This window comes from Enoplosus armatus, chromosome 7 (genome assembly GCF_043641665.1).
Source record: "Enoplosus armatus isolate fEnoArm2 chromosome 7, fEnoArm2.hap1, whole genome shotgun sequence".
Classification (NCBI taxonomy): Eukaryota; Metazoa; Chordata; class Actinopteri; order Centrarchiformes; family Enoplosidae; genus Enoplosus; species Enoplosus armatus.
The window spans coordinates 22,619,587-22,691,675 of record NC_092186.1 but is presented as its reverse complement, the minus strand read 5'-3'; the positions used below and the strand labels follow the sequence as shown (position 1 = coordinate 22,691,675).

The window sequence follows — 72,089 nt, the reverse complement described above, 5'->3', positions numbered from 1 at the left end:
CGCTCCTGACTGTCTTGGAACAAATTCTGACGTCTCTTCACCCTCAGTCCCTTCTCCTTCCCTCAAAGTCTCCCAGGAAACAAACACACAAACATCATTATTGTCACCACAACGTCATTTGCTGCTGGCCTGATTGTAGCAGTCACAGTAAAAACCACCACCAATCAACTGTCTGCCTACTTGTAAAGAGTATTTTTCGGTCTCGCCACACACTCTAGCCATTCTCACCTTGCCCCTGTCAATTAGAGGGGATGTTGTGGGCCGGCGGCGGTGAGCAGGGCCAAGCCAGGCCCGTACAAAGCAACTGGACACACTGTCAACACGGCTTAGCTCGGTTGTGACAAAAAGGAATGCTCTGCGTAAGAGACAGCAAATCGTGTTCATGTCAAAAATAACATCCCTGCCACGAAGAAACCGGAAGGATTTAGTGTGAAAAATGCCATTCAGTGTCAGGTAACAACCCTGGGCCAGTATCAGGACATGTGTGTAGATCTGTGTGTTGTTTGTGATCCATAAATCCCATTGTGAGCCTCCTTCCCTCCGCAGGGGGACCCAGGGCCTGAGGGACTGCGAGGACTTCCTGGTCTGGTGGGACCTCAGGTAGGTTAGACATTGGCTACTGCGAGTGTTCTAAATTTTAGGAAAAATACCACAAATTAAACCACTGGAGTCTGTAAAATATTGTACTGTCCACCACCATATATATACACATATACATATACACACTGATAGAGCGTGAGAAGTAAGTTTCCAAACGTTTTGCCACTATGTCTGCTCGTATCATCGTCGCCACCTCCCCCTGCTTGGCTCCACGTGATTTCCCTGCTTATGTTATTGAAGTCACCGATTCCTGACAAAATGTCCCACCCTCCCTCTCTGTCTCTCCGACTGACTGATTCTCCTACCTTCCCTCCCTTCTCTCCTCTCCCTGTGGCAGGGCCCAGCGGGACGAGCCGGCCTGCCCGGATTGAAAGGTGATAAGGTGATCTAAATATTTATATTATTGCAGTGCATCTGTGTGTAGTGTGTCTGTGGTCCCGCTCACATAATTCGATCGTGTCACAGTTAACATTTTGACAACGCAGCCGGCAGTACAAGCTCAGATTTAACATCATGACGATAGACAGAGCGAGTTAGCAGTTCTTTATGTTATGATATACAATGTGTGTTGGCCATTTGTTTTCATGATATTCAAATTCACTGCTGCATAATGTACATGTGTTCTACGGTATATACTTTATGCACAGCTTCCGTGTCTGCAGTGTCTATCTCTTACCTCTGGTTATGTTGTGAACGCTGTGGCAGGGGGTAGTGTTGTGTTATATCTCTGTGTGATACTGTGAAATTCAGGGTGAAGTGGGACAAAGGGGCCAACCAGGAGAGATGGGGTACCAAGGTGATAAGGTACGCCTGCTGTCACACGAGCAAGAGTTTAAGGAAAACACAGAGGCACACAATGTGAACATTATGCACATGGGACTGTTATTACCAGCAATTTATCCGAAGATCATTAGAGAGTTTATTCCCACACCAATCAGTCATGGCTTTGCCCTGTCAAGTAAAAATCCCAGCACAGTACTCACGTTTTGTTGAGAACATATGTGACTTTAACAGTTAATTCATTTTTTTTTTTGTTTCTCTTCAAACATCACAGTGTTTCAAGTGCAATCTGTTCACGTCCTGCTATGACAAGTAATTGGGCCATAGCAGAATCTACGGAGGGACATTTGTCTCCGCTTAATCAGGAAACGATTCATCAAAACATTTCCACAAATCAGAAATGTTTGTGTGTTTGAATAAATGCAGATGTTGACACATTAATCACATGAAGTCACCACATAACGCTTGTCCCATGTGAGTGCGGGTTTGCCCGCATACGCACATCTAGGCATGCACTCAGTTTTATGGAAATGGATGAAAACAAACCCACACAAAGGGTGTGTAAGCCCGGTTTTGAGAGTGTCATGTCTGTATCTCCCAGGGTGCTGTTGGTGCGCCGGGTCCCACTGGGCCCAGAGGGAAGCCAGGACCACCGGTATGTCCGTGTGAGTGTGTATGTGTCTGTGCATGTGTAGACAAAACTGAAAGGGTATTTATTTGTGTGTTTATGTGTGTTTCTATATTTATGAGTCCGTGTGTGTGGGTGTGTGCATGCATGCCATTTCGTACCGCTTTTATAGTCAAAGCCAAGTAAACTCAGTGTACCACAATGAGATCTGGACTCTATTTTAGTTAGCTTGCAAACTGAAGCCACTTTGGTCACATCGCAACACACAAGAGTGATGCTCCGACGAGGGACGAAAGAAGTGGAATAAATGTGTTCAAACAACAATTTGTTTGCTTATCAGCAGAAACAAGCCCAGATTACGAGAAGAAAAAAAAAAGATGAAACGCTGAAAACTCCCCCTCTCTTCCCTATTCAGGTTGCATTATAAACAAGTCCAGATGCTGTCCCGTTGCAGAGCACCTACATCAGCAGTTGCTGTAGTTCAAGTTACCACATTCCTCGAGTAATCAGAATAACCACATTGTTCACCCAGTGTAGTTTTAGAGAAGGAGGAAAAAGAAGATCTGCTGTACTAGTACATAGTGTTCAGCGTTGCGTCTGCAAAGCTGCTTCCGCTTGCTTGTGACTAAAATGTTCACCAGCAAAAAAAAACCCAAAACAACTTTCTTGTCCGTAGTTTGCAAATGCAGCTGCACAACATGCTCGCACTGTACACAATGTAGGAAATGACAAGGCAAACTTAAGGTGGAAAAGGCGCTGTTTCTTCTTTTTGTCTTAATGCGGTTTCTGTACTTCAAACAGGGTAGAATTGGTGAGATGGGGGCACAAGGACCACCTGGGCCTCCAGGACCAGAGGTAGGACATAAATATGATGAGTGCTCATATTCGTACATGTCATTTTATGTTGTTTCCGCATCATTTGTTTGTTTGTTAAGTTTTCTCAGAATGGAGGAGCAGGACCACGTAACATGATCACACTACGTAAACAGCGGCCAGTGCTACGTGTTTGAAAGCCTAACGCAGATTAGCTGTGGGTTGCAACAGTGGTAGTTCACTGTGTTGTTTACCTGAAGCAAGCAATTTAAGGGTAACAAGTTCAATTCCAGTTGTATCTACAGTACAGACTGTGCTTAACAGCTAATACCGATGGTAATAACTTCACCGACTGTCAGTAAACCTGAACATGTCATAGGGAAATGCACAGAAATGACGCATGGATGCTCCCGCTCACTATTACGGTAACATCTAGTTATTAGAGGGGATATGGAAGTCATTGTGAGGGCTGAAGTAGCTAAAACATGCAGATTTGTACTATATTGCACGTGTCCCAGGCTGTGGTGACCTTTTATAACTGAAGATATAAACATATAAAAAACGTGATGTAAAATAAATACTTTCACCTACAATGCACTGCCTATAGACAATCAAAGGACAATAGCATTCCTGGTCTTGCACTGCAGTCAGTTTATCCCCTTTGGATTTTGGACTGTCGGTCGGACAAAACAAGACAGTCGATGACATCACCTTGGACTCTAAGATGTTGTGATGGCATATTTCATCGCTGCAGCCCTAACTCAGACACAGATATCTTGATGAAGTTTTTAGCCAGATTGTTGAGTATTCATGATCCCCATAATGATTCCAAATGATTTTGGTGAGCCCCCCCCGTCTATTTCCACTTTGATCCATGACACGATGTCTCGAAAACTAATGGAGGGATTACCGTGGAATTCGCTGTAGATATTTATGATCCACGGAGAAGTCATTGTTCCTATACTCAAGAAATAAATTTATTTTTTAAATCATGCAGATTACGATGAATTGCAGTGCATTTGCGCCCCCCCCCCCCCCCCCCAGACGATGAACTTTTCGCTTTACTGATAGCTGTGACTCCATGACCTTTCCTCTTTTGCCGGCTCTCGGTCTAACAGGATGATGTCTTCCTAGGCAGCGTCTTTTCACTTTGGCCATTAGACGACCTTATGACCTTTCCTTCACTTGCCACCCTTAAATATAAAATTCCACTCGTGATAATGTAATGGGCCAATTAGCAGTTAATTCACAGGATATTTGCTGAATAAGCTTTTACTTAGCATGGCCTGCAGTGTGAGCCTGAGGTTTAGTACGCATACACATACTACAGTATGTGCAGTATGTGCAGTACGTCGTACGGCGTTCTGCAGTGTTTCATAATAAGAAGACATTTAAGAAAGGAAAGCAAATTTTAATTGGACACACTGGCACTGCAGTTAAATTCTTCATACTTCACTGACAGGTTTGGAGTAATGGAGCAACGGAGACACCAATCAACACTTTATAACGTCCGTGTATTGCGTCACGACGACATTAATCTTTTGTTCTTACGTCCCTGTTCTGGCATTTCCCTCCAGCATGTCTGTGCTTAGGATATATAAATATATATATATATATATTTTTTTTTTAAATAAGTGATTTTGTCATGGGAGGCGGGATGCCTGAAGGTATGCAGCTTCCATCAGCTCAGTAGCAATCCATCACTATCTCCACATCGGTTTTCTATGAAGAAAGGCCCCACCCCTGTGTCTGTCTGATCGGATTCATGCAGGACGCCTTCTGAGATTTGCAAAGAGGACCTGCCGTAGTACAGCAATACATAATAGACCTTCTTTATACCTGCCATTTTAAATGCGGCATAATCCTACCCCTCCTGCAATGTACACAGAAAAGCAATGATTTAATGGGTGGGATCAAATTCAACCAATTAGTCATGTGACTCATAATAACATATAATAACATACTAATAATGTCTCTCTTCTCCCCTTTTTGCAAGGGGTTTCCTGGAGACATTGGAGTGCCTGGGCCCAACGGTCCACCTGGACCAAAGGTACAACAGCATCTCTCTCTCTTTTTCTGTCCCTCCATCCATGAAATTCACCCAAATGAATTCATGCCTCCGGCTGTGTTTCAGGGTTTGCAGGGTGCCAGAGGGCCCCAAGGCCCACAGGGGCCACAAGGAACACAGGTGAGACGATTCAGCACCCAACTTATTTCTGTACATCTGCTCGTTTTCTTGACTCACTGATACAGAAAAGTGGAAAATGTGGCTCATCAAGGGATTTCCATTGGCTCACGAGTCTAAGCCAAGATTAAGTTAACACGGTGCCTCTCATTAAGCATCTCGTCTCGTCGTATCTCAAACAGTTGCAGCTTAGATCCTAATGGGAGTTTTTTTTCCTCTGCGATATCTCTCGGGGCATGTTCCACTGGGTGAAGTCATGATTCACCATTGGGTGCTTATAAAAACAGGGCTGCAAGTTTTCCAGCCCTGGAAAAAAAAAAAAAAGGAACAGAAGCCTTTGGAAGGTGTACAACACACACACACACACACACACACACACACACACACACACACACACTATTGTGCTGAATGTTACAGCATCGACCTGGCAACCACTCACAGAGGTGTAGTTGGCCAATGTAGTCTCCTCTCACACACACTTTCCTGGTATGGAGTCACAGCACCCCAGTCAGGTGGAGTGCAGAGACAAAGCTGTTGAAAGTTTGATCCCTGGAAAGCAACAAAGTACGTTGACTCAAGTGCTGTACTTAAGTACCATTTTTAAATGGATTATTACAAATTTGTGAGACAAGATAATACTTGTCACCAAAATGTACTCCCAACACACTAACTGATTCATACTACGTCTGTGATATAGCACCTTTATAGAACGGAGTCTGAATCAGTAATCATATCAGTGGTGGGTGTATGTACATTCTAAAATCAGTAGTTTTATTCGATGTAAATAGATTTTTGTTTAGTAATCTGTAAGAATTAGAAAGTTGCCCACAGTTATGACATTATGAAACAATCTTCCACTCCAATCTATATTGCTTTTCTTATCAAGAAAATGCCACTTTGGAGAGCGTCGCTGAACTGGAGAGGAATTGGTCTGGCTGTGTATGTTCATGTTGAAATGGTTAAAAGCAAGACTCTTCCCCATGTGTAACTAAGCTACATTTGGACCCTTTCACATATGCAACTGTCAGTGAAAGTAGCATGCAGAACATCTGCCTCAGCCGCTGCAGTACAGTGCAAGTCCTCTTGAGCCAAGCGGTATACTTTCCAGCCCTGTTGTGTTATCATGTAATCATGGAGTATGGATGTGATGATGAAACACTGTCCCTGTGGGGCTCTTCGAGATGAGTTATCATCAGCCAAAAGGAATTTCTATCGGAGAGAGATGAAGTAGCGGGCAGGTGAGCAGTCGAGAGGTCGAAGTCATGCAAATGGAATGGCACTGCGTGTGCATTTGTTCATGTTGTCTGCTGTTGTATTTACTTGTTTGTTGGACTCTGTTGCTTTGTATATGTGAGAGTGTGTGTGGGTGTGTGTGTTTATATGGTGTGTGCGAATATTTGTGTGCGATGAACTGCACTGTGTTTCTGCAGGGTGATGAAGGACCACTCGGCCCCCCTGGCAGCGCTGGCCCTACTGTAAGAACTCCCAGATTTACATACTGTATATACACAAAAACACACACACACACACACACACACACAGACGCGTGCACACAAACTGAGCCGTTTGCAGGTGGTTTGAATGAAACAATTTGCCTCGATGTTCAGGATGAGGAAGCAGCTGTGATGAGATGTGATAAACACATTATGAGCTCTGGTATCTTTTGATCTTTACTTGTGCATGTGTGTGTGTGTGCGTGTGTGTGTGTGTGTGTGTATGTCTGCCTGTCTTTGTAGGGGAGACCCGGAAGGAAAGGCTACATAGGCGAACCCGGCCCCGAGGGTTTAGCGGTGAGTCTAATTTCACAATGTAGTTACTGTGCTGTCACTGCCACACTGTGACTGCAGTATCACTATATTCATAGATGCACACATCACGCTAACTGTCACATATCACACAAAAATGTGTTAAACATGCATTGTGGACTTGAGAAATGGATCACAGTGTCAACGTAATCTGAGGGCACACTGGTAATACAGTACATGCCAGAGAGTGCAAGTGAACTGCATACTTGAACATAAGCTGTCATAATTGCTAAAAAATTCCTACAAAAACATGTCCGTGTCCTAAGGAAAAAAAATGTAGTCTTTTCGATGTTTTTTCCCCCTCATCTTTAGCACACTGACAGTCTCATGGCTTGTACTCTGAGTTTAGGTTATTGAACTGTCAGTTTGTTCTCAGTTTTTTGTTTTGTTTAATTTTTTTTTACTTCAGCAAACCGCAGCGTTCCAGACATGATCCTCACCTTATTTTTCCTGGCTGTAATTGGCTTTTGTAGCCACCACAAATGCAGTGCTGTGATCATGGCATCGTGTGCCTCAAGATTTTATTATTCTAAATTATGGTCGAGTGCGCACCTCTGAGTGCCAGTGTCTCCGTGTTGTGGATGTATGAGTGACCCACTTATGTTGTAAGCCTAGACTTAACTGTGTCGTAAACGTGCTCTTAATTAGGAAGAAGCAGCACAAAATGATGCACAGTCCCATGCAGTCTGTGTGTGTGTGTGTGTGTGTGTGTGTGTGTTCCTTTTTACACTTGTAATATCCTGTGAGTCCTGTGCCAGCAGTGGGGCAGGATGGTGACAGAGATCTCTTTAATTACAGGAAGCTAACACAGCACACTGTTTGATGTTTTTTTTTTTTTGCTTGCAGGGGGAGAAAGGAGACATGGGAAATGTGGGAAAAATTGGACCACAAGTAAGTTGCTTTCACACGTGTAATGCACAAGACTGACATTAATTAACAGCCATCCTGCTGTGGATTAGTACCTTTTCATTAAACCCCTCTTTAAAGCCGAGTCTAAAGCCTCTGCTTTAGTTCCTGTCCTAACATTTAATGTAATGCATACATCAATCTTTAAGCAAACGATTAAAAACAATTCTTCAAGACTAATGTGCATATTACATGAAGATAATGATGCAAAGCCTCCACAGTTACATGAATGAAATCCCCCCAAGTGTGATAACTGTGGAGGAAGTTACAGGAGCATTTTCTGCTTGCTTTGCTTTTTTTTTTCTTCTCCCTGACCTACTTTTAATGTTAAGAGAAAATTGGATCCTCTCCCACCACCAAATGGTGTTTTCATCATGCCGTTGGCAGAACACCAAAGTAGAGCAGAAGAAACACCAATCAGAGGCCCTCGGTGGAAGTCACTACATTTGGGTCGCACATTTGTTTATGGCTCAAAGCCTGCCAAAGTGTTGTTTCCCTGAGAATCATACTTACGGGGCGAGTTGTCAGTGTGTAATAACTTGAGTAGAAAATGTCCATCCGAAAAGACGTTGGTCCTTGTCCATCAAGTGGCTTTGCACGCGCCCCAAAACATCTGCATAAGGACTGTTACTGAATGAGCCAAATAACAAAAATACACAGTTTCATATGTCTGTCTTTGTGTTTAAATGCTTCAGTTGATGCTTTATGCCCGACACAAATACCCTAGAGAAATGTTGGGACATGTTTTCCCCTTTGTAAAATCGTCATTCAGAGCACAACTGCTCTGAACATCCAAAGTATGTCCGCGCTTCCCGGAGGCCCCTTAATGTTAATATTTGCATTCTGTGCATAGTGGAGGCAACCGAGCGGGCCATGGTGGACTGTGTTGCTGCGCTGCACATATGAGAGGGATTAAGCACTTACAGAGTAGAGGAGCCTTTGAAGCCACGGAGGAGCCATGGGGCTATGCGGAGAAAAAAAAACAAAAAAAAAACAACAGCTCTAAAACATATGGTGGCTCTAATGAACGCCATTACATCACTTTCCAAATAAATTAGATGTGTAAGAAACTGAGAAAGACCACTGTTGACTGGTGCGGGTTAACCCAGGGTCGAACGCGAGGAGGTCGCCCGTCTTTACCAAGTGCCCCCGCATCACCACGAGGCCTCCCATAAACTGTATCAAGTGAAATTTTACTGGAAGTTTTTACAATCTAGTGTATTTTAGCCAGTGATCCATTTTAAGTCACCCTCCAGTCCACAACTAATAAAACATGTATCAGTCCTCAATTACCAAAAGCAAGCACAGGTGTGCTTTGAAACGTAGTTCACATGTCAAACCTCTGGGCTTTGATTTTCATGCCAGTGACTCCGTGTGTACTTAAAGAGAAAGCAGGCACGTGTGAGGGAGAACCGTAATACTCCTAACAATATGTGACCGGGGCCGTGTTTCTTCCCTAACTTCTGGTTAATGGTTATACAAGTACTTTTGTAACCCAGGCTGCGTCTGAGAAACCAGATCACCCTCAAAACAGCACTGTATAAGCTCCCATGTCAAGGCCCTGTCACATGGAAACCCCTTTGAAACCATTACCTTCTGTTAAATGATACAGGGTACCACATTGTCCCGCTCCGTGTCCCAATTAAGGGATTTGAGGTGAATGTTAGAGCTCCCGTTCCCATGCCTGCGGGCTGCATCCCCTCACAGACACTCTGCTACTAATCCGTCGCTCTCCTGCTTTACTTGCACCCAACAGGATAATACTCTCTAAGTGACGATACATGAGTCACAGTTTGAGGCTCTCAGCCTTTTTCAAGCTGAGTAAGGGAATAGCAGATAGTACAAAGTGTAGCTGTGTTTGTCTTCGTAGCCAGTTTCTCTTTGTCTGACTCTCGCGCTTTCCTCTCTCGTTCTCCAGACACATACAGGGATACACAGCGAGATGAAATACTGTGTGATTATGTAAGAGAGTCTCGTAACCTGTTAACTGTGTGGATATAGCGTTCTGCGAGGGGGAAACGCAGTGTTTGAAGTTGGCCCTCGCAGCCAGAGTCAGCCAGAGTCAGCCGCAGTCTGACCGCGCTGGCTTTTGTGGTCGGCCAGAAGTGAGACTGCAATTGGGCAGTCATATGAGTTATTACAATAACACTGTAATTCAGTTAGGTTCAGATGTTCTGGTAGCTTCCCGGCGGCTTAGTGTGCGCGGGCTGTGGTGCCCCGCGCTTGGCAGTATGGTGGCGTTTGGTCTGGTGTGCGACAAGCGCATGTTGCTGCATCGCCTCTGTCACCTCACTCTACTGTTTCCACTTTCCACGTTTTGCTTTACTTCTTTTACAAAAATGCGGAAAAGGGTTTCAACAAGCACAGTCGCCCTTTCTGGATGAAAGTCTGTCCAGCCACCCACCCATACGTCTTACTGTCGTTCTGGAGCTCCAGTTTGTCCAGTGGAGAGGCTGGAGCTGGTCCACACCACAGTCCCTGTCCCAGACTACTGATCTGGGAAGTGGTTTTAAGCTCCTCTGATAACTCTCATATTTACATTAGCTAGTGTTTTCTCTATGAGGACTCCTTTACTAAGTAGTGTGTCACTTTTCGAGGCCATCTGTATTGAGTTACTGTGTGCTGTGAAGTGCCCATGCCCCTGGTGATTCCCAATCATTGCTATTGTGCCCAAGAAATATCTTATTTTGGCCAGACAACATAGTTTAGTTCCACAACTCCCAAACGCTCCAGAACATTTTCAAGGCTGCAACTTTTTTTTCTTGCTTTTGGATAATCCTTAATTATCAGTTCCATATGAACTGTAAAACCAATTTGAATCAATAGTAGCGTGCCGTGGTCACTGGTATCTGTGTCATCCGCTTTTGCTTTGTTTCTCTGTCTTACTCTTTCCTCAAGCATGAACTGATTTTACACCTTGTAAGACCCCCAAATACAGAAAAGCTCCTTTGGATCAAGACACATGTAGTTTTAATTTGTAGTGAAAATCAAGACGTTTTCTCTCCTCTCCTCTCCAGGGTCCACTAGGCCTGATTGGGATAGCTGGGGTGATGGGAGTTCCCGGTGAAAAGGTAAGGAGTGTGTTTCTCTGTCATTAGGTTGTCAGTCAGCATCAGCCGGCTGCTTGTCAGTGGCAGACCCCTGTAATTAAGGCTGTGTTAAGCAGCCATAGCTTGGGGCCCCAGAGGGCCCAGAACACATGCTTAGACAAACACTCAACACCCTCACATCCATATGAATAACAATATTGTCAAAGCCACGTCGCCATTACTGCCTCTCACCGCTCCGCCCCTCCGCTGAAACAAGCAATTTCAAGGTACATTCAGGAGAAAATGTCCATGTATTACAGTCGGTGACAAACCCCTTTAGACAAATTGGCCTATCACTGTATGTCAGACACCTCACAGTGTATTTGTTCCTGATGGGTGTCATTAGACACGTGCCGTGCTGACATATACGTTACACTGTTGCTTATTCAAATGCACATGCTGGATAGCACCACATGGGTGTAAGTCATGTAAAAAAAACAAAAACAAGTCATGATGTAATCTGGAGAGGCCCTGAGGCTTTCACCATGTTCGGCTCTCAGTGCCTCTCCGCCTAAAAGAAGATGTTACAAGTGGCTCTGCAGCCTTCCTGCTCAAGCAAAATGATTTTACCAGAAGCACGGGTGTTGATTATTGACAGCCCTCCAAAAAGAATTCTCCAAATCCATTGTGCCCTCCCTCCATCTCAAGCCGTCCCCCTGTCCTTTCTATCCAGAAGCCCCCTTTCTGTCAGAACATGTTCTTGTGACGGGAAGCCGTCTGCTTGTCAGACCTTTGCTTGTCCTCTTACGCAAAATTCTCTTCAATCAGTCAGCACCAGCCATACCCTGACAGCCCACAAATTCCTTTTACACATACACACACACACACACACACACATACATATATATATATATTTGATTTAATACCACTCTCTGATTTAGACTGGTGTTTCCAATACAGAGCCTTAAAACTATTCTGCTCAAGAGGGTACTTGTATGGTCATGAATGTTGCACAGTTCAAGCAGGATTAAGGTATCACTGACACGAGGGTTAGAGGGGTTAGAGTGGAGACCTTGGCAGCTTTACTTGCTTGCTCACCTGAGGTCGCCTTTTGCTTGTAACACACTGTGCAGAGTGCCACCAACTGGGTTTCAAAGTACCTGCTCGCTTTAAACTCCACCCGGCCAGCTGTCGCTCTCGCCGTCTGCGTTTAGGAACGCTGCTCTCCAGTTTCACGGCTCTTTATTAGGAAAAGTGTATGTGAAGCTGCAGTAGGGTTTTCTGTTTCAGGTCATAGTTTAATGATCCGCTCCCTCTTTTTCTGTCTTTCTGCCCCCCCCCCCACACCCCCACCCCCAGGGCGACCGAGGACCAGCGGGTCCAACAGGTCCAGTCGGGGAGAAGGGGCCAAGGGTAAGTACAGTCACTCAGGATATACTGCAGACCTCTGCTTCTTGTCTTAGTGTCATAGTCATAGTGTATATATTCAAAAAGGTTTTCCAAGAAATCAGCAAAGCTGCAGCCTACCAGAGCTTGATTACTTGGTTCAGTAAACTAATGTCTAAGGATGATGAATATAAAACTGAACCGCTAAGCAATTTTGGCTGTAACTTTTGGCAGATGAAAGTGGAAGCAGACTCACTAGGCCTAAAAAGGTTCCAGACTCCTCAGTGTTTTGTCGATCTTTGCTAACTTCAGCCATGTCGAATTGGTTTTCTCCCACTAATGCTGACGATTGGGATGAGAGGAAAACCTTTTCTGGTCCTCGGTGACTCTCTTGGATCGCCCAGACTGGTCTGGTTCAGTGACGAGACTTTGTAGACGCTGGATTTGGATCTGTTGAAAGGCATTTTGGTGTTCTCTGTCTGCGACTATTTGCAGGCCCAAAATTCTCATTCAGTTCCCTGTCGCAAATTAAACACAAATGTCTCTGATGGATCTAACTAACTGGAGCAATGGTGTTTGGTGTTCTGCTCCTGTATCGGTCTACATCGAATAAGAGGCAGGCCAGTGTCAGTCACTCCCAGTTTGTACCTCATTGTGACAGTAAAGGGCTCCAGTGGCACACAGTTTTGTCTTTTGACGGAATGACAACTGCTGGTGACGTAATTTGGAGTTGGAGACTTTTTATGGCAAGTGGAACAGGAAAAGCACATTTGTCCAATCTTAAATATGTTTCAAATGCCAGGATGAGTAAGATTGTGTCTTATTGAAAGTATAAACACTTCACTCACTCTGAAAAGGACCCATCCTCGGCAAACCGATCCCTGCACGCACCTATGTCAGCTCTTGCGGGAAATTGGGTTCGGCAAATGCTCGTATATTTGCAGGTTACGCCAATAGCAGGTTCGTTTTACAACATTAGCCCACTCCCTGCTGCGGAAAATGTGTCTGCATGAAAATCTACGTTAACACTGACAGTGTTGATTCCCCAGAGGACACAAAAACATGGCGTCATGTCATGTCATGTCGAACCCGTCCAGCGCAGCAGTGTTTCCACTGTCCTCTGTATTGCTGCATGAGTCCATAGAGAGAGCGCTGGCCTGCATCCCTCACTGTCCTGGGGCCTTGGATTAACTCCATGTCTGTGGCTTTGGGCCTCAGTCCTGACCTAGCTGGCTGGCTAGCAGGCTGACTGATTGGCTGGCTGGAAGAGAGGATGACTAATTTGGTGGCTGGCTGGCTGGCTGGCTGACTGACTGAATAGTTAGATGATGGAATCACTGCCAGTGTGTGTGTGTGTGTGTGTGTGTGTGTGTGTGTGTGTGTGTGTGTGTGTGTGCCTGTTTGACCGAGAGGGAGAGCTTTGCGACTTATGTAAGGAGTTACGGCAATTTGTGTGAACCAGTTTGGGCCGTAACGTAGCCGCATTAGCGAGGAGTGGCAGTTCAGTGTGAAGACTTTGGGCTGCTTCACTGCAGATTACAATGGTCATCTCATGAAGGTCTGTTTCTGTTCAAAAAAGATTTGCAGGGATTAGAGTTTCCTGGCAAATCCCCTCCGACACCTTTTGCATTTACAGACTTTCTTTGTTGTTGTGGTATTATTCCTCAATAGATTGTTACAGAAAGGGAAGGGGTGGTGAATAGTGCTTGGATGAGAACCACGGCACCCAGCTGTCTCCTTTTTTTTCCTCGAGGGTCTGGAGCACATTCTAAGACAACTTAATATGAAACACAATTCTACAGAACAGTCCTAATCTTTTCCAGTCCCAGATGTAACCACCTTTTACTGCGCAGTCTCACAGTCTCACACGCTGCTGCTGTGCTGTTGCTCCGCACTAGTCGCTGTCAAGATCCCGACCCACTAATGCAGCGCCTCGCTTGAATCCCTTGGTGATAATGGTGACCGCTTCACCTGCCCATGTGGCTGATGCCATTAGACAGTGACACGCTCTCTTGTCTACCTTTCTATACTGTTTGTTATTTCTCTTTTGGTGTAAGGGCTATCCAGGGTTGCCAGGAGGTCCGGGGGACATCGGCATGCAAGGTGCACCTGTAAGTGTCATACCCTCGTCACCACTGTGTATTGCCAAATAAATAATCTTTGCATTGGGATGTCTACATGTAAATCGACATTTACTGTGTGGATTGAAAAGATAAACTCATTTGCTCCTTGCACACCTCCCTGTGTGCGTATTATTTTTTTCATTAACTTCCTTTGCTGAGCTTTTTTTTGTTTCCTTTTCGCCAGCATTTTGGATGGAGTCATACACGCATTAGTCACACATTAGTAAATAATGGACTCAGAAGCTTGGACGCATTGACTCTCATCTGCCCTGCTCAAGTGTCTTGGCTGGATATTACGAACGCCTACATCGCAGGATTAACTTGGGCTCTTAAACTGAGTTTGAGGACCGGGCTCTTGGTTTTTGTAAACACATAAAATTTAAGGGGGTGATTTGATATATCAGTTTCCCTGTTTCCCACAATTTAGTCTAGACCTGCGTAAACAGCATGTCCAGTAGTTCTGCTGAAGCCTTTGTAGTGCACCCATTAGCTTCACATGACTGGTGCTGGTGTGGGTTAAAAGATAGCCGAGAGCAATGCAAATATTCTCACTGTATTTTAAAGCTGCTCCAACTGCATCATGTCAAAGTAATTTACACCTTCTTTAACTGCTTTTTATTCCCTCTCTCTGCCTTCCATCTTGTGTCTGTCTCGTCTTTCTTCTCACAGGGTCCACAGGGGCAGAGGGGCAGTCCAGGCATCGCTGGGACGAAGGGCAGGAGGGTAAGAGCTGCCTTTACCCTTGGGGGCATTAGTTGTACTCTTCCCTCGCACGTCATGTACGTGAGCCTACTTCAACTCAATAGTGGCCGTAAAAACCTCATCCGACTCTTAGCTGTCTGTTTCGCATCGCAGCTCCGTTCCCATAAACCAGAGGTTAAAAGCAATTAAAAAGACATGTGTTTGTCCTTCCACATTTACAACTGTTTCACGAGCTCCATGAATCTCATGTTGGAAGACATTATGGTGTGGTGTGGTGATGCTGGTGAGACACCGTGTGGCTGAGAGGAGAATGACGCCCTCAGCTGAGGAGCCAAAGAAAGATTTTAGAGGATTTTAATTGTGGACAAGCATCTTGGAGCTTTAAAGAACCTCAACTTAAATCCAGCAGTAGCAGCAGCAGCTAAGGCGCATTGTGTTGATTATACAGCATGCAGGAGAACACATTCCATGTTCATCCAAACGTTACAACTGATAGAGACTATATCACAGTTTGCGTGTCGCGCATTTTGGAAGCTAAATTAAATCATTTGGCTTAAAATGATTTATAAAATAGCATCAGCACCACAAACACTATGGGTTAATATATTAAGTTTTTTTTTTTGCTTTACTTTATTTGCCATTGACAATCATTTACTGATACAATATAATGTATAGTATTGTATTCAACCCAGAAATATACTGTCGTTCCTGAACAGTGGCCAAAACACGGTGGTCAAGAAGCAATGTACCTACAGCTTATTTTTTAGTGCATTTATATTCAGATGAACTGTTATCTTATTATTATTATTCTGCACTGTCAAGATGACCGTTAACTTTTCCCCAGTGAGGACTATGTCGACTGCATGTTAGCCAGGTATTATCCAAGAAGGGATGGGGCTGTTTTTGGAAGGCGTTAGTGTGTTCAGGTACTCTTTTGATAGTGCAGAGCTCTAAGGTTGGCAGTGTCTGACAGTTTTTCTTTCGCTCAGTGTTCCTGGGACTTTTTCACTCTTTAGTTTTGCCTTTCGTTTCCTTTTAATCTTTCCTAAATTGAAGGCTTGCTCGTGCTTCCCTCCGCTGCCAGACCGCCCAGCAGTGCCACGGCTAGAGCTCTCTAGTTTATTGTGTGCGGCCATTTCAGTTCAACAGCAAGAAACCGGCAGAGAAACAGCAACAAGCTAACGAGCCAATTGCGTACGACCTACTACTTTCTCGCACTTCATCACTCATCTATATTTCACTTCCTTTTATCCTCTGTTCCCTTGTTTTCCTCCAGTTGAGCCTCCTGCCAAGTAAAACACATGGCAGCGTTTAACGTGCCGTGGCTTGTGTTGCTTACCGTAATCCATACATGTGTCAGTTTGTGGTCGCATTTCCTGTCTTGCCGAGGTAAAAGGCGGCAGTTAATCATTTGAAACCAAAGTCACATATTCCCCCGGCAAGCTGATGTTTTTGGAAGAGATGTCGAAAACAACAGCCCTCTCTCAACGCTGAGGTTTGTCGATACGAGATTAACCTCGGAGTGCAACATGAAAGAAGGAAAATGGGACCGCTGCACTGCTTACCACTCATTATTACCACCGGAGCTCTAACAAAACAAGTCACATCCTGAATGATGTGGCGTGCACCTGTCCTAGTTGGCACGCCCTTGCGCTTCTTCTAAAGCCAGTTGTCATCGTGGGGGAAACAGGCAGTGCATCCTGTCTGTGATTCCTCTTCCCCACAGTGAAATGCACCTCACCTGCTCCACAAACGCTCCTGTAGACAAACGTTTATGTAATAATGTGTGTTACTACTTGATAACATGTGATAAGCAGTTGTCGGCCTGGCCACCTTTCCGCACTTGAGAGTTATTCTGTATTGTTAAAACGCGCCTGCCTAACAGGGCAATGCATGTTAATGATGGTAATGAATTTATCACAGCCAAGAAGGTTTTTTTTTTTATTAATTTCTCGACTACTTAGAGTTAACTAATTGAATTAAAGATGGATTACAAGTTACGGTGGCGTTGGTCACCTCCAACATTTAGCAGAAATGATCTCCTCAATGAAAAGCAAGATCAGAGAGAGAGAGCGACGAACGTCAGGACAGATAGAGCCGGGTCTGTCTGCTGGGGAGCAGAGTGACGGGAGTCTGACTGAAAGCCAGAGGCTCAGGCCAAATGGGAGCAGACGGAGAGCCATCAAAGGTAGAGATTGAAGAGAGGGGAGACAAGATGGAAACGACAGATAGGCTGAAAGTGGAAAGGTCCCTGGGTTGTGTTGACAGATCTTTATCTGTCGCTCTACCTGTGTGGTGGTGTTACAATGCTGGGAAACCACTGGAATGTTTGTGGGAGTAGACGAGGAATACAGACTAAAAATGCTTAACTGTACACATGTCAACTTGTGTATGCTGCTTTGATGCGAAAGTGACTGATGCTCAAAGGTGTGTCTCATGTTGCCGTCATGTAGGGGCCCCGGGGTCCAGATGGCCCACTGGGAGAACCAGGCTCCGAGGGCACCAAGGTAAACTTCCACACCACCCTGTGCATGTGAAGATGGAATCAATGTAGTGCTTTTGTATGGACTGTGTCCCTCCGCCTGTATATTAGCCACAGTATTTAGAGCTGGAATCTGCTCAGCACTGCTCAACACCTCTGACATTTTTTTTTTTCTAATGCCTTTCCAAAATGTGTCATGTTCTGTCTTTGCAGGGTGAAAGGGGTGACCTTGGACGAAAAGGAGAGCCAGGATTCATAGTAAGTCTCTTGATTAATATGTCTTTCAGCTTCTTTAGAAAAGAGAAAATGTCATGCAAAGTTTACGCTCAAAGCTCTAAAAACACTTGGGAGGCGCCTGCTGAATGGTTATTATGCTGTAAATGTTTCATGTCTGACATATATCTGGATGAAGGCTTCAGGCTCTAAAGACATGTATTTGTCCCCTCATTCATCCAAAGCCAAGAATAATCGCCATCGTGAAACAAAGCATCATCCTGAAGCATCTACGGTTACCATGCACATCCCTTTTGAAGATGCACGTTCACCGCATCTAGTATAACCCTCGGGCCTCTGTAAAAAGCAGAGATCAGTTTTTATCTGCAACACCGGGGCCTTTGTCTCCGCGCCTCAGCATCGGGTTATACACAAATGCAGTTGCTATGGACCGCTGCCGGCTTGTGGTGAGGAAACCTGAGCTAAATCTGCAGAGGAGGAGCAGAATGAGCGTAAACTTTATATTGAACTGATCTGGCTGAGGGGAAATGCCGTCCCTCTGCAGATTAGCCTGTGATGCCTGGTTTTAATAGCGAGATTTTGTCTTTTTTTTTCTCCTGTAAGTGTACAGAGTGTAGCAGCACAGACAAGCACAGATGCTTGTGTGTTTGTATGCGATGCCTCCTCAGGTGCTGTTTGTTTAGGTCGGAAAAGGATATTTGTAATTGACATGCATCATCGGCGATGAAGTGATGCTAATATTATGTTCGTAGGGGCTGTGTCAAAAATAGTCGCTGCAATGTTTACATGTCACAGTGGATTATCAAAAGGATCGACTTGTTGCTCAATTAACAAAAAACTAACCCAGAAAGGGCTTCATAGCATTATTATCACTGCACTTCAGACAAAGAGTTACATTACAGTGGACCAGATGTACGAGCTGATGGTTCGAGTGACATTCGAATCTGTAAAACCGTTAAAAATGTATCTGCCCTCAAGCTCGTGCCAGAGCGATAACATTCCTAAACATTCAGCGTGTTTTTGTTGTGCCGAATCATTAAAGTGTATAGCGACACAATGTAATCGTGTCATTGTGAAAGCCAGCACGCACAAAACCACCAATCATCCGATAATCTTGATTTCTCTTTTGAAGGGCAAGGCCGGCAGCCCGGGAGAGAGAGGCCCTCCTGGGAAGCATGTAAGTTACTCTCCTGTTTCTTTTTCAGAGCTTTAATTATCCTCCTTCTTCTACTTCGGCAAGAAGCATCGCCGCGGCTGCAGCAGACAACACAGACTTGTAAAACATCTCCACATCCTCTTTCCACCTGTAATGTATATAATTATTACTTTAAAGAGCGTGCGCCAGCAAAGTCCCCCCCAAGAGGAAGTTGTCATAGTTACACGAAGACACGAGGCAGCGTTTCCAGGCTCATAGTCACAACATACGCGCATGCATTCCCCTCGCTCCTCTCGTGTGTGTGGTTTAACACACTGTTCACAGTGTCTCCAGTTTCGATGAGCCTTTCATGTGGAGCAAACTTTTTATTTAAACGGGCTTTGTATCTTGTGCTTTTGCATTCAGATTAGATTTCCACTGGTGCTGGATTTTTCAGTCTTTTTTTTAATTTTTTTTTTAACATTTGTACTTTGTTATTAAAGAATTGTAACTAAGATATGAATGGAGCCGGAAATTGTACAGCTGAAAAATAAACTTATCAGTGCTCTCTAGGGGACAAATTATGCAACGGCGGAACTGTTTCTAAATTACCACAAACATTTCCTTCACTGCAGTTTCTTGTTGATATCTTGATATCAGCCAGCTGATTTGATGGCCTTACTTTGGATGAGACTGCTTGCAGCGCTGTTTGTTTCATCCGTTGATCCGCGTGCTTCAAGAGCGTTGGACTCGGCTGTTTGGCTTGTCTCATTTTCTACTGACAAATGAGCCGCTTTGCACTTTCTCTAATCATGTATTGGCTTAACATTTGCCATTGGAGGCTTGTTTGTAATTACTCTTAACAGGCGCGTGCAGGCCTGCGCCTTCACTCTCAGATAGCCGTGTGCACACCCACGCACATAGATTCATGCACACCTATGGACACAACAACACACACACATACTTGGGACTAGTTGGGACCTGTCCTCCCGAAGCATACACTCAGGTCTTTTGCACTGGATGAGGTTGCAGTAACTTTCAAACGCAGGTTACTCGCTGTGTGCTTACAGTTACTGTAACTGTGGCTTTGACCCACTGTCTCTGGTAGAAAGCTTATTAATAAGAGAATAGTCCTCAGCCCCACTGTCATCAACCTCACTGCTCTGGCAGCCGTAGATGTTGCATCTTTGGCTGATAAAAGGGGTGGGGGGGTGGGAGGGCAGCATTTCCATTGTCCACCTCTGGACTCACAGCGCCATCTTGTGTCGGATATCCAGATTCAGCTTCACTCTTGAAAGGCATCATTTGCACAGCTGGAGACATTTGAATGCTTCATTTTGCAACTGTAGTTTTGTTTTTTGTTTTTTTGTTTTGAGTCATATCTACACAGTGAATAGAAGCAAACGTTATTTCAGTGTTGATTAGGATGCGTTAGGTTGTAGTGTTCCACAATAGCGTTTGTGAAGCAGTTGATTCTACAGGTGACAGGTCGATGAAACACCCGTTTCAAATCAGGGTGCCTCGTCTAAACTTGGCAACACAATGTTTGGACTGCAACAAAGGAATGGGAGATTGCAAGAAAGCCAATCCAAAGAGTTCCTGCTACGTGTGTGTGTGTGTGTGTGTGTGTGTGTGTGTGTGCATTAGGGATGGTCGCGGTGCTAATGATGACCAAGTTTTCTCATGCTTGTTTTCTGTAATTATACAAATGAATGAGTGAAGCGACGGTAGGCTCATGACTGTGTGTGTGTGTGTGTGTGTGTGTTTCCAGGGTAAACCAGGTGTTCCCGGCAGCAACGGGGAGAGGGGACCCCACGGTGAACCAGTAAGTATGCTGTCCTCTGACTGTTGCATTGATGTGGTTCGTTTCAGGAAACTGCTCACAAACCGCAAATTATGACTATGGGAGATGGTATCCACAGAGTCATTGTTGCTAAGTTTCATGAGAAAGAAGCTGCCACGGTCGGAAGGTATTTAATACGCACTTCAGAGGCTGTGATGTCGCCCATTGTCCAGAAATTGAACAGTTTGAGTAATTTAGATTGGTCTTTGTTTATCGCTTTCTCTCTCTCTCGCACCTTAAAGCTCCCTTACCTCGTGCCTCCCTTCTTGGATTAGTCTTCGAGTTCTTGATTTTCCTGGTAATCTGCCGACCCCTCAGGGACATCAAGAATGTCAAACAATCTGACACAAATATTTATTAGGACGGGAGGTTTCAGTGATGCTGGAGGCACGGTTTATGTTATGGGTCTCGTCTTGCCTTTGGCTGGTCTTCAGTTTTACTCCAGGCACTCTCAGCTCTCGGCTCTACAGGCTTGAACTTAACTGTATGTGTTTGTTTTGCCATTATATGCTAGAGTCGTGTATTATGTTGGTGTTTTGTTATTCTGGTGGTTTTATTTCCGGATTTACTGTACCTAGCAAGTCCAATAATGAGATTATGTATCATTAAGCTAGGGTCCCTAAAGAATCTTAGGATGGTTATTTTTCTTGCAGGGACCCAAAGGACCTTCTGGGGAGGCTGGACCTGACGGAGAGCAAGGGCCTGAAGTACTTTTCATTTAATATTTGTGACTATTTATCCATTCATAATGCATTTTTGGGGGGTTTTATGCAATAGTTGATGAGTAGTTGTATGCATACAGTGCAAATTAAATATGACTCATGTCCTCTGTTTCCCTCTGCCATCTTTGTAGGGTGGGCCTGGTGCAGAGGGGGAACTGGGTGCCACCGGAGAGCCGGGGTTGAAGGTCAGTACACCCTCGCCATGTTTTTTTTTTTTGGAGGCCGACCGGCCCACCTCTGCGTCTTAGAACACATTAGTCATGTGGCACTTTGGCCCCTGCCGCCCTCCAGCAATGTGAATCAATTTGTACGTGACCTAACGGCAGCCTTGGGTGAAGCAGCAGCTGATTGTCAAGTCTAACACTGCCTAGTGTGTGTGTGTGTGTGTGTGTGTGTGTGTGTGTGTGTGTGTGTGCTTTGACCTCCAGACAGCCCTGTGTTGTGTTTTGTTGTCCCTGCAGGGTGATGTCGGGCCTCCAGGAGCTGCAGGGGAGCAGGGACAGGAGGGAATGAGGGTGAGTGACTGCAAAGAACCCACTAATCCCTTCCTTCCTTGTGTGTTTGGGTAAATCTAACCCAGTCGTACATTTACTCCCCCCTCATTTTGACGAGGATGTCTAATCCCCCGGCCCGAAGAAAGCAGAGCGGTGGAATTGCTTTTGTTCAACCGGCTATAAAAATAGCACTTGGACTGCTGAAGTCTCATCTTTCAGCGCCGTCCACAGAATTAGATTCAACATTCTTTGACAAGGTTGTTCAAACATCAAACCCACCGTGCGCGTTGCACTTCATCCTACTGGATGTGACCCCCCCCCCCCCCCATTCTTCAGGATTTAATCTCTTCATCATCTACTTCTTGTTTTTCCTCCCTGAATTTTAACTTCTTGCCCTACCACTTCTAATAATCTCTTGACTAAAAGAAAAACACATCCAATTAATTAATTAAGAGTAACTTAACACCCCCCACCCCCCCTTACTGTGGCATCACTTTTCAGTGTGCTTGCAGGTGCAGCACAGCACAGCCGGCAGTGATGCTGGCTGTGGTCAGAGGTGAGACAGCCTTGAAACTCAGCCGGAGAAAGCAGTGAAAGTTACTCCTTAACTCTCACGTGATACCTCATTATGACTTGTTGGCAGTTGCATTAATCGATGATCTAGGAAATTAAGCACGTTCAGTGACTTTGCGCTTAAGCTGCACTGGTGTAGCTGTGCAGATATTTACTTTAATTGGCCCAGGATTTGAGATGCTAACATCTACGGCTCTCTCAGTTCCAGTCAAAACGTACGCAACCAGGGCATTGTTTGTAGATAGACGAGTTGTTATTGAAGTTTTTACATGTAATGTTTCAATGCTGTGAGCACATCAAGCTAAATACCTTTTAGCTACGCTGTGCAGGTGTGGAGGCTGAAATGTTCATCACAGAGAAAACGATGTCACAGTTGTCATAAAGCTGACTTTGAGGGAGGGACAAATGATGTCACTGTGTTGATTTGTCACTTTTTAAACGAGTGTTTATGAATGGTGACGTGTTTGTAGGGTCCTCCTGGTCCCCCTGGTGAAGACGGCCCTCAAGGAAAAGATGGAGCCAAGGTAAACATAGCGGGACCTTTTTGTCAACGTAACTTCACCCCTTTCTAACTAAATCAAGTGGCGTAGCCAAAATGAGTCGTGCATATTGTTTCTGCTGGGGTTTCCGTATCAGTAGACTCTCCTTTCTTTAGTTCATCAAAGAGAGTAGTTCACGATTAAAGGTCAAAATACACTAAGCTCACCAACCCTCATTTCATACTAGATTTGAATGGGATATAAACTCTAATAAAGGAAATTGAAATAAAGCCATTCTGGCAAAGCCTTTTGTCAACTTCTAAATACCACGGGTTGTCTGACCTCTTGACCTCTCTCTGTTGGTAATATGAAACTTTAGAAATACTCTATTGATCCCCGGGGGGGAAATTAGACAAGTTACAGGTGCTCCCATTCAAGAATAGAAAAAGTAGCATAGAGAAATTAGGAATAACAAATATAAAATAGAAATGAGAAGTATGTAAAAATATAAGACATTTACAGTATTTAAGTGATAGGCGGTAATATAACAAAGCAAAACGTATGTAAGAAAATATGCCTTAAGTTTCTCTATATACAACAGCAATATATACATTTAAAACAGCAATGTATGGAAATAGACAAAGACGATAGAAACAATGAATATGAAGTGTAAGAATTTTGTACGAAAATGTGTATCATGTTACAATGATATATAATGGTGTAATAACAATATATATGTATGTATATGTATTCCACAGAGTTGTTGTAGTTACGGTCAGTAGTGCACAGTTCAAGTATAAATATAAATAGAGAATAAATGGTGAGGTTATAGTTGCTGACAGAGGAGAAATAAGTCCAGAATCAGTCTGTTTCTTATGTGTCTGACATTTATGTCATTTATGCCAGACATTATGACTGGATGTCTGACATTTTAGTGCCTGAAACTTACTATATTAAAACTGAAGTCTGTTCACTCTGTTTTTCTTGGTTGTCTGCCTGTCACTCTCTCTCTCTGTCCATCACACTGTCAGGGTGAGCCTGGTGAGCGTGGGCCAATCGGAGAGCCAGGGGACAAAGGCATAGAAGGAGACCCTGGGCCCCCAGGACCACCCGGAGAGCCTGGGAAACAGGGCTTTCGTGTAAGTTTATTGTATATTTCCAAACTTCTAGATGCAACGTTTCTAATAAAACAACTCTCATTTAATGGGGGGGGGGGGGGGGGGGGGGGCAATTAACTGAAATTGATGCCTATATTGACATTCTGTTTGACTGAATACACACTAGCACACAGTTTAAGTAAAAACTAGATCTGAATAAAAGGTTAGTTGGATTCAGTTTTTTGGCTGAACTGGTTCCTCTGGTTTTTCACTGTGGTTATTTATGTGAGAGCCGGCAAGAGATTGATGGATCATGGAGCATACTTTTCTCTAAGACATAGAAAAATAAATCACACCTTTAGCATTTTAAAGTACCTGTAACTGACAGAGCAGATTACAAGTGCTCTTAACCAAATAATGCCCTTGTATCCCAGTAGGGGTCAGCCTTCCCTTCAACAAGGACTTTTTTGCTAGTGGGGCAGTAAAAGGTACTATGTCATAGAATGAGGATGTTTAGCACAGTATGATATACATCAGTCCAAGCCTACTCTTAAGTTCTTGTTTGTTTTGAGCTACAGATACGGATTTAGGGATGGGTGTCGAGGGGCAGGGAGGTCACCGTGTCAGGAAGGAAGGGAGCTTCAGGGCACGCATACAAAGCTCTGTGGGAAGCCAGTATTGCCCAGTTTGCAAACATGGAAGCTGACAAAATCTGGTGAAAGTTTTAAATGACACTGTTGACTACAAGCTAGTAACCTGTGCATAGAAAGACTGATAACGTCTGAAAAAAATGCTCTAGCATCAGGATCCGCAGGCTGGTGTTTATACGTCATCTGATGGACGCGGTGCTCACGACAAGGGGACACAAAGTGAGACAGGATCAGGATCCAATATGTGATGTCTGTTAAAGTCACAAAACTGAGGCAAATAATCGGGTGGTGGTTAGTTACAGTTATCAATACCTCTGATCATTTAATGAGTCTCCTGTTACAGGGGCCCGAAGGAAAACTAGGCCCCCCAGGGAACAGAGGACGACACGGCAAGAAGGTAAGGACCTTGTCCACCACCACTTTTCCTGTACGGTGTGTTTCCCCGCAGTGAAACAACAGGAAGCGGGAGGAACCAGTCCAGCGTTCAAGTGGTTCCAGAGAACTTCTGAGTCATCTTGTTTCAGCTGCCTGAGCTACCATTTGGGTCAAAAGTTGTTGACTTAACTTCTGTGGAAGAAAACAAGCAAACTTAAAGACAAATATGGATTTGTTTTGCTGCTGGAGGACAATTTCAACAGAAGTTATGCAGTTGAACTTTTTGTCAGCGTTGCTGTTCCTCATCACCCAATGACACTCAATGTCTCTTTCCAGGGAGAGAGAGGTCCTGCAGGTCTTGCCGGTGAGACTGGCACACGAGGAGACATCGGACAGCCAGGAGAGCCGGGGCTGAAAGGCGCCAGGGGAACTCGAGGCACACCAGTTAGTTCCCATTCTTCCTGACTTTCCTCTCATTCACATTTAGTCATTCCGTTTTAAATAATGTCAACGTGTTTTTTTTAAATGTACTGTTAACAGTTATTTGGTAGAGAATGAGAGACAAAGTATGCAAACTTGACAGGCAGCATGCAGACATTTGAACTGTTCCTAAGTTAAATAAGAGGGAGACTAATGTGGGTTGTTGTTGTCTGCTCTGCCTATGATAGAACACTCACGTTACGGCCATACACAGGATTTGATTGACTGTATCGATATAAGGTCTCCATCTACATAGATACTGGAACGGTATTCCCCCAAATTAATGCAAAACTAGGGGCCGCCATCATGAAACCAAAATATATAAAATATAAAATTCTCCCTTTTGGTTTCTGATTTTTCCCTTTTTTTTTCCTCAAAGAAGAACCCAGGACAGGTGATTTACAGAGCAGATATGTATGCGATTTCATTTCAGTTGGACTTTAATGTGTAGGAATCGGGAACATGTGAATGATGGAGTGGCTTCAGACGCGTTTTGAAGTTTGAAGTTAACACCGGAACTGCTGCATCTCGAATGCATGTTTTCTCCTCTTAAGTAGTTCAAACTATAGCAATGCGTCATATTTTATTATTATGGTTTGTGTGTAAAAACAACTATGTAGTAACAAGTAACTTAAAGCTGGAGCCAATACGTGTAGCGTGGTGCAGTTAGATATAGTGGAGTAAAAGGTCAAAAGTATTACTCGAAATAGCCCTTCACTTGAGGAAAGTACAAAAAGCCATGTCCGATTCTTTGCCTTGCGCGTCAAAACTTTCAGAGCAAAGCATCAAATGCTCGTCTTTGTTCCAGGCCTGAGAGAGAGAGAGAGAGCGCAAGAAAAGAACGAGAGGAAGGCATCCATTCTTTTCTTCTTTGCGGAGAAAGGCAGCTCCCTTCTCAGCAGAACCACTTAGACCATGTTGTGATAGCTGTGGAGAAAAGATTTATATCCCCACCGTAAAACAACTCTGGTCACAGGATTCAGTTTCCATGTGTGTGTGTGTCTGTTTGAGGCCAAGGTTATATTTAGCTGAACCAGACCAGAAAAGCAATACAAACAGCGATATTATTGTTTTGTGCGCACTTTCTGCATCGCTTCCAGGGTCGGCCTGGAGTCATGGGGATAGAGGGGCAGCCAGGACTGGCAGGATACACGGTGAGTTTCTCCTATCTGTGGTTTTATGAGAACCATTTGCAATGTACACATGAGCACATACTGTACATCTGACATACTTACACGACATATACAAAAATTGCACATGCTTTTGATCAGAAAATGTCTTATGTCTTGTGTTACTGGATAGTTGAGTAAAACCTGACTCGCTCATACTGACATATACTGGATACATTGTGGGCCTGTCTTACAAAGTGGGATTACTATTATCTCGATAACTTTGCGTAGTAAAACCAAGATTCCCCCGAAATCAAGAACATGGGAAGTAAACTCACCTCTCCTGGTGGCCCGGAGTTTGAGTCAGATGAAGGACATTACACATCACCCCTGCCTTTCTTATGTTTCCCATTACTCTTTACTGTTAATTATCCAGTGAACACAAAATAACTACACAAATACTACACAAATAACTACCAGTTATTGACCAGGTCAATACCAACGTCAGTGGGTTTAGGTTGCATAACTTGAACAAGGCACCTCAAGTTCATTTAGTTTTGTTAATGTGTGTGTGTGTGTGTGTGTGTGTGTGTTAAGTTCTCTCAGACTCATTCACACTCGACTCTGGCTGCTGAGTGATTTCCAAGTCTGTGCCAAAACCCAAATCCTTAAGTGACAGAATGGAAGAGCCTCTCTACAAAGAATTGTGTTTATATAAAACAGTACTGATTAATATGCTGACAGCGGAACTCGTGTTTCTCCAAGAAACATGCTGTAGCCAGTAGAAGTATGGCGGCCTTGTTAGTACAGTAATATCTCTCTTTTCCTTAGGGTCACCCTGGCAAGCCTGGGCCCATTGGACCACCAGGGCCTAAAGGTGAAAAGGTAACATGATACCTGAACTAGGGTTTGAAATGGAATGATTTCATTATTCAGGGCGTTAGGTTTAAGGTGCCTCAGTGTACTGTCTGTTTGCAAAATCTTGTGCGTGCATGTGTGATTGTGTGTGTGTTTACTACATTCCAGGGTTATTCAGGCGAGGACAATAGGACCCCAGGACCAGCAGGGCCCTTAGGTGAACCAGTAGGTCTTGCTTTCCTTTACACTCTCCTTTCTGATCCTTAACCCTCCTCGCTCTGTTTAGTCCAAGCCGTTTAAATACCGGATTGACACTGAAAGTAAAAGTTAATCCTGATCAACTCCTGATTTTAGCGCCAAGTACGCTACATTTTTTTTATTTTTTTATTATCCCACCACACTGACAACAATATATCAGTGTTTCTGTTCCGAAACCTGTCATGCATGTGGACCCCGATTATCGACCTGTGTGGCTCGGATCTTTTCGGCTCATTGTTGGCTGAGCGTGTGCAGAAAACAAAAAAATGCCTGACATGGGCATTTACACTTCAGGGTAACGCTTAAGCTTAGCTTTGTTTGTGTTCCTGTATCGACCCATAATAAGAATAGCGGTCTCATCACAACACTGTGAAGGACACATACGTTTAAACATGCTTCATTACTGTGCATTCATACAGAATGTTTTTTTTTTCGTCTTTGGAAGAGTGCCAGTGAGGGCCATTATTCACCCCAAGTTACCTCAAGGATTCTGCGTATCAAACAGCTCCCAAGAAAACAAAGTCACTCTAATATCAAAAGAGGATCAGGATGTATCAAAGAGTCTTAGCAGCTTGGGAAAGCTTACACTTATACAGCACCATGACTCTCATGCAGTTTGACGCTCATTTCCCAGCACAGGCCTTCGTAGCATGAACAATCACTGCCACTGGACGTCTACACAGGTATCGATAGCAGCCTACCATATGAGTGGTACAGGATTATCAAGTTGGCACCGCGTTGCAGTACATAGCATGAGCAATACAATGGTAGCCTCTGTCTTGCCGCAGCCCTGTCCAAGATTGGCCGAAAGTAAGGTTGGAGGTGAAATTACGCCTTTCCATTTGACGCCAGTAAAGATCCAGACTCATAGGTCACATCTGAAGCATATGTTTCACGTGTGTTGGCCTGAGAAGTGACCCTGTCTTTAAGTAGCTGCCCAGCTCAATTGGAGCTTTGTGGGTGTAAATGAAGGCATGCATACGCAGTATGTGTGTGTTCATGTGTGTGCACTCGTGTCTACGCAGGGGCCCCCAGGAGAACGAGGAGAGCGTGGAGAGCCAGGGGATGAAGGATATCAGGTAAACAAAGCCATTAGATCAACATCGGACATATGACACAGTAGACAGCCACTCCGTCTACTTGATTGTTGTTCATACTCTTTTAGTCCTCAGTTTAACACTGCTCTGCTCCGGCGAGGGCAGACCACACATGTTGGAGAGGATTACCAAATTCCAAGCAATAAGGCCGGCGAAATCTGCTGTTTTTGTCACTTAATGCCTTTCAGGTCCAGGATTATTTGCTCTTAAAAAGTACACACACACACACACACACTCAAGTTGGTATACGGATTACTTTATTTGGAACAGTTGGTGTTTATGTTATGCTGTAAATGTTTCTGTAACGTATTGAACAGGCAAATGCAATTTGATTTTGCTACACACACACACACACACTGTGTTATGGTATGTCTTCTTATCCTAAATTCGTTATTCCTGCTTTTATTAATTATAATGAAAAAAACACAAAACAGTCAAATTACCAAAAACCTGTACACTGGATGACAGAAGAGGTACTTTTAAATATACTTTGACCCAATTGTTGTCTAACAGTCACTCACTAGAGATAATCCTCGACCCATTTCCAGCTCCAACGCAGGTTCATAGTCATAAAAACTAATATTTAGTGTGTGTCATCGTTCCCCAGACTTCTATTAAATACCGTAATAGGTCACTCTTGGCGTTTGTTGCAGCTCATTTGAGTGCAGAATTTATAAATCCTGCATAGTAAAAGCTACCTGTCTTAACAGTATACATACATTAAAACTTGGCTTGGAAACTCTTGTATATGTGTTTGACGCCGTGGAGCCTGTAACTGAGCAGATTCCTTTACTGTCCATGGAAATGGTAGGAGAACACATACCATGGCCGTCTCAGCACCGATTAAGATTGAGAGTCAGAAGGGAAAAACATAATTGTATATTCAAATTGTGTTTCAGGGTCATATTGGTACCACTGGATCTCGTGGAGCTGTTGGACCACAAGGCCCACCTGTAAGTCTGTAGTATGGTAACTGCAGTAAGGTGTAATTCAGTTCTTTCCATTATGTAATTTGACAGGTTTTGGCACCCCCGATAATGCTTATTTCCTGAAAAATGCAACCATTTTAAAGGCATTAATTCACAGTTTAGCATGTAAACAGAGTGTGGATTCATATGAGGATTATTGTTTGCGTGTGTGTTTGTGTGTTTTTATTGCTTTGTTCAGGGATCACCAGGCTTCCCTGGAGAACCAGGCCCAAAAGGAGAGATAGGCGCTCCGGTGAGTCCAGGCAAATCAAACATGCAGTGCATCTACGCACATTTCGTTTCACTCAAGTGTAAAGTAAAGAGTGTGATAAGTCATTAAACTTGGTTGCCTCCCTGGTAAGATGGACGGTTTCGGCGGCGGGCAGCAATGAATAGGGGTTTTACTCTTAGCTAAAGCAATAAATCTATTAACGCAGCTTTGTTCCGCCACTGCCAGCAGGGTTGTGTTTGATTGGGCTGGGTTTATAAATGACGCGGTGGATGAAGTGATAATCCTTCTGTCTGCTGCCAGAATGAAAGCGCTTTCCACAGACATTTGGCCAAAGCACCATTTGTTCATTTCCACCTGTTACCAGATGAGCTGTTTGCCTTGTTGCGCCTATCCCCTGTGGTTGATGATTTCATCTCAGCTGTGGTGGAATTTTAGTAAAGGAGAAAAACGCAGTTCAGATGAACTCCCAAGTATGAGAAACCAGGTGGTAGAAAAAGGCTTTGGACTACAGACTGAGGAGTGGAAAGCAGCGACGGAAATACAGCAAGTTTTCATGGCCACCCTGAATGCATGAGTCTACTCATCTACGTTGTCCCTTTTTTTCCCCTTTTTTTTTCGATTGACCAAATTTTGCTTTTGTACGTTGATGCTTAAATAGCTTGCAAAAAACACCCTCCAATTTAGGCATTTGGCATCAAGTAAAACAACCTGAACTGATGTTTGCGCTTTTGTAGCTGTCAAGGTCTCCTGATTACGTAACTTTATTGCCCCTGTGCAACAACTCTGAGCCTCCTCGATCAAGTTCCACATAGCCTTTTTAATAGTGACGTATTCCGCCGACTTACCTCCACATGTGAAACAGCCCGTATGGAAGGGTGATTATATAACCAGTTCACATAGTATGGGAGTGTTTCTGTTAATGTATTCAGCCTGGCTTGGGTTGAAGCGGACTTTGAGCAGTGTCGTCACGTGCAAAACATATAGACCCATCCGTTTAGAAACATCACTAACTTACCTGTCTGCCAAGAAACACTGGAAACTTTTAGGATCTGCTGTATTTCTGTTTCAAATTAACCGCTTTGGTGAAGAATTCCTTGAGGGACGTCTCTCTAGGACCGTGCACGCATAACTTACTGTATCAGGGAGAGAAAATACGAAAAGCAAAAAGATGTTTCAAAGGAAAGGAAAGGATTTTTGTATGTGCGTTGCTGTAACTTATTGTTGGAACCCATGTTGACGTGACTTTGAAACGTATAAATATAAATAACAGTGGTTTCCTGTGTTAATGTTATGCCACACATTTCGCTCACACACTTCGGTGTGATTTAGCCCAATGCCATTTGAGGTGTTAAATATACAGTTAACAGTTGTGTATATTTCTTTGACTGTCTGTAAGATTTCCGCTCCTCAATGAGAGGCGCGTGAAATTTATAACCCCTTGTGTATGTTTCATTCTTCCTGTGTGTGTGTGTGTGTGTGTGTGTGTGTGTGTGTTTATCCAGGGCTCAGCAGGAAAGAAAGGAGCAAGGGGGCTGAGTGGAGCTGCTGGCATTGAAGTGAGTACCACACCACCTCAGCAGCAGCAGTACAATTAAGGGCACTTTTCATTGTGATTAGCTGTGATAATAGAGATAATACAAAGCCCATTTAACTTTGCTGCTCTCCATCATTAGTTATAATGCATGGGTGCTTTTCTGGCAGCAGCAACAGCGTTGTATTCAGAGTAAGCAGAAGAAGCGGAGGTTAGCATAATCAGGAATAAACACTATGGCTGAGGTGAGTGACAGACTCCAAGAATTACACAAAGCAGGAAGAACAGACAAACTAAGCAAAAAGTCATCACAAGACACACTGATTGATTTTAAAGTTAACCCCCCCCCCCCAGCAGCAACCAGAAATGTACCAAACCCAAAAAGGTGGACGTTGTGGGGATCACAATCCTAACGGTTCATGTGCAGTATGTCAGTTGATGGAGTTTTCAGTGCAAATGGTGCGGCTGTAGTGTAGTATTGTACTGATCGCATCGTATCAAAAATCTGGAAAACATGGATTTGCACAGGGTTTGAAATACACTCCAAGTAGTACCAAGAAAATCTTAGGCCTGTGCAGCCAAACAATGCAATGCACATGTGGCAATACAACTAAATCTGTTGGCTAAGATCAGGGACAGGACTGTCAGATAGCACTTAAGTCTCAATGTTTTTATTTTAACCTTCTCAGAAGTCCAGATGAGTGGACTTTAGGGCCTCAGAATAAGCCCAATGTCCCCGCTGTACAGTAGGTGCATTGGCAATCAAGGGGTTTTAAATTGCTCTAAACTTTAAAAGTGTCTAAATATTTCAACATGGAACTTGAGTGACGTTGTCGCTGTTATGGAAATGTTCCAGGGGCTAAATGGTTTACCTGGACTCGTGGGAATGAAGGGTTACCCAGGGCCGGACGGTCCCCCAGGACTGATTGGCTTACCAGGATTACCCGGAAAACAAGGACGACAGGTAATCGATGACAGTATCGCGTAGACAGCAGTGTAGCTAATATAATCTCATGTAGCTGTTGTAATGATGTGCCCGTTGGCGATTTATTGTGATTCATTCCAAAGTAATAAGGAATGTAGTCATGAGCACATAAATGAATGGCTTCTCTTTCTTTTACCACATTTCTTCTTGCTATTAGACTGGGAGACGCACATGAGATTTTGTTAGTATCTTCACTTAAATCAAACCTCCCACTTTAAATAAGAGTACTGTTTTATAGCTGCAACCTCTATTCTTTTCTCTGTACTTTCTATATGAAATGTCACGTCAGTGTGTGATTAGCAGAGGGCATGACGATGATTAACGAGTGATATTAGATCTTCCGTCCCACAAGCGGGTCTATTCATGTTGTGTTTATGCGGAATATATCCATAAGTGTTTTCTGGAGTCCCCACAATGTCTCATGTTACTCTTTTCCTGGTAACGCATCATGCTAACTCGTGCCATGCTGGCCCGTTCGCATGGGGGTTTGATTTGACAGCATCTGAGCGCCCCAAAGCTTTCCCTCAGCTGTCACCATCCGTAGTTTTAAGACTGAGACACACGGCCGAGACTGACTCATCATTAAATGCCTTGTTTGATTTGACTGGCTTCTCCTGGTTTGCGACACAGTGGGTTTATCCAAATAAAGTGTGCAGCCAGAGTGGATTGGGATTTCATGCATGAATGTCTTTGTCTTTTTCAGCCAGGAGTTGGCAAGCCATGTGCTTTCTGTCTGGCTTTCATTTACATGCTGTTGTTATGTAAAAGTGTAGTAAGTCTAATTTCTGGCCCCTGAAAATGATATGGTTCCCATAATCTACAGCTCCTAAATCAAAATACTTGAAAAAAAAAAAATAATACCAGAGGCCTTTTCTTATATGTGAGCTGTTTTTGGTTTGGAGTTCTTAGGGTGGTCTTTTACTACAAAGCACTCAGGGCTGTCTCAGCAGGAGAGGTCTGCAGGAATCTCTATTTTGAATTTCACACTACGTGCTTTCATAGTGGGAAATATGCTGTAATATGGCTTCCTTCTGCCTCTGCTGGCAGGCTGCAGAGCCCCTGCAGAATAGTCCTCATCCTCTTTCTCCTTGTTGGCCATTATTCCTATAACCATCAGTCATCTTCTTATCCATTGTTTTCCTCATTATCTGCTGCATTTTCAGTTCTCTTCACGTTGCCAGTTGGATGCATTCGCACAGTGAAAGGGACAGACTTTCTTAAAACATAGATTTGGAGCGTTTCTGCGTTGTTGGACAGTGTAACAGTGGTGAGCAACAAGAAAGAAATGCAGCACAGGTCGTCGTCTGAAATCAAACTGACACTAGCGTCTCAGGAACCAGACTGTTGTTTAAAATTTATTTGCTGGAGGCGCCTGCTTTTTTTTGGATCAGCCATTCAACAGGAGAAGCATGTACATTTGATAACATCAGGAAACTCTGATGCTCTGATCATCACAATAATATAAAAGCTCACAATGTGTGAGGGTCGGGTCGGTCAATCTTAATTAAACCTCTGACTGATCTCATTAAGCTGATAGACGGTGGCTTTTTCTTATGCAAGAGTTTCCCAGCACCTGCAGGTTGGGGGTTCACCCAGTAAAAGTACAACACTGTAATCCCAACCCACGTCCTGATTTGTCCGCCGCTTCCACGCCGAGATCGAGGAACATGAAGTGGCGACCCGCCTCAATCTGTTATTCTAATATCGCTCGCTCCCCCCTGCCTCACCGCATTGCTGATGGAGCTGGAAACCGCTGTGGTCTGCGGTGTGAGCAAGCAACCCAGTGACAGGCAGTGAGCTTTATGGGTACACTCAGGGAGCACACTGTCAAGAAATATTATAACCAGGAGAGGCCAGCCGACTTCAGCACTGGGGTCTACAGCTGTGACTGTACAAGGGATTTAGAAATGTTCTTGGATATATTGAAATAAACATTGGGATTGAAGAATGGAAAAGAATTTTATTAATGAATCAGCTGTCGTCATATATTCCACAGCTCTGCCAGCTGTTTTTCATAGCAGTGTTGTGCACGTGCACATGCACATGCTGACATACATATATGCCAGATATTCATCATCAAACAAATTAAGATTTATGTCTTGTTTTCCTTGTTTAAAGGACCATACTGCTGGTTTAGCTTAACTTATCCTTGTTGGTGCATTCATGGCTGCTCAGAGGTTTCAGTGTCAGCTGTTTAAGAGCAACCTTTAAATGCAAGATGCATCCAAATTTACATCGTACTTTTCATAACATCCATGTGTGCTTTTTTTTGTTGACCACCATTATGAGTCTTCACGAGACTTTAACCACAAATGACCCTCGTAGGTATTTCTTTTTTTTACCACTAGTAGCGCTATGGAGCAATGTTTTGATGAGCAGGGTGCCGTTTTGTTTGTATCTGGTCTAAGACGCTCACACACACTGTGGATGATTTCACATTATTCTACTGCCCAAGAGTTGGTGGCTGCAATGCTCCAAGAAATGTAGCAATGGAAAGGCAGTGGAGAAGAAGAATGCTGGCTGTAAACATGGATGTAAACAATGCAGGTTCCAGAATATTTGAAAAAGTTGGGGAAAGTTTTTTAATTAAAAAAAACGTTATTAGAAAAATACTCTATCTTAATATAACCATACTCTTTATTTGACATCTTGATTTGACACACTGACAATTCTGATGTGCATGCAGGGTCAGAGAGGCTTGGTGGGACAAGAGGGAGCTGCTGGACGTCCAGGTCCCAGGGGAGAGGTCGGACTTCCTGGACAGCCTGGAGAAAGAGGGCCACTTGGTCAGAAGGTGAAAACGATAATAGTGATAAATGTTGACCTGATGAATTCTAAATTGCTGCTGTGTATCTTGACAGCAAAAAAAAAAAAAAAAAAATCTCCAGTGAAGGAGCATTTTCCTAAATCGTAATTACATTGCTAGCATTTTTAATTCCTGACCTTTGTTGGTTCAGGGAGAGCCAGGACTGCCAGGGGACAGGGGAGCCTCGGGAATCAAAGGCATGGAGGGGGCTACAGGTGACCAGGGCAGGAAAGGTGACCCGGGACCCAAAGGACAACCAGTGAGTGTATACAGGCATTTGCGATTCAAGTCTTCGAATAATTCACTAACAAAATATATTTAAGCTTATTTCTATCCCCTGGAATCATTGTATAACAATAATAGCGTTATTGATATTGTGGCAGTTATTTTACAGGGATATTGGTTCAGATCTGTCAGTTGCATTCACATAGAGTATACAGTGTCTATCTAAACTATTCACATAGAAACTCAGCATTGCTCTTTTTAAATTGATACCATCCCCAGGAATGTTCTTGTTGAAAGAGGGTTTTGTAAGCGTATATATACATTCTTTAATGCCTCTCTAAATATAGCTTTAGGGGTTTAGATAGCCAGTTCTGTGGTGGGGTTTAAAATGTGTGTGTCTGACACTTTTTTCCACCCTGAGTGGAGTAACAAATCATCTGGGCGAGACCAGGAATGGAAACATTCCGCCTGGTAAGGCCAAGTTATGTAAGATCCTCACCCGAAAAAGAGGTGCTCCACTTAACTTATGTAACTCCTCAAAGAGCAAGAAAAAAGAAACAACATTCAATACCTCGCCCCCACTTCCCTCCGCTAGTTTTCCCCATTGATGCTCGTGAAACAGAGAGCAGACTCGGGGCCCACGGGTCAGATCCCTTTACACTTTTCAGTGAATAGAGTTTCTCGGTCAGAGTCGCTGGCACGAAAGCAGAGCTGTCTGGAGGATGCGGATGACTGGCTGTACAAACATAGTGTCTGCCGCCCTGGACGACAGACAGTGCTCAGACACAGAATAGGGTGCAGACACCTAACCTCTAGGGTGTGTGAATGTGGGCCGGGGCTACTGTAAATCCAGACATAAAGCCTTGCGTGTGCCCCAGTTCTTTTGAAATGGACAAGGGCTTTTTTAAAAGGCCAGCTTACTGTGTTCCTACTGTGTCTGGAGCTGTAGGTATAAAATGGGATGAAAAATCGCATACGCACATACTATATACCCTAACTTATTATATAATGTGTCAAATGCACACTAAATGTCACAGTGACGGTGTGTAATAGGCTCCTCTGTTGCTATGACGTTATTGTCTTCTCTGCTTGTAGGGGGAATCGGGAGATCTGGGAATGGTCGGTTTACAGGGCTTTCCAGGGCCAATGGTAAGAGACTGAGTAGCTAACCAACAGGTAGAGTGTAAAAGATGATAAAACATAACAGAGGAGGAGATAAGATATCATTTTTAAAAAGTCCCAGATTATTATTGTCCCTGAATAATGACTTACAAGACCTCTTTTTCCTTCAAACAGGGGCCGAATGGTGATTTGGGATTGAGAGGCTTCCCTGGCCCTAAAGGCCCAATGGGTACTCTGGTAAGTTTAATAAAAATAGAAACAGTAGGTGCTTTATAAAGATGCACTGCTGGGGGTCAAACCCCAGGTAGTGGAATAATATGAAAAGGAATTCAAGATTCAGAAGTACGCGTACGAGTTCTCCTCTACCCAGTTGTGTAACCAAGCGCATATGAGAATGTAGAGTACACACCCTTTTCATTGTAATTACTTAGGGCACCCTGAAGTCTTGTGGGACACATCGGAGCCGCACCTTCTCAGCAGTCTCACTGCAGAACGTGTAAACTCAGGCAGGCTTGTTCGTTCACCCTCAACTCTGCTGTGTGTTTCAGGGATTCACTGGACCCGTAGGCCCTGAAGGAATGATGGGCCCGATGGGAAAACCTGTAGGTTTCTGCGTGTGTGTGTGTGTGTGTGTGACGAGAACAATATAATGACAAGGCAACCACAAGACAATGATCAGTGGATTCTGTATAACTGAGGAGGAAGATGCTAACACAATGGAAGGAATGAGAGATTTTTTACTTTAAGAAAAAACAGTCTATCAACTGGTCCTGTGCTAAATGAAGTTAATGGAGATTACAGAGTGGGATACGATGCTGTACACGTGTTCATGTTGTTACTTTTCTTTTCCACAGGGGCCAAGGGGTCCAAAGGGAATCACTGGCGAAATGGTAAGATCTGATTCAAACCGGTAGTCAAACGCTGAAACGTCTGTCAGGCTGATTATATGTTAATGATTTGTAATTCGTTTGATTACATGCTGATGTACCGCGTGATTATATCATGATTATACTTTGCAGACTTGCAGAGTTCCTCACTGGCAAAGCATTGCATTGGCCCGGCTATCGTGGCGCCGCCTCAAAGCAGATTGTGGGTGTAGAAAGAGACCTGCTGTAGATGACGAAGGCTGTGTTTGAAGACGCATGAAAGCTAGCTGGGGTTCGGTGGTGGTTTTGCTTACGTGACTGTCCCGAAGTGGCGGGTCACTGTTACTCTGTGTCCCCAGGAGCTCGCTGTGGGGCCTCACAGTACGCTCAGACCCCCTTGTGTAAACACTGTTGAGGAGAATGCCTCGTCAAAATGTTAGCACGGCAAACCACGGCGCAATCTGCGTATTCACTTCCACATCCCTGCCTCCAGTCTGCTACGCAAACTGAAGGAAGATTCTCAGATCAGCTTAAATGCCTCTGCAATTCACACGACCACACACACACACACACACACACACACACACACACACTGACTGTGTACACACTTCATTTTAACCTTTTCTCAAACACCGATGATGTCAAATACGCGCATACTCTCACACTCCGTGGACGCGAACTACCCGCAACCCCTTCTGCAGACTTAATGAAGTCCAGTCAGGTAGCCACTGGAGATCAGTCAGCCGGAGGGGGCAGTATGTAACCACTGTCCGATTCCTCGCAGCGTCACAGAAGAGAGCAAACGAATCAGTCCCAGTTCGCTCTCTGTGATGCTGCACTTTAATTACATGCATTATCTCTTAAAGCCTGATGCAGCTGCAGCCGGAAGGTTACCAGAGCGAACGGGACAAACAGAACACATAATGTATGCATCTTTTTTTTTTTGCCATTTTTACACTGATTTTATGTGTGTCTCGCCCTTTCAGGGGCCTCAAGGACCACAGGGAAGTCCAGGACCTACAGTAAGTGTTGACCTCACCATCACCATTCAGCTTTATACTAAAATACTAATTATGAAGCATTATGGATGGAGAAAGTGAACTGACCGCAGCCACAGTGGGAATCACTTTTCACCGTGTCACTCATTTTGTCTTCTCCTTCCTTTCTTCCCGCCTTAGGGGCCTCCTGGTGCTCCGGGTCCGACAGTAAGTGCTTCATGTCACTCACGTAGACAGGGTCAGCTGTTTTGAGCTTTGTGACTGTCCGAGCGTCAATAGACTTCTCAGAGAAATTGGTGAAAAAAAAGTGTTCGCAGCCGCTTCTCTGACAGCAGAGCGGAGCCGGGATGCGATAAGAGCCGAGGCAAGCGTTGTGTGCTTCGTTGTTTGCTAAACTGTTATGAGCCAGCAAACCATCCGTTACAGTGATAAGACATGCAAAAAGAACATCTGTAATTTTGCTCAGTAGTGTTGGCAGAGGAGATCAATGATTAATTAGTGTTCTCTGGTGATAGAAACCCTCCTCACGCCGCTTATCTCTCAGTACTTCTGCTATCTGAATGACCTTTTCCTGTTCGAACAAGTCTACAAAACAACTATATCAGATGCCTTTTTTTGTTTACGCACATTATGTGATAACTGCAGTGTTTATGCTGAGTGGAATGTGCTGTTCTTCCCCCTACTGAAGTCTGGAATGTGATGGTTTATTGACGCAAGACTTATTTTACTGCTTTTCTCTGGTATTAAAGTGTATTCTTATCCTGTTAAAGTTTTCTCTATAAACTGGAGGTGTATCGAAACTGCCGTGTTTTTTTTTTTTTTTTTTTTTCAGTTAAATAATGAGCAGGGTCTGAATGTGTTATGTTTTCATTAAACTGAATCTGTTGGTTTTGAATCCACAGAGGCAGATATATGATGACTCGGCAGACTACGGTCTATCAGAATCTAACTCTGCCCTCAGGACAGAAGTAAGGCTCCAATACGCTCACTCAGTGGACGGGGTGAATGGGTGAATTGTAATTCTAATGTGTGCTTTGCACTCGATATATCATTTTGGAGTCTGACCGTGCTGTCTTTCCCATTCCCAACCAGAGTTTCCAAAACACAGAGATGAGCCTGCCAGACCAGAATACGGAGATACTTAAGACTCTACGTTACCTAAGCAGTGTGATTGAGAGCATCAAAAAGCCTCTGGGCACACGGGAGAACCCGGCTCGTGTCTGTAAAGATCTGCTTGACTGTCACCACAAGCTCAAAGATGGTGAGAGTCTCCTCTACCTGGCACCGAAAGCACGGGACGGCAGGATCTTCAAAATTTTAGAGTTTATGCATATGTAGATGCATATAGCTTTTCTAAATGACTTGTTCTCCCTGTCTCTCACTCTCTCTCTCTCTCTGTCCTCCCTTTCAACGTTCAGGTTGGTTCTGGGTTGATCCAAACTTGGGCTGTACCTCTGACGCCTTCAAGGTCTTCTGTAACTTCACTGCAGGAGGGCAGACCTGTTTACATCCCGTGGCCTCTAATAAGGTAACACTCGGTAACACGTTGGAGTAAAGATTTACATATCAAGGTGCTGGATAGAATAAATGGCTATGTAGACATTGTAGGAGGTTGTAGCAGCGTTTTTCAAACATTTGAAAACGCAAATCCTATTGTGATCATGATGGCAGACTGATCACACCACCGTTTCCGCTCTCCGCCGCAGATGGCGTTTGGTGAAGGGAAAGTCCAGATGAAGTTTCTCCATTTACTGAGCACTGAGGCCAGCCACAGCATCACCCTCCACTGCCTGAACGATCCTCCCCACGGCACCACCGACAGCCTCAGCTCCACGGCATCCACACCGCCGGAGAACAACACACTTCGATTCCGTGGCTGGAACAAACAGACGTTTGAGAAAGACACACTACTTGAACCACATGTGCTACAAGACGAGTGCAAGGTAACGGGCAGGACCGAGAGCTGATTCAGCGAATCCCTTTCTCTCTCGGTCTACGTGAAGTAGGACCAGACAGACCTGACAACTTGACGTGGTTTTTAGAACATTTGTCTTGGTCTTTTACGTTTTGAGGTTTTGACCTTGTCTTGAGGAATATTTCGATTTTAGTAGAATTTAAAACACATTTCCAAACATATTCTGTGATATATATGAAAGGTATTTGATCATGTTTGAAATATGTCTCACTTAAATTACTTAAATGTCTTTTTTCTCTCCTCCACCCATCCTCTTTCAGATCCAAGATGGCAGCTGGCACCAGTCACGTTTCTTCTTCCATACTCAGGACAGTCGTCAGCTACCTATTGTAGACATACAGGAATTTCCCACGTCACAGCCCAACGGTCAGCAGCATATAGAAGTCGGCCCCGTCTGCTTCCTCTGACACCCAGCGTCACCGTCCTGTAACCTATTTACGTGAACTACTAAAATGCGAGGCTGCTGCAAAAAGTGGCCGCCCACCAAAGAGCGAGTGTCCATCGGGGGTTGGTCGTGTTTCCGTGTCAGAGCAACGAACGACCAGATGCACGTGGAAGAACTCAATCTCTGTGGAACATCCGGGCCAAGAAGGCCAAAGGAGAACAGCGTATACCAATATTTATCAATAATTGTGTAAAGTGTGTTTTGTCAATAATTGTTAGTCAAACGGTGCTTAGGTTGGCTGTACATGGACCGATATTTCTCCCTGATCACAGGGTAGGGCCTCACTAAGCAGCAGCCTGTCCAAACCCCCAAATTCACTCCTCCCTCTCACCCCCCAAACACACCCAGACCATCCTAAGCCGAGGCCTAACCCGAAGGAGCGTTTCAGGCCTCTACATAGGAGCACTGTCGAACTAAAGGTTTTTATGAGTGCAATAGCATGTGGATAATGTGTGACTGCTTTAAATATTTCATTTTTCAATCAAAGGCTATATTTTACATTGTTTTCATGATATTTTTGCCTTCGGTCCTGCCCCGTCGGACCTGTACATCTTGACAGATGGTGCTCTCTACCTCTACCCGCTCATTTGCTTTCTAGAATAGTTGCTAATGTCAAGTTAGTCTTTTTTTTTTTTTTTTGCCTTTGTGTTGTATGTACCGGTTACATCAAGATTTGTTATGTTGTATAAGTACTTATTTTGATTTGGTCATTTCTAATTTATGAACCATTTTTTTTGATACACTATATATTTTTTTTTGTAGCTTTTCCTTCTATGTGGTAGGTTCTTCAGGGGAAACCTATCATTGGTGCTGCAACAAAGAATGAGTCATCAGTGAGTTTTTACATTTCCTGTGTATATATTGACAGCATACTGTATGTTTATTTATATCCTTTTTGTTTTTTTTTGGTTCACATTACTGTACCACAGTAAGTTATACTCTCAGAGAACTATTTGGTCAACCACAACTCAGTCTAAAGAAGTATTTATGTATAAAAGGTGTGTTTTTGTGTGCTCACATCGTTCATTCAGTGGTGGTTAGGTGGACTGGCAGCTATAGTAGGCCAGAGTCAGAATACACAGAAAACACAGTCATCATATTCTTAAGTTATATTACCTTGAACAAAGTGTAATTATATAAAGTCTGTGGAGGATGAGGTTGGATGCAAAAGTGTAAATAATAAATAAGTTGACAAACAAATAAATGGAACATTTTATCCACAAATGGTTCTGGACTTTTTCCGAATGTGTTGGGATCGAATTGCTCTTGAATGTCAGCCGTGACAGAATTAGACAGAATTGATATTGTGACTACATAATCTGTGGTTGCGCTTCCCTAGTCAAATAAAAGTTCAAAAATAGAGGGAGAGAGGAATGGTTTGGATTCGTACAAAAGTAACAGTTTAAGACCAGATTTCAGCATTTTGGCTAAATTTACACCACATAGTCCAAATGGAGGGAGGTCAGCCACGTGATGTGAAATGTGAGTATTGCATACATGGCTGGATGCTGCTCTTGTGCCAAACCCCCCAGCACAGGTTCCATGTTTAAACTGCGGCATGCAAGTGACTGTTAAGAGTGTTAGAAACTGCTGACCGCAATATGGTGAGTGCACATGCCATCTCCCTCTCTCACACATGCGCACGCCTGAAAGAAATACGGATGTCAATCTGCTATGGCTCCCACCTCCCACCCCCGCCATAATAAAACCCGTCCTATACTGTATAAGCACACATAAAAAGGTGGTGGGGAACCAGAAGAGCAAATAAACTCATCAAGTCTTGTATAGATAACGGGCTGTCTACACTTACAGCTGCAGGAGGGCCATGAAAACAATCTGCAGCTGTGCACAGAATGAGAATCTGTAGTCACTGTCCTACATGACTATTCACTTACTGTGAGCAAAACAAAAGCTCTGCATTTTCTATAGTCTGCGTTTATTTTTCAAGCCCTGTGAATATATTGAATGAATATGGTGTGAATACCATGGCAGTAGCCCTCTCATTATATGGACATACTGTATATTCTCATCAGCTCAGTGTTATTTGTGCTGTCAGGGTGTTTTGCTTTGACGTCACTGTAGTTCCGGCCCACTAACACCGGGGGGCGCCAATGAGCAGGTTCCCAACCGGAACTCATCTCCACGTGTTGAGCGTGGCCACCGGCGGAAGAGGGGTTTTTGTTTTGATGCCGCAGGTCGAGTCCAGCGTGCGGCCGCGGCTCCCCTGTAATGTGCTCTGTGACCGTCCCAGCAGCATCGACGGCCGTCATGTCGACTGTGGAGAGCCAAGTGGAGAACGGCGGCGCGGAGGAAGAGCTGAGAGGGACCAAAAGAAAGATTTCCCTCTCCGTGTAAGTGTTTTAAAGTCCGGAGCAAACCGCTAACTGAGCTAACAGGCTCACGTTTGCTTTAATGTATGATCGCTCGAGTCCGGTTTTGACTGTGGTAGAAGTTATAAAGATATGAAGAGTTGCAGATATTACAAACAGGACATTAAAAAAAAACCCGCCTCGTAGCCTCATGTGCTAGCTTAATTAGGTAACGTTAGCTACAAAGTTAGCATACCATTTGTTAGCTACCGCCCCCAAACTGTCAAAACTGTGACTACTAAAGTTACGGTCTTTCTTTATCCTTTTGCCTCGTGTTTTCACGAGTTACGTCGCTGAAACGTCGGCACGCTAGGAAGTAGATGTTGTCAGAACTGCTGAATGCCTGAAGTGTTGTGTGTAGAAGTTTAAAAGTGCGCCTGTGAAGTTCTGTTTCAGTCAAGTAGGGTTGTGTGTTGCTCTCATCCTGTCACAGTTTGTTCCAGCTTAACCTTGTGTTCACCACGCTGTCATGTCGCCTGTCCTGCAGGTGTGGGGTGTGTGGATCAGGGGAAGCGAAGTACAGATGTCCTGCCTGTCTTTCCCATTCTTGCAGGTGAGAGTACTGTGCAAGTAATGCAGTGATTGTACTTGTCACATCAACGGGGTCCCTGGATATGATTTCATTCTAGGAAGAAGAAAGACAAAAAAAAAAAAAAAAGGTCCCTGATCACAACTCATGTTGACACTGAGGCTATAACCTGTGATAAGCCTTCATAAGTAGATATTGCAAAAGAAAGGGTGTGATCTGCTGCCATTATGTCACTTTGTTCATGTTACATGACTTTGTCCCTTGTGTATATTTTTATAGATACATTTTCCCCCCCGCATATTTAAATGTGATTCAATTCCCTTTTAATATGTAGACTGCAGCCATGGAGCTGCCTGTATCCTGTCTATAATGCATTTGAAACTCTAACATTAAATATAAGCAATGCCAGGGGTTGCAGGAGCCTTTGCTCTGTTGCTTTTGATTCTTCCTGTTAGCAAAAAGTGCAGTAACAGTATACACTAATCGCAGAAACGCCAAGTTGTTGTAAAACTTGTAGTACATGGAAGAAAGAAGGACTTCTATTCTGCACAGCTCATCTTCCCCAGGTGCTTCGAAACAAACTCTGAAGTTATGTAACATGGGAGGTAAGACGAGGATGGAATGATTACAGGAAAAAGATGGTGGCCTGTGCAGACTTTTAAAGAATATATTTGTGTGGGTATTGGGCAGTTTATGCACTAGATGGAGGCAGTAATGCAAGAAGAAAGAGTGAGTGAGTCCACCCAGGCTCCTGACGTGGCCACAGCGTTGACAGTTTTTTGTAATTTAGTCAAAGTAAACAGGAATCACAGTTCTCTTAAGTGGCATGTTCACAGTAAAGACGGCACTAATTTAGGATAATTTAGTAGTTGTGAGCATGATTGCAGGCAGATTTCCCAAGAAGGATCAGCTCTCCGTCACGTCATCAGAGATAAATACGTGTTTATATTGTCAAACTTTCAGTGAGGTCACGCGAATAAGATGAGTTTAGTTTGCGAGTTGATTTTGCCTTGGTCTCTGTGATGAGGTCATATTATTTCATGCAGCATAAAAGTTATGTCCCATCTGTGTCTGATATCCTTAATAAAAAAAACAAACAAAGAAGTCATTCTGCTTTTTTTGATAAAAAAACAAAACAAAACAAGAATCACTAAAGAATTAGGCTATGTTGATAAAATCTGCTCTACCATTGCGTGCAGTAACATAATATTTATGACTGACTGTTGGTCATGTTTCTGTTTTGACTCTAATTTTACTTTTCGTGGCCAGCAACAACATGCCACTGGCACTGGCAGTGGCCCATGGCCTATTCCTTGAATTCTGCGGATGCTGAAGCATTTACAACTTAACTGTCAAGCACTAAATGGCATATTGAAGGTCATACCTGAAAATGCCATTAAGATTTGCTAGGGGATGTCCTTTCCCCTTCTCTCGTGGTTGCCTGTTGTTTTGGGCATCATTCGGCGTTCCTTTTACGTCGTTTCTACAGGCTTTGTCAGACCCTGGCCAAATGCCTGTCTCTCAGCAAGTGTCTGAAAATGGGTCTCTCTGTTCTTGGATTAAATCCAGTTTTTGTGTGTGTGTTTTTTTTAATTTTTTTTTTATTAAGATCTTTCAGGAAGCCTTTGGTCTAACTTTTGTAACATTTCCTCATCCTTTTCTGATTTATCATCGCTATAATTAAATGTGTTGTCTGATCCTGCTGTCACAGTTTCACAATTGCTTCTAGGCAGTAAAAACTTTGTGAGGGCAGAACGGTTTCAGTTGGTATGATATGGAGCGCAAATACTGCCGATTTTTCATGTCTTGGCTGGTAGTTGATGGATGTTGTCCACAAAAAATATGAAGCAGGGAAACATCAGCTTGTTCTCTCTAGGTCTTTCTCTTAGCACACAGATATTAAAAAAACGATGATAACCTCTTTAGATAATGCGAAAACATCTGCGGGCGCTTGTCCAACTGCAGCAGTAGCTGTTCGTTTCAGTGAGTCGAGGTGTGCTGTTGTTTCATATTTGTCAATCTAGGTTCAGCAGACCAGCAGTCCTCAGATTTTTGTCGCGTTTTGTCTCTTGGTCCCGTTTTCTTATTGCTGTCCTTTGTCCACTGTCTGGACACGCTGAAATGCAGCCAAACCAAATTCTGTGTCACCTAACAAATTCAGTTTGTTCATATTTTCCAGCTTGCTGTGTGTGAAGAAACACAAGGAAGATCTGGGATGCAGTGGAGTTAGAAACAAAACTGCCTTTGTGACCCTGTCACAGTTTGACGAAATGGCGCTTCTCAGTGGTGAGTATCTTCTTTACTCCTTCCCATGACTGAAAAAGCTGAAAACAGAGAATAGCTTCAGCAGTATTTATTCTAAAACATTTTATTATAGTAAGTAAATATTGTGGAATAATCATCACGGTCAAGTCGAACTTTGAACTAACCAGCAAGCGTGTTTTTTTAAGGATATTATTTTTGTCATGGTTGGCAGCATATGTGCGTTTCTTTAAGCATAAAAAGTAGCTGATACACAGTTAATAACATGGTATGTTTTGAATGAGTAGTATTATAAAAATACATTTCATGTGTGTTTGCTGTTTGTCCTTTACCTGTCCTGTGTAGACTACAGGTTTCTGGAGGATACAGGGCGATTTGCTGATGGTGCCACCAGAGACACTCTCATCCGGACTCCTCGGGCCACTTTCAAAGTACGTCCTTGATTTACATGTACCTTTTTAAAGGTTCCCTGTGGAGTTTTTGACCTCTAGTAGCACTACGGAGCTGTATATTCCTGTGAGTGGGTCCCCGTTTACTGCGCGCATGAGGACGCACACGCATCTGTGCATGCACCATCCAACGTCGTCCCATTAATCCTACTGATCATCAGGTGGCGGTAACGCGCCAAGAAACGCAGCAGTGCGCCAGCAGAGGTAGGGAAGAAGACAGAAAGCCAGTAAACATGGATGTAAACCGTGCTGGATTTAAAATACTAATACTAAAATCAACTTGTGCACTTCTTCCTCATGAAACATTTGCAGACACATTTGTTCGTCCTCAATACGTTTTGGTGGGAATGTAGATATACTGTTTATCTGAGCATACCATTCCCACATCATTAGGTAAGGTACTCTCCAGGAGTTGTTTCATTTTTGTTCAAATAACAACACATGTATGTTTCTGGAATTCAGTGTGAATTGCTTTGGTATTTAAGAACCAAAAACAGATGGTCCTCTCTTCATTGTAGTCACTACTGCTCATGTGTGTGTTAGCTTTGAAAAAAGGCAACATTTCATAACTGTTCAGCTAGTTCAGCCAAGACTGTTCTCCTGAGTGCTGAAAAATCTATCTTACCACCAAATCACAGCTAAATTGCAAGTTAATACGGCTTCGGTTTAAAAGCTTAGAGATTTTTAACAGGCTGACCCAGCACTGACCACACCACCTAAAGGCCAGGGCCAGTATTTATCAAACGTCTGAAAATGCTCCCCACAAAAGAGCCTTCTTAGCTACTTTCTTAACAAAAGATTTTCTTTCAAAGTGAAGAATAAGACACATTTATCAAGCAACGCACTCATACATACATTGGCTGAAATGCAAACAGGAAGGTGGTCAAAACTGAAGCAGGAAGGAAATTCTGCTGCTGGTGGATGAGGTACATCAGAGAAATCATACAATAGGAAGGCATTAGTACCACATTAACACAATGTGCACACAATGAAGATGCTTGAGGATGTTTACTCTTTATCTTTCACTTAAGTCCAACATTTTACTTTCAGCTCTGTGATAAACACTGACCCAGGGATGTCGATGTCTTTAGGCTCCCTCTCAGGAATAACCTGAAAATGTAAAAAGAAGAGATGCATGTGGTGGGATTTAGAACCATTTCAGTTGCATTTAAAGCAATATATGTACATGTCACTGATCCATTGTTATGTTAGATATCTGATGTACGAAGTCCAAAGGTGAAAACAATAATATTAAAACTAGCTTTACCATAGTCGAAACAAGCGTCATCTAAATGTTTTTCTCTTCGTGCTTTTATTGCTTCACAATTTGTGGTTGTAGTTATGCAATGCTTATTGCTGTTGCTCCAAACCACAGGCATTCATTTATGTAAGATTCGGCGTCCCTGCCAGCGTTCACCTGTGCTGTTACTACAAGACAACACAAGTGACATTTGATATCTTGGAAGTGATACATGTTATTTTATGGGATTTTTCTTTTTTTATTTAGAGGCAGTGGCTCCTTCAGCGGTCACAAATCAATCAAAATAATGAGGCTCATTCTCAGCGAGAGATAAAGGCTTTGGCACATGAGCTTTCACATTTGAGTTTCCACCAGAACATTGCAAGTGCAGTAATCTGTTATTAGCCTTGTGTAGCCCCACCTTTTAATAAATCTATTTTACTGTCTCTCAATACCCGCCAATCTGAAGTCACGAAGGCGCAACATGAGCGCCAGAAAGGAAAGGCTTGTCCTTTCAAATTTAGATGAGGCCAGTGAGGGCTCAGGTCATCTTTGGTTTAATTGTTAATGAAACTTGCACAGCCGGATTTATTGATGCAGAACAGATGTTTGGCATTTAGACCTATTTGTTCTGAGAGAAGATGTCCCCCCCCCACTGATTTTTCCACTGAAGTGAAATGCCAGCTAGCCCGTGGTCCTAACAAATCAGTTCAAGGCTAAGAATAGAAGCTTTCTGTTGCTTCCTGTTTGGCTAAACAGTTGTTTTGATCTTTTATTAAGGTACTACTATATACAGCATATACTATGGTAATGTTGTGCATACTCTTATGGGATCAATGAACTATTTGGTATATAAAATGTCTGGAAATAGTGAAAATGCCTGTTACAATTTCCTAAAGTTGAAATATTAAGAGTTTACTTTTTTTTTTGTCCAAAACCCAAAGGAATTCAGTTTATTATCATAGATGACTAAGAAACAAGGAAATACTTGAATTATATTTCAGCTCTAATACTATACTGCACTCTACTGTCTTCACTTTTCTGTTTTCTAGGCAAAGAGGCTGGCAGCCAACGCCAGAAAGATAAATATCACGTTGAGGTTCCTCCCCATCACCTTCACTAAGAGCAGAGAAAACTCCACCGTCTTCCTTGCAAAGTAAGAATGAAGTAACTCAAATACAATGTGTTTTTACTTTAAACAGAATGTTATTATTTGTCTTGTCCTTAGCTGTAGTTTGACAAAACTAGACCAACAGATTATTTCAATTTAGCCACGGTTCCAGAGGTCATTTTTGTGGCTCATCGCTTCCTTTAGGCTATGAGGCAGCGAGTGGCACAATTAAAAGTAACATGAGTGTCTCTTTATTCATATAAAAAAGACATTATTTTTACTCTGCGCCGTCTTGAGAAAATCCCAACAATAATTCACTTCTTAAATATCCTACAAACATGCTACAGTATGCTAGAAAAGACAGAACACAAATAAATAGTAATACAACACCACGTGTGTTTGGATTTCCATCAGAGCAGCGCCCGCTTAAAGTCCTAGCTAAACATTTTGAGACTGTTTGTGATACGCTCAGTCATAGTCAAAGACAACACTTCACGGTTTTCTGGTGAAGTTGAGTCCTGCTGGAGCAAAATGAGCTCCCTGATTAGTGATGTTTTACTTTACCACAGGATGGCACTCTTGTTAAGCCCTAACAGCAGTTTCATCTGGTGCTGGCTCCCTTCAGGTCAACTTACGGCAGCCTGGCGCGCGGCGATTTTTACCTGAGGCAGCTTTGACATGACACGTACCAGTCTATGCTGATCTGAGATGAGTCGAGGGTTACCATTTTCTCACGGGAGATTCAGCCGTGATGATGCCCCTGAGTCGTTGCTTGACAGAGTTATGATGCATTTTGGAGCAGGCGCATCCTGTACAGGAGGAGACCCTTTTCAAGCTAGTAAAGTTGTAGCCGTTCTGTTGGCCCTGTTCAGTTTCAGTATGTTTGCAGCTTCCCACCCACAAAAACAGACACACACACATGCACTCTCCTTGCTGAGGCTCAATGGCACCGTATGCCACGCTGCAGCCAAACCATCATTGGGCAGCTGCAGTGCATCTCCTACATTATACTACCCCAGTTAAAGGAACAATCTGGAAACTGCTGCAGTAATATATTATGCATTCTAGTCATTCATCAACAGACTGTTTGAAGGTATGTTGTTTTATTACAGTCATCACTAGGTCTATCCTCTTCAAGCTTAGATATGATGAGACCAGTGGTTGCATTGAAATGATAGCGCTCTCTGTACCAAATGCAAGTTGCAGAGGAGTTTAAGATGAATTTTCTGAAAAGGTTGGCAGGGACTCGTCACCAGCTGTTCCTGGGCTGTTGACCTCATCTGCAGTTTTTCTGGAGCTAGTTTCATCATCATTAAAATGTTTGATATTTTCACAAATGGCTAATATGTTACCCTGTGTTGTCGCTGGACAGCCCAGGTGTCGTTGACTGAAGTCAGTAATTGTGGTAAGAAATTTGAAAGATCTTCAAATAAGCCGCCCCTTGTGAGACTTTACAGAGAAAATAATAAAATATTACAGAAAATGACTCTTTGTGGCCAATAAAGGAAGGTAAAAAAAAGAAGGCATTTAATACACATAATTACCTACAACACTACAAGGTTGTCTGTTATTTAACCGTTCCGCATTGGTAGTCTAATGATTTTGGGAGACATGGTCTCAGTGTAGTCAGCTTTGCAGACTTGCAGTAATGTAGAGACTGAGGCTTATTACTTCCTTCAGACCCTGAAGTAGTAAGTCATTCTTTCACGTGGGCACTTTTCCAATTTGCTCAGTTCTTCTGGTGGTCTTGTCATGTCTGGCATCTTTTCTCCCTCCTTGGACAACCTTCTGCCACAAATTTTCCCATTTCTTGTGAGGCTGAGCCCTGCCACTCTAATCCCTCTGTGGAAGAGTAGAGGAGGGGACGAGGGGAAAATGGTTATTGAACTGCATATTAAAGTTTTACGAGTCTGAAAATGCCCGGGGACGACATTGGGTGCCAGTCAGGACTGCCACTAAAAGAATCCTTTGTCAGTCCCTCCAGCTGGTTTTATGTCGTTACTTTCCCTTTCACCACCCTCTTTTCCATCCTTAAAGTCCACCTCTCTGTCATGTCTGTCTCTGGTGTTTTGCAGCCATCACATCTAAGGATGAGGCAACATTATGTCAGGTTGTAGTAGCGCACTCTGCCCACCCTCCAACCCCAAACTCCCCATTCCCAGCAGCTCAACACTTGTCAGATGGAGACAGAAAGTTTCTGTGGGATGGGACCAGAATGTCTGTTATGTTTTTGTTATTTTATAAAGGTTCAAACACCTGGGAAATGTCTAAAATCCCACAACTGCTCTTTATGCTTTTGCTGCTTCACTATCCGTAGAGGAATCTTTAGCCAGCTGCACGGCCTTCTTTCTTTGTTTAGTCTAGTTAGTCACTGCGAAGATGTTTCAACTAACTGCAACAGCGTCCCATTCACGGACCAGCAAATGGACACAAGGGTTGGGATGGAAGGTATACAATAAAATTGCGAGGGATCGAGAGAGAATGTGCTTCAGAATGTACCAAGTACATAATATAAAAAGCAGATGTGTGAGCAGTGTGACTGCAGCTGGTTAGCGACATATTCATGCTACGCACTCGTGCTGCCAGAGAAGGATCATTACTGGCAGACAGCTGACTAGAGGGCTTTCATGCCTGGCGATGGTGTGTGTGTGTGTGTGTGTGTGTGTGTGTTTTGCGAGCATGTGTCTCTTTGATTAAGCATTTGTAATAATGGCCGTGCAACGAGTGAAAAGATTTGCAAAAAACTACGGGCTGCCTCTCAGTTCAGCCCTTGGAGGGTAAGTATATAATAGCTGGCATTTGGCAGAACATTGGGAGAAGTTGTGTTCGGGTGGAATTATGTTTTCTACAGCCTCAGCCTGGTATGGCATGACATTTTCCTCATGGACAGCTTGAGTGGGCCGGACAACACATTGCAGAGGCAGTTACTGCGGATAATAACTGACCATATTTCTTTAATAACTTAGATAATTTGTAATATGAGCATTTGTGGATTTGTGCCATGTATGTCAGTTTGCCATATATTTGGAATCAGCCTCAATTAACCCAGTTCTCTGGGTTAGAGGAGACCTAGTTTTCTTTCCTGACACTGACAGATGTTGAGGAACAGTGAAGTCAAAAATCACCACTTGTTGATAATATAAGAGAAAACTAATCTTTTTGTAAATAGAGTAGAGTCATAATCACCCACAAATAGATTCCTGGATCTAGTTAACTGAGTAGGTATATCTTTTGGAGACACTGTGTGCCATTTTAGCTTGTCAGCCGTCCACACAGTTATCCGAAAATATTATAAGTAGATCAGTTTCTGTCAAACAAAGAGTTATCAGGCAGTTGCTGAACTGGAGAACTACATTATTGGAATTAATGGTACACGTAAACGTCTCTGCGGGTCTATGCAGAGAAGGGGGGGGGTATGGGTAACAACAGGTCACTAGATTTCGACAATGCGTTGTGTAGACCTAAGCGTCAAGCAAGCTGATTGGTTGACTCCTGTCAGAACGGGACATGAAATGGAAAAAAAAAACATGCATAAAACTGTCTTAAAAAGTTCAAAATAAACTTGGTGCACGTTCTCCTACAAACATCCTGGAGGAGCATGTCCGAGCCTGAAGGTCTGCCATTCTTGTAACTGCTTCATAATGAAAGACTTCCACTGATTCACTGGTGGAAAGCTTTTTAATCTGAAGCAACAACAGGAAGTGTGTGATTTGCACGTCGAACCCTGGTTCCACGGATTTCACCACCAGATTTCGTTACAGCTGCAGTAGCATGGCAAAGGAGATGGTCGGTGTGCTATTGAAGCACATGTAGCATCCTTCAGTTGCCCGATAGTTGTTCTGAAACATTGCCAAAAAGCAACACTTTCACCTAAGAGCTGAACATGGTGAACTTGCCATCACCAACGCATCAACAGTTTGGTCTTGTTCCCAAGCAAGAGTCAAATATCACTGATCAGCAGAGTTCTCCCCTGCCCTGAAGGTGCAGTAGAAATGCACTTGCACAACACGCCACAGCTAAAGCTTGCAGCACTGGGACAATGGAAAAGGAGTGTAATTTTAGAACCTCAATTAGGCCAATTAATGCAGTTTTGAAAATGCTGTAATGTCGCAGCGGCATTCATCACAGGTTTCCAGAAACCCGAGTGGTGCATGAAATATTGCATGAGATGAATGAATGCACAAATGGATTAAAGTCGACAGAGCCATATTTCACACCAGATTTCATGGTGGAGGACGACTATTCATCACTTTGCGCGCTCACGTGCACCATGACTCCTGCTCTCCAGAAATGAAGTCTAAACGAAACAGGCGGCGGCGGCTTCAGTCAGATGTTTTTGAGACTCCAGCAGGCAACCTTCTGGCTGCCGCTGGCTTGATGAACCACTGCTGATGCAGAGCAGCGTCTGTGTCGGCTGCCATCCGACGCAAGCCTCACATCAGAATGGCAAACAGAAGTTTCATCAGTGTTGCAAACGCTGTCATCACAATTGGCCACATAACTGTGGGCTACGTGCTGCTCTCTGGCTCTGAGTGAAATTCCAAACTGTAAATTAGGCAGAAATGTGGGTGCGCTGCATGAGCTGGAGAGAATATAAACTTGCCATGTGTCATGTTTGGTTGACTGAATTCTAATAATTAGGTTCCCATGTGTTGTTCAAAATTAATAAAACATAGTTTCGTTCTTGGACAGAAGAACTTTAGCGTTAATGACTTTTGGCCATGAAACCTTTCTCATTTTTTAAGCCACACTAATACTTTGGCTCTAGAGGTGGCTACATTGGCAAAACATATTAACAGCTATTGGACGAATTACCTTGAAATTTTGGTACAAACTTACATGGTCCCCAGAGGATTCATCTTAATGACCTGGATTATCCTCTGACTTTACATCTTACATGACCAACAGGTCAAACTGTCCACAGGTCCTATGCACGTCACGCCCAAATATATAGTTTTTGCCCCATTAGTGGTGAGAATCTAAGAATAGCAAAAATGTGTCTTCATTTTTCATCTTCCCAACAATCTGTTTCTCCCAAGTAATGAGCATCACAGCTTCGTGGAGCTGCTAGTCGACTGGTCTTGTTCCTTTTTTGCGTAGCTTTTGCTCTTTTGCTTTTGCACGCTTTGCTTTTCAGGGAAAGCAGACCCATGACTTAACAATGCGGCATTTGTCCAGCAACTGCGGCTAAAGCCAGGACTTAAAGAACAAGTCTTGAGATACAGCTGCCTGTAATCTTTGTCTCCTCTCCATTTTGTCCATCAGCCTCTCTGTCACTCCACCCTCTGCGGTTGTAGATCCAGCCATGGCTTTGGATACTGGATTTATTTGTTGTATCTCAGAGAGAGGCCCCAAAATCCTGTCATCTCATTCCACCGGCACCCACTTGCCACCCAAATCCTGGCATCTACCTTCTTGACGGGCACACACACGGGACACTTGTTTTCATATGTTGCGCCATTTTTGTTGGATCTGTCCGATGCTTAATCCAGCCAAATGATTCTGCTCTGACTGCCAGACCACCAGTCAGGCGTTCTGCTCTCTAGTGTTGATGGCACAGGCATCTCCAATCGCTTACTTAATCAACAGAGTGTGTTCTTGTTAATGAATTCATCCATCCTCCTCTGAGTCTGCTTTATTTCTCAGGCTCCCTCATGAATGCAGACAGTTGCTCTGCCTCAGTTTAAGTTTAGAGAGAGAGAGGCAGAGTTACATCCTGAAATGATTTGCAGTTCTTTGTGTAGGGTGTTTATTATGCATTTCAAACTAAAATGTCACCCTCTGTCCTCACCAAAGCCTAGACACCAAGATTTGTATTTATGAAGCTCTTCAGGGCAAAGATGACTAATGTAGCCATTAGCGGGAATGACCACTTCTCCCAAAGATTTTATTTTTTTTGGTGTGGGGAAAAAAAGAAAAAAAAGAAACATTGTCCTGATTCATCACTTGTGCTTTTGTTGACTTGTCAGTCTAGTTCCAGGGCTTGATTCACTTCAGTTGCTAGCTTGTGTATTAAGTTCGGTCCCTACATTGATTGACCGAAATATTTAATTTTTACAGCCTTTTTTTCCCCCTAAAAGTGGGGCTTCCTGTACGCCCTGTAAGGGTCTTAAGTTTTCCTAAGAAGTCCAGACTAGTGATTTTAGCTATTTCTATTGTGTAAATATTATGCAGCCTATTGAGGGGAACAAAATACTGTTGTTGTGCTGCCAATTTAAGACAGAGGAAACAACCACTTGGGAGGCAGCAAGAGATGACCACTTCCATCCTCTCTACACAGCTCAGGAGGCTGAAAATAATGTGAAACCTCAAGGTTTTGTTTTTTACCCAGGATACTGAGGTTTCCAACTGAGACAAAATGAGCATTACTTCCAGAGCTGATCACAAACTGTCCTGGCTGTCCTCCCCAGAGTCCAAATTTCACACACACACACACACACACACACACAGAGTTACAGATTGATTCATTCAGTAGCTCAGCAGCTCAGTCGGGAACTGAGAGGTTTGAAGGAATCGGGTTTTGTCCCCTAGAAACAAGCAGTTAATCACTTGTACAGTATTATTAATGAAACATGTTTACATTGTTTCCACTCTATTCTGGACATTTATCAATCCTATTTTATTTGGTTAGGCGCAGTTCTTGTGGTCCAACAAGCTGTTTGATGAATAATTCTTCTTGGAGGAGAAAATGCCTTTTTAATGCAGGCCATGTAAGGTAGCAGATGGCTTATTGCGTGGAATTCTGTTGAGGTTATAAACCTTTCAGCATAATCTTTGTGTGGTTTAAGCGCTCAATCTTTTTGAAACGGCCATGTCTTCAGGAGGTGTTGCACTTCTCGACAGTCACGCATGTGAACTGCCTGGCACAACTAGCTTTTCACCTGTTTGCCACTGCTCTCCTGTACAGTTTAAAGGCCCTTCAGCAATAACAGTTAAAGCGCTGGTCGGTCCATCCTGATATTTTTCAGCAGGTTCTGGTATTCAGCGCCGCCGTCGTCCTCTATTGTTGGTGCTTTTGTTTTGACTTTGCTGCTCTCTCCTCTTTTTTTCCCCTGACAATGAATGATGGCACTTAACCCAGGTATGCACTGCTCTGAAATGATTGCATGCATCTTTGGGCAAGCCCCTTTTCCATTGAAAGACATAGTTTCCATTTGCTGTAATGACAGAATAATGGCATCACACCTGGCGCTCCACCCTCATTTGCTTACACGTACAAACACATGCACACCTGCACACGTATACACATGCACACACTGATATACCAAAGACGACACTCTTTGCCAAAACTGAGGAAACGCATACATTCCTCTGACTAAGAGGTTAGAGGCATTAGGTACCTCCTACAGTTGCGTAGGGAATCCCCTCCCAGCCCCTTGTCTGCACTCCCAACATGCCTGCTGCTGCCTTCACTCCCCACAGCTTTACCCCCTCGCCCTCTCCTCACAGCCCAGTGGAAACTCATAACCACCTTTCATTGGATGTTCTGCCAGTTCTGCACATACTTCTTTGCTTTTGAACTCCTCCTCCTACCTACCTACCTCCTCCATCCCATCCTCTTTCTGTTTTCAACAAAACATGCCCCCTGTTGTATAATGTTACCATCTGGATCCACAAAACAACCTCACGAGCTCCAGAACCATGCCTGCTGTCAGAAGACACATGGGGTAGAGTTGAGCCGCTCATAGCTAGTTACTGTGGAGTTTCTCAGAATATGTACTTTTTATCTTTGCATCGTTTTATTTATTTGACCAGTTTTTTTGCTGTCTTAGTCGGTTTCACGCCAATGGCACAGAAGTGACTCAAATATGTCTTCAAACATTGAACTAGTCTTTGTAAATTAAAAGAGAATGAAAACCATAAATTGTTAAATAATTGTCTTTGACCTGACTGAATTTGAGCCTCGATGTAGCCGTTTGTCTATGAACTGTCAAAAAAAACCCTAAAACATTCCATTTTCATTTACATAAAACACAGAAAAAGATCGTCACAGTTGAGAAGCAAATGATCAATGAATTATCAAAATAGGTTTTGATTGACTGATTTATTGATCGTTTCACCTCTAAAGCTAATGAGTTGAATTCCCATCAGACGCTAACATAGAATGCTAACATGCAACATGTTAAACATTAACAAATCCCAGCATATTAACATGTTTGCATGGTGGATATAGATCTTTGGTCTCAGCAGGAAACCAGAAATTGTTCTACTGGATTCCCAGAATGGGCTGAAAATCAGTTCAAGGTAACTGTGCAGCGCTTTGTTTTTAGACACGTCAAAAATCTTTATATTACAGTTATACAGAAAAACCTCCAAGCTGTGCTCTGAATCTCCCTTGGGTGAGTACTAAGCCCTAATAACAAGGTCTCCCGCATGTGCCTTACAATTATGCTTTGCGTCGCGTGTTTCATCCTCATCCCTCAGATCCATCAAGGCCTCCGTCCGTCTACTCCGATGGAGAATGGGGTTGATGAATCAGCTCCACCCTATATATATGGCAAATTCTGCGGTCTTGGTCGACGCATGTCCTCGCAGTTGGGTTCAGCTCAGTATGTGGGGTACATGACTGTGGAGAGCAGGACTTATTGATGCCTGTGCCAGTAGAGTATATCCGATTCCTCGGGGGCAGCAAAAAATATACTTTCTATGTTTTTCTTGGTTTTATCTGCATAACAGCCTGTAATCTCTCTCTCACTTATATTTCAATGTGCCAACTTGTTTTTTAGGCTGGCAGAATTTGAGTTTAAGTACTATTAATTAATCCATTACCGTAAAAGAATAACTTGTCAGTCATATCTCTCAAACAGTTTTTTCAAACTATTTCTGCAGCATGATGACATTACTACAGTAGATATGAACACAGCAGCTGTTTAGGGGATAAATGTTTGGTTGTAGAGCACGCCCAGCAACCCCCCCCCAAAAAAAAACACATTTAATAGTTGCTGCCCAAAGCATTACCCCAGAAGAAGTGATCATTATTTGATATCCACCAGCTGGTGTCCTTGTATTGAGTGTATATGCCATGGTCTCCATGGTGACTCTGGTTTGTTCATTTACACACACACACACACACACACACACACACACACTCACACAGATGAACACGATTTCTGGAAGCAGCCCGGCGTATTGTCTCGGACAGATTGAGGCTGAATCCATTTTATGCTCTGAATTCAAACAAGGGCATTCGTGTTTGACTGTGAAGGGAGGTACTGCGAGAGCAGACCTGGTGACCTCGTCCGTCTGTGTTGAAAAACAGGCATCAGGCACTACTGCTTTTGATAAGCTGAAACCAAAAAAAGAATGAGTTTCTCTGTGTGTCGTTTAGAGAAAAACTGTTCCTGTGGCACCTGAAGCTCGTCTTTCCTCAGAGCAGCACAGAGTTCAGTCAGAGGAGGTGAGTTACACAACAATATTCAATTTCTTGAATAATATGCCCATCAAACTTTCTGCTGAGCACCAGTGTGTTATCGACAGAAAGCAAATTATCAGGACTGTTTCAATACTCGGACCTGCTTGTTTCTGTAGGAAGTATTTTGGTAGATAGACCGTGTAGAGTGGCCATTCAGATCGATATGTGTTTGTCCAGGATTGTAAAAGCTACACAGAGACGTTGTCCATTGTGGCCATGATTTGACTTGATTTGACATATTTTCTCTTGCGTTTTGTTTTTTTTTCTTCGCAGGGTGTCCGACAAGCAGACCCTGGAGCAGATCTTGGCCTCTTATGTCCACCCTACAGAGTCGGCCCCTGTGACCCGTCAAAAGTGAGCTTTGTCGCGACAACGCTTCGGTTTCACGCGGTATTTTTGTTCTGATTGTTTATACGGACGCACCAATCCAACGTTTTCTACCCCGATACGAGCCCAGGGTATTAGCATAGTACCAATCCGAAACCTGTGCTCATTTCCCCCCAAATGTAAAATCTGTAAACCTCTGTGCGCGGCACTGATTGAGATCTGCGTAACGTAACCTGAGGCTGTAACTACAGATCACCTCTTAACTCTCAAGTGGAGACGTGAATACACCTACATGCTTTTTAGGAGCGTGAAAATGCCATTGTTACTGACAAGATGTTTATGAAACTGCGTCAAGACTGACGCTCCATCGTGTCCGTGACTAATGCGTGTAACACACACACACACACACACACACACACACACACACACACACACACACACACACACACACACACACACAGTTCAGGCTGTAAGATTACTGGTGTTGTGATCAGGCAGCGAGCCGCCGTGTGCATCAGTGGCGGTTGTTAGTATTTACCCAACCCGCTTTGGAAACTGCTTCCATGTCCAACTGTGTCCGTGTGTTATGGCAGAGTAAGCAGCCAACTCACATTCATGTATTTGGGAGCACTGGGGCGAGGTGTGACCTTTGCTGAAGTGAAAGCCGTGTCGCTGTATCACCGGCAATAAGTCCAAGGCCATTCCTTAAAGTATAGCTTTGTCACCATGTCTGTTTGGTTATTGCCATCGACTACAGTTCCTGCCGAATCCTGCAGCAAAGCCAGAAACCTAAGATGAATGCGTTGCATTCTGTGGTAGAAATTCCACTACTCTGCTTCGGTTCAGTCACCGCCTCATGAATAGAAATAGAAAACTTAACAATATGATAATAGACCCAGAAATCGACACCAGTTTGATATATGGTTTGGAAGACCTCTACGTTTTCGGGATAATGAGTGCTGCTCAGCCCATTGTTTTCTCTTGGAAAGTTCAAATGAGCTGTTTTGCTATGCAACCACTGTTACGCTGTGTTTAGCTAACTGGGTTCTTTACACTGCGATATGATACACTTTAGCAGCATAGTGTAATATCAAACACTCCCCTTACTCCAACAGCAGTGTTGCGCAATTACATTCATGTGCGATTGCATCATATTGTCCTGGGAATACTGCATAGCTTTTTGTGTTTTCAAGATGCAGCCTGAGCATCACTGCTGCATACACGACTTACACAAATACAGTGGCCTGTTGTATTTCTGATTTACTTTACTGTCCTCACCATTCTTTGTCTGAAAAATACAGGCAATTTGTAGCCATGACTGCCGCTTTGGTTTTGATGACCTGTATCAGGTCCACCGTGGCCTGCGTGCCAGACCAGAGCCCCTGTAATTGAGTTTCGCAGCAGTGTGTTCAGAAGTACAAATCAGTCTGCATGTAAAAGAGCCCTGTATGAGAAGGAATGGGTCAAGATGCAAATATAGCTCTTAAAAGGTTCATGTTTACTAAGTATTTTATTTTAAAATCCCCTCTTCTCCTCTCCACAACACATTTCAAATATATTTTCTATTCCTTATAAAGATAGAATGTATGAATGAGTTTAACACTTTGTCACTATTGTGCGCACCTTGAATGTGAATGTCTCCCCCCAGAGTAGATGAATAGGTGGAGTGGCTGCTTTTAATAGCTTTCACTCATCTCAACGCAGCTAAGGAGAAAATGCAGTTAGTGAATTTACAAAAGCTGTTATTCAAAGGCCATTTTCTCTCCTGATCTTTAATACCGACCCAATCCAGTTTCGGTCACACACCATTCAGTTGGGGTCTCTCCATGTTCTGTCTAATTCCCACAATCTCACTTTCCCGCTTTTATCTTTGCAATTTTGCTCTTGCTTCACTTTCTTTTGAATTTCCCAGGCTCACGTTCCTCCCGACATGAACTCGAGTCTTTGAACAAGGCAGGCTCTTTGATTGCAGAACACTCAGTATTTCTAATCTGGACCTCTAACAGAACAGCGATCTGACTCCTCTGACCCAACCTTTGTACTGATAACGGTCAGCAGGAAGCAGTCTGCTATATTGTAGTCCGGTGCAACTCTTTTAAAATAGACACCGAACTTGGTTCAGTGCCAACCATTTAGACACAACCTCCGCTTAGTCTAGATTCAAGTGAGTGGGATCTAACTCTCCATGGCCCATCGGCTGGCTGTTTACAGGGGGCTCAGTAGCATGGAGAGTTGTCCCTCACACAAGAAGCCTCAGTCTGAGACTACACATATATATCAGCCAGCATACCACACAAGTGTACATTTGGGTCTCTCCTGTGCTGCACTCAATGAGCTCTTTGTGTTTTGACCTTTATGGTAACCACCTTAGGAAATTCTCCACTTCACAGGTTCTTATGTGTTCTGTTTTGTTTTGTTTTTTTAATTGTCTTTTTAAGGGTTAGGTTGGAGTTGAGTCTCTCACCTCCTGTGTTGATGTGAATTTCTGTTTCAGGTTGAAGATGTATGTGCACGCTCCGTTTGATCGCGTGAAAGTCTTCATGAAAGCAGAGGGGAGAAAAGCTAACTCTGTGAGGTGAGATTTACTTTCTGCTTGTCACCTATCCCATGATCAATAAGGTCTGATACATCCTTGATTCCTATAGGGGAATATATTTTCGCTTCCCTTCTTAATGGAATTGTGGGTGCCGGGTCACAAAAGAGATCTGGATATGATAGGACTGAACAATTATTAATCCAATAACGATATATCGGCCAATATTTGTTTTTCAACATAAAGCATTAAAAACCAAACATTTTTGGCAGGGATCCCTAAAATTGAGAATTGCGACGGATTGTAATTTTGCTCTTTTGTTCAATGTGTACAGGATACATGGCATCTATTGCCTGAGGAAAATGTGTGTCATTTAAATAAAATTGACTTGACCAACAATGTAATGCTGACACACACACCGATTCTGATATATCAGCAATAAAGTAACATTGGTTCCATGTATCTGGCTCTAGTTCACACAGTGAATTTAGTACCCAGTTGCAATGTAGTTATTGAAATGTCAACACAAGTGAAGCGCAAGATGGGACTGGAGATACAAATGTTGCCCTGCACAATTAAAGCACATTCATTTTACGATGTGGGGAGTTTTGAGTATAAAGTAAAATGGCCTTTGCCCATCTGGTCTGTGTGACCGCTCTGACCGTTCGACTGGACTTTCCAGTCATGACTGATTTATTCAGCGTGTATGAAATCAACATAATTTGTTTATGAACATGACATCACAGACTCGTAAATTCCTGCAAAGCTACACAAACGTTTGGCAGGCAGGCCACGAGGGTGTTTTTCCCCTCCCCTTTTCAGTTTGATCATTGAGAAATGCTCAAGAAAATGTCTTGTGGCAACTTTTATGTACATCATTCCGTCTGCTTTCTTTCCCTTTCTCTCTCGCCCACTCTCCGTCTCCATAGTTTCTGTCCTGTGTGCTCCCTCTTCCTGCCCTGTCTTGCTTTTTTTTTTGCTTTTTTTTTTCATGGGGTGAGGGGGGGGTCAGGGGATGGTGTTGCTAGCACCCATTTGCCTCGCCTACTTTGGGATTCTTTGGCTGCCCTCCATATCCATTTAGTCATGGAGTGAATGATGATCCGCGGTGCTCATAATCATTACCCCCCTGGCCAGTCATGAAACTTCATGAAACTTCCCATCCCACCCGTCGTCCTTGTAACGCACACATGCTCTTTTTGTTTTTTTGCCGGGCTGCACGCACTACCTTTTACCCTTGCAGTGCACGAATGTCATGAAAGTTTTAATACAAATGTGTCGTTATCTCTGATGCTACACATCTTTACAGTGTCCCCTTCACAATGACATGACTTGTCATTACAAGGCAGTTTATAACACTGCATTAGCATAGGTTATTAAAAAATATGCCTCATTGGGTCAGAAAGTTTCACCTTCTTGAATTTTAAAACAAACTTCTTTTTAAAGAATAACCACTGAAGACGATGAGCCTTAATGACACACAAAAAAAACCATATTGTAATTATTAGTGTAATGAAGGAAAGCTTAGGGATACTTTTCTTTTAACAATCATGCACATTAAGAGTATAGTGAACTGAAACTGTGGGATCATTATTACCTGAGCTCTTTAATCCCAAGCCTCACAGCTCGAGGAGCACATTAATTCATTTGAAGCTAATAATAATGACATAGAAGACAATAGGAGTTCACCTATACAGTGTACGCATGTGATGTCATCCTATACGGAAACCTGCCGTTAGCGGCTGCTATCGCGCCTCCACGAGGAAGCCCATCAGCGTTCGTGGGGGGATCACATGAAATAGTCACGTCAAGGCGAATAGGTATGTAGGCGCAGGCATTTCCTGCCCTTCCCTGCATATTTGTATAAAATAAATGAGTCACAACAGTTGTTAGCGTGCACATAACAGAGAAAGGCTTTATAAATGTCTCCTCACAGCTATTAGCCCGATACAGCCACTACAGTCGTAAATCAGACTTTGGAGAGAGAATGTTTGGACTGTGTCTTGTCAAGTCTGTGATAATGAGTAATTCAGCGGCATAAATCTACTCTCTCTATCCCACTTTCTCTCTCAGAGCTATTAAGCTATGACAAGAAAAGGTTATTGAGTATGGGATGCATAATGAGGGGCTATTAAGTTTGTTATTCAGTTCTTAGCAGGTGTTTAGTCTCAACATTATATTGAGGATGGATGAGTGGAAGTAGAGCAAAATTAGGAGGCTCATCCAATTATCTTACATTAAGTAGGTTTAGTTACATAACAGGACCACAGCCACAAACTATAGCTCTAATAAGAAGAGAGGCCCCCTACAGAATGAGGCCACATTGCATTTTAAGGGGTCCCAAACAAGCTCAGAGGATTGCAACCACAACAGGGCCTCCACATTTTTGAATAATACAGTCTCAGAAGAAAGACCCTCATTTTGAAAGGCATTATTAATGTTATGAAGTCATGGACAGCAGTAGTCATGGCTACTTAGAGGCCGTTTGCCAAGTGTAACACAAAGGGTATGACTGCAAGTGTTTGTTGTTGCATGTCTACTGGAATATCAATGCACTCCAATAAAGGAGCTCTTGTGCTAAACTAAACATAGCTGTGTAACCAGTCAACATTCTCTTACTGGAAAGGAGACGGACGGTGCATCAAGAGAACCATTCACACCCGTCTGGATGTTTGTTTGTGTTATTTTTTTTTTTTTTTTAATGTTTGCTTTTTATTCATTCCACTCCTGAGATCCAGAGGATGCCATTTCCTGCTTTCCCTCACCTCTTCTTTTCCTCTCAGCCAGCCGAATCCCACAGAGCATCTACGCCTGTTGACGTGTCCGAAGTAGAGATGCTGTGTGTGTGTGTGTGTGTGTGTGTGTGTGTGTGTGTGTGTGTCTGTGTGTCTGTGTGTGTGTGTCTGTGTGTGTGTGTGTCTGTGTCTGTGTTTTTTAAACCAGTGTTGTGGATCCCATCAGACAGTGGTCTTTCTGTCCTGTCCAAGCAGTGCTTTCTCTCACATATTTGTGGCGAACCCTCTCCTGAGCCTGTCTATCTGCTCTCCCTCAGCTTGCCCTAAAGCTGTGTTCAAGTTTGTTTCTGTTCAGCAGATGCTTCCTCAGGTCTCCTGCAATGCTGGACCGGTTTTTGGTATTGTTACTAAAATAGCAAGGACTTAATAGCGGCAGATTATATTTCGTAATTGTTCAGTGTCACAGTTGGGTTGTGGTATTTATACCTGTATAGATTTGTGGCCATCCTTAGTTACTGAAGTTCCACCAGCATTGTCTTTTCAGAACCTTGTGACAGTCGACTTGTATAATAACAAATTCATTTGGACAATTGATTTGCTCTGCTATTTTGGCGGACCGTTTTTGTTGACACAATCCCTGCCTCTGGGACAGCGCAGCGTGCTCTTTGCATGAAGGAATTGGACTGAACCGCCAAAATAAAATGAGGAAAAGTGAAATGATCCAACAATGGCGAATGTTGAATATTTATGTGATCATGAGCAGCAAAGCCCCCTCGATAATGATACATTTTGGAAGGAATGGGTTGAAAAAAAAATGGGATCATCATTAAAGTATAAAGCATAATTTAACTTTCTGGAAAAGAAGTTTGTCTGTCTAGAAAAAGCTAAAATATTTTGTTTACGACGGAGCTCCCGTCGTCCAGTTGTAGTGACCGTCCAATTTCAACACAGTGTGGAGAAATCCAAAGCATTCGCGGTCCAATGGTTAACAGATTCAATGGCTGCAAGGAGGCATTAGTCCGTTACTGTTCGTCATTCATCCCTCCATTGGAATGAATGACCTCAGTTGTCGCCGTCAATCCAAAATATTTTGCTATATATTCAAAAAGGTTGATGCTATGGAGAGCCGAGTGACCACCAAATGATTAAGACCAGGATTATCAGTAGTCTTTGTATTTGAATGTGAAGCACTCATAATGAATTTCATTGGCATGGGAACATTTTAACTTAACTGATTCTCATCGTCAACTTTGGTTCTTACACATTCCAACTCCGCATATGCATCTTTCAAGGGCTGATTTGTGCATTCACAACATTTCTAAATGAGGCCTTGGTCTGTCATTACATAAGGAGACTGAGGACATAGTATTTGCAACAAACACACAAAAAAAATGGCAGCGAGCGTCCAAATTCAGCATGAACCCAAACAGGCATCCTTACAATATGTTACAGTGAATCCATTTCACAAAACAATGCTGGACCAACTAGTAGACGTCCGTGTACATGTCCAGTGTATTTTTGCACTAGATTTATTCTGAGTTTTCAACATTATTTTTAACACAATAATGCCCCTTCAGTATCAAAATGTTTGCAGTGTTTCGTTGTCCTTAAACCTTACCACTGCTGTATCCTAGCGGATGGGTCTCAGCAGTGGCGGGAGGGGGGGGGGTGGTACCTCCCTGAAGAGAACATCAGTCTTGCCCTCTGTTCTGTTCATTCACTAGAACACTATATAGAGACCAGATGTGTGCGTGTTCTTGTCTGAGTCATCCAGCCGTGTTTCTAGAAATGGCCAGAGCTTTAACAATCCCATCGACACCACAGGGAGCCACAATCTGCTTTGCCATCTTATCCCCTCTTTCACTGTTGTTTACAATCACTTGTGTTTCAGTTTAGCTTGTATATTCACAAAAATAAAAAACATCCGTGAACATTCATTTATTGCAAGTAAGACATAAAAAAATAAAAGCAAATGGAATGGAAACAGTATTTGTCTGGTATGCACATTGCAAGTACTTTGCACACCAGCTTGACAAACTGGTTTCACTGCTTAACCTTTGAGCCTATAAATGGTGCCTTTTTCTTTCTATCCCAGAATCCATGTAACAAATATTGTGTCCACCTTTATATAGGATATTTCTACTCTTCTGATGTGGAGGTGTGCCAGAAATACCCTGCAACCATTTGTTGTACTGCGGCAAGAAATTTCCTGTGTGTTTTGAGACCCGCAGGCTATCTCTTCTTTCCCTTTATCCTGTCCTGCAGGAAGTGGCAACACATTTTGCCGTTTATTTGTGGGACCATGCAAAATGATCTTTAGCCCACCTAAGAGAAACTCTTCCAGGAGGGAGGGCTTCTTGGAAGCTGGCCCGCCAGTAAAGACCTGTAAATGTCACATTATAGCAGAGTGCTTTGATTGGCTTTGGGAGTGGGTGTCTACCTGGGCGGTTCTCAGTCTGCTTGGGCTTTTAGCAAAACAAACAATGGCTCTACAATCTTCAGTCTGGCACGGGTTTGACAGTTAGTGGGGATGGTGCCAGTTACTGTATATATCCAAAATATATGATGCCTTGTGTTTTGGTGATGACAGCCTAAGCTGCATGGTTCTGAATCAGTTGAGTTTAGAGGCAAGCCATGTCTCCCAAGAATCCAGTTAACTATTTAGTCTAGTGATTTATGACCATCCCTAATGCATGACAGGACTACTTAGAGACAAGACTAGACTGATGTCATCTCATACAAAGAGCTAAAGGCGGAGCAAGAGCCGTTTCATGTGCTTGCGGGAGATGTTGTTGATTCTTGGTGAAGTCAATTTCCATCTCTTGAGACGAACACCAAGCAGGAGTCTTCCGTGTGCCAAGCCATGACTCAAATCTCTATCAATCCTCAAAAGTTTCACAGCCACCAATGTACCACAGGCGGCTGGAAATAAAGAGCTACAGATGCCAGTTAAAGAGTTTCAACAACTGTGGCCATTTTTGCTGTCTCTGTTGCTACCTAGCACCTAAAACCTTGAAATTACAGACAATGAGCCTAATATCACGTAATTTACCCAGCATGCTGTGAGTGAGATGTCTTGTAATCACCTCTTTGTGTTTTGTTTTTTTTGTGTCTCAATTTTATCTGAAATAGGTACCATGAGTTGGACATTCACAAGAGCCTAAGGGACAATCTGAGCTACAAAACACTGATTGAATATCCTGTGTTGCACGTTGTACTCAGAGATCACTGGAAGGACTATCCACTGAAAGGACGAGGTAAAAAAAAAACACCCTTATCTAGCTTTAAGTGTCATGACTTAAGCTAATTTCTTCACCAACACTAACCTACTGCTTTATTAACGTAAAAATTACTCTTCATCACTATATTCAGCTCAATGCTTTCTTTTTCACCAATGTTTTATGTAACTTCTCAAAAGGGTGGAAATATGACATGAGTCAAAACCCTACATAGCCCCAAAACACTAACCCCTCTCCACTTCCCCAATTCCTGCAGCATTGTATCATGTCCTGGTTTCTCCAGCTGAGACTTCAAGACTCCCTGTTCCCTTATTTTTCACTATGGCAACATGCTACCCCAACGGAAATGAGGGTGTTCTGCACAGCATCACACACACCAGCTTAACCTCAACGGCGACCATGTCCAAAAAGAGGATCAAACATGGCTTACCGTTGAACGGTGACCTCATGAGTTGTGAAATGACAGAAGATGAGAAAACGGGAGATCAGCCTGTGATTTTTCTCACCTGTTTGTCCGACTCTTCCAGTGCCGGATGTTTAGGGCCAAGAAGAGTAGGACTGCATGTCATGCAAAAAAGGGATTTGCTCACAGTGTGGTCAAACTCTCTATATCTGAGTAGGGTTTGTATGGTCACCCAAGACCACACTAACCCAGTATCATTATACTGTCAGACCCAGACAGGCTGAATGACGAATGAGGTAATTTTAGTCTGAGTGTGTGAGTGTGTGTGTGTTTTCAGTGATAAGGCCTTGGTGCCGCACTGTTTTGCTATAATGTTAGCCATAGAAACATCCTGATAATTTCACATGCCATGACCTGGGAAGCTGGGCAGGAAGTGATAAAGAGCAATCGGACACTGTGGCAGTGGCATATCCAGTGAGGGTAGAGTAATGTTGAAGGTCTGACAGGCCCCAGCTCATGCAGGGCTGACTCCTTTTTTTGTGGCCTCATTGACCCTGAGCCAGAATCTCATGCAGTGACGCTTTTGTAGGTGCTCCATAGAGGGAGAAAGGGTTTAAGTAATAAGTCATGAGCAAAATTTAAACAAAAAGCTTTCCCCATTGACCACAAACTCTAAACACAATTACTCTGCGTTCTCTTTCACAGCATTCTTTTCGATGTCTCACTACGTGACAGATTGCTTTAAAACGTTAGCAGTGATGATTTAGCTTTTCATCCATCTCGGAACCCTAGAGATTAGCATTTTGTTAGCTTTTTTAAAATGTGTCTGCATTCAAATCCCCATCAGACGATAGCTGATGGTTCCGGAGATTGGCAGTGATGTGACTGTGGGCTTCTCTCACTGTTAGCTTGCTAGGTGTAGCCAAACCTAGCTAGCTAGTAAGCAAAGCCACATTACTCTACTGTTTGGAGAAATGCCAGAGTTGCTTATAACGTACAGATGGCTAAAAGCAGTCGGACTGAAATCTCTGACGAACTAGCGCCCGGCGCCAGAGGTGGCTGGCTCCAGTCTGAGGACAGTTAAGCTAGTTAGCGTTGTTATACAGGTAAAGATAGCTTTGCTTCTGAAGTGAGAGGAGGTGTTTCAATGACAAGTGACACTGTCAGCCATAAAAAAAAAAAGCGTGGATACACCAGCCACTTGGGTAGTGTAATGGAGTAGCTGCTTCTGTGAATAAGGGAGGCAGCGTATCCCATAGTGAGACATCTCACTCATGCTACTCAGAGAACCGGGGTTACACAAGTAACCTTCATATTTAGTGACAGTTCTCTAATGAAAGGATTAACACTGAAGCAGGCCTATATTTTAATCTATGGTCCGTTGAGAATGTACTCAACCCGTAACTCAAACTCTTAAGATATGTATGTTAATTTATTTCTTGGTGGTCCATGCCAAAGATAAATGGGTAATGGGAGGCAGTCATAGCTTTTTAATTGTGTCTCATATTACGGCACAAAGAAGAAAATCTGGATTACATTAATCTTTCACATTATAGGCTCAGATGGATAACCATTTCTTAGGATACAGGCGAAAATGTGTTGGCAAAAGTGTATGAGGTCTAAACCGAATTTTCCACAAATGGACTGTGGGGACACAATTGATTATAATTCACAATTATCTTTTTTTTTTTTTTTCAGTCATTTATTCTACAGCCTTTCTTTCACATGTCCACCCTTCTTTATTGCATAACTAATTGCTTGGCACGCTGCCTCATCCTGGAAACCAGCATGGAGCCAAAGCATAGCGTCGTCATTCCCAAACTGTCTCTACTGTCCTTCTCTTTCTCACCATTTCTGCTTAAGCATGAGTCATCAGACCACTCTGATGACTTGTTTATATGTTTGGACATGTAAGAATTTACTGTTTCAAGAGCCATGTTTAATCATGCTTTTTTTTTTTTTTACACACAAATGGGGTCATATTGTTTCAGCTGAACCTGCATCAGCCTGCAGTAAGTTTGCAACAAAGAACAAAGGGGTGGACCAAGAGAAGGAGGACGTGACCCGAGTTTCACCATCCCCACAAGGGGCTTGCACCCCGGGGGGAGCCATCATCTGGACAGGAACCCCAGAGACCAGCCCCGAGACTGAACCCCCACATGAGAAAAGGGCCAAGAGAGAAGCACAAGAGGAAGAGCCAGAGGAGGGTGAAATCATGGACAGTAGCGACGAAGAGGAGGAGGAGGAGGAGGAAGGAAATGCAGAAGAAATTAACCCATTCGCTAAGAGCTGTGATGGTGCCAAAAACCCTGCTAATGACATGGAGGTGATTTAAAGATGAACCAGCAGACAGCAGCAGGGATCAGTGTATAAATGATCTGGTCCACTGATGACAGCTCAGCTGCCAGAGAGAGTGCTGAGGTCAGCGTGACTAAGGAGGGTGCTGTGAAAGAGCCGGGTGCCTGTTCATACCCGTCACCGAATGAGTCCGTTAATGCTGCTGACAGCTGTGGATCGGAATGATAATGCCCAGATGTTGAGGGTGAAATGAATGCGGAGGCGGACAGATCTGACAGGAAGTCATCGATCTTGTGTCAGTATACAGTGAACCAATGCAGCACCACCGTGTGTCTTCAGTCGTTTTAAAGTACAACAAGCAATGTTTGCATGTATATACATAGAACCATTTCAGTGTTAAGGTTTATACTATAGGTTCAGATGATCTGTCTGGAAACATGCTTTCTTAAATAAAGACACTTTTTTTTTTATTCTTTTGGTATTTGTGTTACACTGCTGACACTAGTTATCTCATCTATCTTTATCATTTCACTTTCAAAGTTGATTATTCATTAAATACGTTACCTTGGAAACCGTGGTTGACTCTCTTCATCACGATGCTCTAGAAATCCCTATCTTTGTGGTCTATTAATTAGCTGTTCTGTAGCTTTCTCTCATCTTCCTCGGACTCCACCTGTTGTGTAATGATCATGTGAAATGATTGAAAGCTCCGGGACGTCTAATGAATGGACCTTGATGTGCAACAGTGTGCACCTTGAAACTCAATTTCCAAGCCAACATGGATGAGAAATCCTGAAAGGAACTGGACAAACTCCATATGGTGATGAAGATCATGTGATATGATTGAAAGCTCAAGCCCAGGTAATAAATGTCAGTATAAAGCTTGTTTGTGAACAAATGACCTTTGATAATTGAGTTGATGTCCTGTGCTACCTTGTGCCTTTAGTGTGTCTTTGGCTACTTCTTAACTTGCCGTGTAAAGCGTCTTTGAGTACTTTGAAAAACGCCCTGTAAATAAAATGATTAATGTGACTAAGCTCAACAAATTGCTCTCAAAAGTACGTATCTTTGTGTGTTACCACTCATTAGGTAACGTGTCCCTCCCGTTGACTATTTGGTTTAATTAAAACTAAGGGAAACCAGCCCAGCGCTGGGCCTCCATGACCTTTTTGAAGTTCAACAAATCTCTCCCCTCTGTCAAGCTTCAGTGAGACCATTAGTCTCATTTTTCCATCAACTAATAAAAGTTAATGTTGACATGCTCGTTTTTCTGACACCTCTGGGGTGTCTCCCTGTGTGAATGTCCTTACGCCTGTGGTGCCTCTGCGCACCGTATTCTTACCTAATGTTCGTTTATTACAACAACCGAGTGCCAGAAACAACTGCCGGTATGGCTCGTTGGTGGGGCCTGTGTTTATAGATGTGTTTTTATAACCCCTGCTAACCTCTTTTGGATGTTAACCCCTGTGGACGGGCGCTCTTTGATGTCTGGCCTGTGGTGACGCACTTTCCACCCTTTTGCCGTCACAGGCGATGATCTCACATCTGACTGCGCATCCCTCTGCAAAGGGGGGGGGTTCTGCGGAGGTGCGGAGACCCCTAACTCATTTACTCCTCGTCCTAAAAGTGCAATTTTAATGTCCTTGTTCGGGGTTTGTCATACATTGTGAACCACGTGCTCATGGGCCGTCATACAGTTTGGTGAATAAACATAAGTGCAAAGCATCGCTTATGACTTTCTTGGACCTTATATATACAATCTTTGGGGGAAAAAATATGTAGAAAAATGGGCTGACAAGTTATAACCACACAAAGGTTCAACGGAATAGTTTGACATTTTGGGAAATACGCTTAGTCACCTTTTGGCCTAGAAATAGATGAGAAAACAGACCCCACTCTCATCTCTGTCTGTTAAATACAAGGCTTCAGCCAGCAGCTGGTTAACTTTGTCTAGCATAAAGACTGGAAACGGGGAAACAGCTGGCCCGGCTCTGCCAAAATCCACCAGAAGTAGTCTCACGCATACCCCCCCCCCCCCCCCCGCCAGGCCAGCTGTGTGTGTGTCCCCTGTTTCCAGTCTCTATGCTAAACTAAGGTAACCGGCTGCCGGCTGTAGCTTCATATTTACTGGGCAGTGTTATCGATCTTCTCAAACTCTTGCTTTAAACGAGCAGCCGAGATGCTGT

General features: G+C 43.4%; 2 protein-coding genes across 2 annotated transcripts; both read left to right on the top strand.

Moving 5' to 3' along the window:
- The first annotated feature begins 17,118 nt into the window (after positions 1-17,118).
- LOC139287786 (collagen alpha-1(XXIV) chain-like) lies at positions 17,119-29,410 on the top strand. The gene is made up of 17 exons (XM_070908958.1): positions 17,119-17,145; positions 17,411-17,464; positions 17,653-17,697; positions 18,806-18,850; positions 20,580-20,633; positions 21,305-21,358; positions 21,505-21,558; positions 21,835-21,888; positions 22,911-22,964; positions 23,951-24,058; positions 25,010-25,063; positions 25,378-25,485; positions 26,622-26,675; positions 27,462-27,515; positions 27,657-27,713; positions 28,772-28,825; positions 29,357-29,410. Exons 1-17 carry the CDS (start codon positions 17,119-17,121, stop codon positions 29,408-29,410), a joined length of 984 nt encoding a protein of 327 aa, XP_070765059.1.
- Positions 29,411-43,197: 13,787 nt separating this feature from the next.
- On the top strand, positions 43,198-71,087 carry znhit6 (zinc finger HIT-type containing 6). Its single transcript, XM_070909387.1, has 10 exons — positions 43,198-43,347; positions 43,853-43,918; positions 46,074-46,180; positions 46,502-46,587; positions 48,898-49,001; positions 58,285-58,353; positions 58,642-58,722; positions 61,190-61,270; positions 67,096-67,220; positions 69,597-71,087. Exons 1-10 carry the CDS (start codon positions 43,226-43,228, stop codon positions 69,938-69,940), a joined length of 1,185 nt encoding a protein of 394 aa, XP_070765488.1. The 5' UTR covers positions 43,198-43,225; the 3' UTR covers positions 69,941-71,087.
- The last annotated feature ends 1,002 nt before the right edge of the window (positions 71,088-72,089 follow it).

Bases quoted from the DNA above. Each gene is read 5' to 3' on its own strand.
- LOC139287786 (XM_070908958.1), top strand. From the start codon at position 17,119: ATGGGAGCAGACGGAGAGCCATCAAAG. The intron at 17,465-17,652 runs GTAAACTTCCAC...CTGTCTTTGCAG, and splicing joins CAGGCTCCGAGGGCACCAAG to GGTGAAAGGGGTGACCTTGG. The intron at 27,714-28,771 runs GTAGGTCTTGCT...GTGTCTACGCAG, and splicing joins CAGGGCCCTTAGGTGAACCA to GGGCCCCCAGGAGAACGAGG.
- znhit6 (XM_070909387.1), top strand. From the start codon at position 43,226: ATGTGCTCTGTGACCGTCCCAGCAGCATCGACGGCCGTCATGTCGACT. The intron at 43,348-43,852 runs GTAAGTGTTTTA...CCTGTCCTGCAG, and splicing joins AGAAAGATTTCCCTCTCCGT to GTGTGGGGTGTGTGGATCAG. The intron at 43,919-46,073 runs GTGAGAGTACTG...CATATTTTCCAG, and splicing joins TGTCTTTCCCATTCTTGCAG to CTTGCTGTGTGTGAAGAAAC.